The sequence below is a fragment of the Amblyomma mixtum genome, chromosome 9, assembly GCF_055824585.1.
Source record: "Amblyomma mixtum isolate Tamu chromosome 9, ASM5582458v1, whole genome shotgun sequence".
In the NCBI taxonomy this organism is placed as follows: Eukaryota; Metazoa; Arthropoda; class Arachnida; order Ixodida; family Ixodidae; genus Amblyomma; species Amblyomma mixtum.
In genome coordinates, this window is record NC_143020.1 from 23,393,887 (window position 1) to 23,465,975 (window position 72,089).

The window sequence follows — 72,089 nt, forward strand, 5'->3', positions numbered from 1 at the left end:
GAGGTTATGCGTATGCATTGCACTGAAAAAAGCATTTAACATTTCTTACATTGAGCACCTTTTCGTACCGACGCCCTAGAAAATGTGAAGCAAAACTCTGGATGAAGCAAAACCGCTGCATCTCGCCTGGAGCCGATGTCAGGAGGGCACCGTTAGTGATGCCTTCTCAATATTTAGTACAGATTTTGAAGAAATGTTCTGCTAATTCCACTGCTGAGCATTTTTAAAGATGTGTTAATAAAGCGAGTACAGACGGAAATTTTTTATGGACAATTCAACGTCTAGAGAGGAGTGCTGCAGAATGGTATCCGTGCGTCTGGAGATCAAATTCACCTACGGCAGGTGAGTAATTCCAGATAGATTTCAACTTTTTTTTCTCGTCTCGTTTCGCTCTCTGGGACACAAGCAAAAGGGCGGCTGTAACGTGAAGAAGCGGCACTCGAAAAAAATATATAAATAATTTTTCGCTTGTAAGCGCAATCCACTTTAACGTCTGTTTTTTTTTTCGTTTGGTCCGCATCAATCTAAAGAGAGAAACGATTAAACTTCCGGTTTCTACTCCTTCCATGCAGCGGTAGCGAAGATGTAGAGCATCTGACTCGCGTGCAAGCGGACGGGGTCGAATCTCGGAGCCGCACTGTTCTCCACCAGAGAAAAAAAAAACCTCGGTGTGCATTGAATTTTATATGCACGCCTGGGGCGCACCCTGATCTCGGTGAAGAGAACCACCAAGACAGTTCCTTACCACAGCAGCATTTGGCCAGCGTGGTGCAATACTTGGCCACGATCTTCCATATGAATAAACCAATTAACCTTGGGCAATCAGTCCCCCGCGGCTGCGGAGCAACTGGCCAAGGCGGCGATCAGCCCTGCCAGGCAGTGGAGGGTGCTAAGAAACTCTGGCCCCGGACAGGCCGCCTTGGAAACTCAACCCGGCAACGCTTAACTCTGGAGCCTTATCCAGTGAGGCTAGTCTAGCAGTGCTGTTAGAAGAACTAGCAGGTAATAAATGGGATATCATAGCGCTTTAGTGAGGTTAGAAGGACAGATCAGGCATACACTGCACTAAAGAAGGGGCACGTTCGAAGCTACCATGGATTACCGGACAGACGAAAACTAGGTGTGTGATTCCTGATCAATGAGGATATAGCTGGCATATAGCTACGGTGGCAGCTACCGTAGTTAGGCTTAATGATAGGTAAAAATTCAAGGTTGTCAAGGCCTTCGCGCTAACATTCAGCCATGATGACCAATCTCTGGGAGCTTCTACTAAGATGTGGAATAGGCAATGGGCAAAGTGAAAGCACGGTACACTCTATTCAATAGCCACTTCATTCTCAAGGTACCTTAGTTCACTGAGGTTCCCAGAGAGAGATAATTTACGTACCATGAACATCTTCAGCAAGCGAGAGAAGAAAAAGTGGACACGGGAGAGGTCTTACGGGAAGACTAAAAAAATACACCTCATACTGAGCGCTCACCCTCCGTCGTGCATGACGTGAAGGTACTTCGAAAGGCGCGTTGCAAGGGCGACAGTATTATAAGGTCTCCAGTTAGCTTAAACTCTAACAGGGAACGGAAGGACCTATTCAGGCGGAAGCCCATGAACACTGTATGTGATAATTGGGCACATACGTGCCACTTTGTTTCCTGCACTAAAGGGCTCCTAAGATAGTGGGACGCAGTAGTCCCAGCTATTTTGTGCTCTCTCGTATATTAAGTTTTCAAGACTTTGTTGAAAAATGGTTTCAGCCGAACCCACTTCATGAGGTAGCAAGTCGTGGCCTTCAAACTTCGTTCTTTTTTTTTTTCAGCGTGTTGCAAGTTTTTCATTATATTCGATCTGGCAAAAAAACGAAATCAAACGCTTGATAACTGACTCGTTTTTTGTCCATAGAGAGGGAGATCAGCATTCATTTGTTCTGATGATTTGAGGCCATAAACAATAAGAAAAAAGCACATTTTTATCAAGCTGAAAATTTCTGACTTTTTGGCTAAGCCTAACGACTGAATTTTGAGTGATAATGTTCAAACATCGTATGTACAGTTTGTTCTGGGGCGCGAAGTCATCAGTGGCTGACCTTTGAGAAAAGCCACCTCTAAGAAGCCTTTCTGAATCAAAAGGAGGGTAAACTTTGGCCACAAAAGATTGGTGCGTCGGGTGAATTTCAGCTCATTGAGAAAAACACAACCCTGTTAAAGTCGAACAAAGCTGTAGATTGCGGTGGTGTACTCCGACAGCAAAAGTGGTGCGAACAAGTTCGTGGAGTGGTGAATAAACAAACCAACTCAGTGAAGAAACCGAATTAGGTGAATGGGACAAATATAGCCCAATGGCTTCATCCCCACTCAGTGCGAATGGGACAAATATGTACTGCATTTATTTTCACCAAACTATTCCATCCAAAATAGCGAATTGGGGATGCTTTGTACGCAGCTTATAAGCTGGTGCTGTAAAAAATTGTTTCTCTATGTTGCGAAAAACATATGCGCTCCCACATAGTTTTAACGAGTTAGCGGTAAAAGGGAAAGTGCAGCAATTGCGCATCTCGCTGGAAAGTACATATTCGGCTTTAACTGACGAAGACCTTAATGTTCAAGCCATAAATGTTAATATCTGAAGCCCTCCTCAGCGGCACCTCTTTTTTTTCTCTATTTTTTCTTTTACATCCGCCTTCCTCAGGTTCCTCACTGCGTGGTTTAGCTGTTGACCTATAAGTGAAACATTTACTAAGCCTTGTGCGTTCATCATAAATCACATGTTGTTCAGTCGAAGGCGAGACACTGTTGCACTTTCGTTCTGGATTCTGTTAGGGTGCTAGCAACTTGTTCGAACCCGGCTGAGGTGGAAGCGTTTGGATTAAGGCGGAACGCAACTGACCTCCTGGGCTGTGTGATGTCAGTGCACGCTAAAGATCTCTAAGTCATCGAAATTGTTTCCCAGACCTCAACTACGGTGTCCCGTTCACTTTCCCCTTTGACTTCCACCTTTCCATCTTTTCTCACTGCGCGGCTGTCGGGCCCACTAAATAGTCAGACAATTACTGCGCCCTTTTCTTTCCCCAAAACCACTAATTTAGGAAAGGAGTGCGTTTAAGTTCATTCCCGCAACATGCATTTAAAGGAATGCATTAAAATAACCCGCGGCGTCACGAACACACCTTCGCTGGCCACTGCATGTGTGCACTATAGAATCTCCTAATCCTGTCAACCATCGTGCTTAATTGTCAGTCTCATGCGCTGCGCATTTCATGTCGCGGTCTGCATCAGCTGCCATACGCGCGCGATGGATCCAGAATGCACCACAGTCGAGGTGCCCTTTTAAGGTGCGTTAGGTAGTCCCAAACATTTATAGTGCGCTATCCCTCACGTTACCAGCTTCCGATTTCACGAATCTTCGCCTGAAGCCAGACTTTGAAACCCTAGTCTACATCCAAAATCAATCAATCAATCAATCAATCAATCAATCAATCAATCAATCAATCAATCAATCAATCAATCAATCAATCAATCAAAAAGGCTACTTGCGACATCAACGGTGTTGAAGTGGAAGTAAATTTAAACCGACGTGCTGCCGCGCTTTCTTCTGATTTGGCCACATAAATTAATTGGGCTGCAGTTTTTTTGGTCAGGTTAGTGTCAATTTGGTGCGAGCAATTTTTAACGCCGGTGACAACAGCATACGCACTAGTAATACAGAAGGAACAGCTTTTAGGGGCGTTTGTTTTAATGGAAAGAAGGCATTTAGGCAGTTTTATCACCTCTGTGTTCAAAAAATTTTGACCGTCCATTCTGCCGCGTAATAAAGCAGACAAATGGAAGAAAGGAAACAAACGCGGTGAGGTCCTTGTTTTATCAGGGCTCCAACAGAGGCCTCATATATGCCAGTTTGTGCATCTAACCACTAGACTGTCTCTAAAAAGCTGTCTGAGATGCTTGTTTGATAATTCGCATAATAAATATGTAGGACCTGCGTAAATAGCACTTGCACTTCGAAAGGCTCTGTACGGCTCATTTGAATGTGTCATATTTTATTGCTGTTTACGTCTTCATATATTGATATTTCGGGACAAAACGCATTCCTTCATATCCACAAGTAAAGAACGGATGGCGAGATGAATTTCGCCACGCGGCCAATCGAGTGGGTGTTGAAAAGTTTATGGGTTTTCAGTATTACTAGATGACATTACTGTGTTACTTCCCTGCCTCAACCAGCGGCAACTTCTCATTCAAATGACTGGTGGTTCAGCGGGCGTTCTATATTTCATTGAAAAATCTTCGCCACGTTCCAGTCTTGTTTACTCTACCTGAAGTTGTTTCTGCGAGTGAAAAATTCTCTGCGCATTAACGGGTGGAGCTAATCCGCAAAGTTGTTAGAGGACGCCGCGGTAAGTGAGAATTAAAAATAATAGTGCGCCCAAAAAGAGCCAAACATAAAACAGACTAATCCGAACTCTGGCTTAGAATTATAATACTCACTGAGCATTTTCCTTTGTTGTCCTTGTAGACTGGTCTACTTGTTTCCCCATCGCGCACTTGAGAAGAGAAATGCGCAATTTGAATCACGCATTGCGTGAAGAGGAACGCAAGTACTACTCCGCTTAATGATATGACGTCATACCGTAAATTTGCCCATTAAGCGGCCTGCGGTCATTTTTGAATTACACTTCTCACGCACGGGCACTTTTCTTTTCGACGCATCTCCAGCGGTCGAAACCTTTATACTGCTCACGTGCCATTCAATTTAGCAGCGGCGTACAGCAGGTAAAGAGGGTTTCCGGGGACGTCCGCATGCCGCCGCCTCTATTCGAGGTTACGGAAATAGGATATAAAATGCCAACATGCACTTTGTTTCTCGCATAATTACCACTTCTGTTGATATGACTGCCTCAAATTACACACGGAATAGTCGAAAGATAGCACTTCTGATGAAATGCAAGGCAACATACATGTAAACCCCAGCTTGTACACAAGCTGTGGCATCTATTTAACCAGGAGTTTAGGAATGTTACTATTGAACCACCATTCGAATCTCCATCCGGCAGCTTCGTTAGCTTCGCGAATTGAGGCGCACGCTAAATGAACTGCATGAGCTGAATAAATTGCCCCCAGGTCATATCATGATGATATTAAAAGTCATAAAGCAGTTTCCAGAGTATAGTACAGAAGCATCTCGGAGTAGTTTGATTAGGTCGCGGTCATTGAGGCTAATTAACGAACTACCAAATTGTCGCGCGCCTGAGGCTGGTTCCTCTTTCCAAGATGATCTCGAAATTCGACATGGAAGCGATACACACAGACATACCAGGTATTCGCCGAAATTTTTTTACGTACTTTTTACATATGCGGCTATTTGGGTGTAGTAATAACGAGATACGTGGATCAGATTTCAGCCTCTTGAAAGAAGGGTTTTCTCGACTTGAAGATGAGCAGCGTGCAATAATTGAGGGGCCGATTACTATTATCTAGTTCAGAACAGTTATTTCTTCTCTACAGGTCCAGATGGCCTAAGAAGGGAGTTCTATATAATGGTTAGGCTTTGCCTAGCACTGATATTTTGAGAGGTTTTCAGTGCTTCTTATTACGTGGGCTTCTACCTACCGGTTCTGTACTGTTCACACTATGGTGATTCCGAAAGCATAGATGCAGATCATATGAAAACTGTTAAATCGATATCGTTATGCAGACTGGAAAGAAGGTATTTCCGATGGTTGTGTTTTAGCGTCTACAGCTTGCGAATTAAATTTATGAGGGCCCCACTAAGTGTGTGGAATCAAAGACCGTAGTATCCTACACCACATTCATATCGAATCTGCGGTGTTGGAGACAGCGCCAAATGAAGTGACCCCAGGCTCCTCTTATTGAGGTTTATCGGGCAAACGCTTTTGATAAAGTGCATTATGTGTTTGTTTGTAGTTTCGGAAAGTGCAAGCATTTTTAATGTCTTGCTTAGAGGCAAAGAACAATCATGTAAGTGGGCACTACATCGCTGATTGTTAATCAAACGCTCACAAAACATGTTCACCTTAAATGATTGGTTCGACAGCACTGCCCACTGTGGAGTTTGTTATTTGCTTTATGTCTTAAACCTGTATGCCTTACTGTTGCTTCTCGCTATCGCAATCGGTTTTGCTGCGCTCGTGGCTTTACATGTAGCTGGGCAGCTTGGCGCGAGTTCAGATTCGGCTTTTGACTTCTAAGGGCTCTGGCAGGGAAACTGGGGTACAAAACTAAGCCTTTCTGGAGGTATCAAGTGGGCCTTCGGTGAACTACATTATTGGTATTCCCTTGTATTAGTATTGCAATAGCGGATGTCGCTTCTTGCTAGTTTTTGAGAATACGATGCTTCACGCCTATGCTTTTTTTCGCGTTCAGAACCAAACTTCCTTTCTGAGTTAGAAGTCCACGAGGTCAGCCAGTCTCCTGCCTTGTTAGAGGCAGTTTATTTGTTCCAAGGAAACATGGGCAATATATGGCGTTCCGGCCCCGTCTAGCGCCGAAAGAAGCAAGCTTCGGAAGAATCCGTTATGACCACTCTTGCGAAAAGAGCTAAGATGAAAGAAGCATGCTGAACATCAGCAACAATACCGAGAGAGAAAGAAAGCTTCAGAGTTCAATGCTCTGTTGATGAGGTGGGAATAAGAGGACCACTACGGATATTCGCAAGAAGTGTGTGACGTGGGATGCTGTCACATTCGGCATGCCGGTGGGCGTCACAGCCCTGCCATCCTCGTTACTTTCATCCGCCAAATAGCACTTTCCTGCAGGGAACGCCGCTAAAGCCAACCGGTATTAAGGCGAAATAATTTAATGCCTCCTACTGTCGTGGCCAAAAAATGTTAGCAACTGTGTCCCCATTTCGGCATCACTACTGTGCCGAGGCTGGGAATCGAGCCATGGCCTTCGAAATTTGGGAGACGCTACCACTCCGCCACGAATGCTTTTTTTCTCCTTTATAGTATTTATTTACATGGCTTTGTACAGAAAGTATAAAGTGTAATGTGGGGACTCGCGCAGTTAGTATGGACGGTTACAGTCCTTGTTCAAGCGGTGCTGCTCAGCAGGCCGACGTTCGGAAGCGCAAACCTGAACTTCGTCTGCTTCGCCTTCCTTCTTCTTTCTCGCTTTCGTCGGCGCTAGCTGCTGGGGCATCAAACCCCAACGCTCTTTCTTACAATACCCCTCGGGTGAAAAGGTGCCATCCTGCGGCCTAAGGGCACGAGACAATAGCTGGGTCGTAGTAGGGCTTCAGGCGGTCTTGAGGGTAGTGGTGTTTTTGCCATCGTTCTGGATGTGCAGGCCCAATACACGGAGGGTGCCACCGTCAGGTACCCGGTCACCTTTCAGTTCAATGGCAATGGGGGAGCGTGGACAGCGGTGGTTCTTAGGCCGGATGAGGAGCAGTTCGGACTTCTCTTGGGAGCAAGACAGTCCGATGGTCCGTGCATAATTTTGTGTGAGGGTGGCTTCTTCCTGTTAGGTGTTGTCTATGTCGCCGTCACTGCCGTGGTTGGTCCACAGGGTAATATCGTCGGCATAAAGAGTGTGCTTCAGGTGGGGAATAGTTGCCAATTTTCGGGCGAGGGGCATGAGGGTAATGTTAAAGAGAAAGGGGAAAGACGGACCCTTGAGGGGTGCCGATACTCTGAAGCGTGTAGGAGGGGGAATACAGAGGACCGAAGTGTATCTCAGCCGTGCGGTCAGTGAGGAATGCTTGAATGTAGGTGCGCGCACCCACATTCAATAGGGATAGAGCAGTCATGATGGCCTGATGTTCAATGCGATCAAAAGCTACGGAGAGATCCAAAGCTAAGACTGCCTTGGTGTGACCTGGAAGAAGCGGATTCAAAATGTCGTGTGTGAGTTGCCGCATGGCGCCCTGTGCGGATAGATGGGGGCGAAATCCCACCATGCTATGCGGGTAAAGATTGTTATCCGCCATGTGACTTGTGAGTCTCACTAACACAACATGCTCGAGGAGCTTCCCGAGGCATGAGGTTAGCGAAATTGGGCGAAGGTTTTGAAGTGTAAGTGGTTTGTTGGGTTTAGGTATGAATATTACCTTCGCGTGGCGCTAGGACTGCGGGCGGTTACCATCCCTCCAGCACTCGTTGAAGTATTTCGTAATGTGGGTGATCGATTGGTCATCCAGATTACGGAGCATGGAGTGTGTGATTTGGTCTGCACAAGGTGCGGAGTTGGCGCGGAGAATCAGGAGGGCCGCTCTGACTTCCGTCTCGCCTGACACGACAGCCATGCTGCTCACCTGCCCAACTCTCCATGTTTAGGTGAGCGCAACAAAATTGACTTCAGACAAAAAGACAGACAAACACACAACGTGTAAAAGCGGGAAAAGGCCACTATAAGTGCTAGCACATAAAAATAGGAGCATGCAAAGAAAACAGCGAAATTTCGCTTAATAACCACCCGATCACCTGTGCCTCTTAGTGGTGCCACAAATTCCGAGAGTAATTAACTATCCACTAGTAAGAAGGAAAACCCAAAGGCTCATATTAACATATTACCGACAAGCGAGGCCCAGTGCCTGAGGCGTGTCGGCTTTTAAAGAAAGAGCGGTTTGCTGACAGCATCTGCGACCGAACAAAACAGGGTTTTGTTCTGTGGGTGCAAGCATAACAAAAAAGAGAAAATTTATGATAGGATGCTCGAGGCTTGAACAAATAGAAATCAAAAAGAAGCGAAGTGAAAAAAACAAAAACAAAACATTGGGAAAGTCTAAGTAGTATGCTCACATTGGCTGGCATACGATGCAAAACAGCTTCAATACGGTGGTTGGAATAGGCCAAGCAGTATATCATTTAGATATGACGGAAGCGTAGCCAGCTATACGAAACTTCTTAGATATGCCATTATGCCGCCAATCCAGACGTTAGTGCCGATTCCTCGTGTAACGGCTGGAGGAAAGGCAACTGGAGCATCGTACTGCTGTCATGGTAGCCGCATGCAGCTAAAAAAACATGTGCCGCTTTGAGCAGGCTTCAAACCACTAGCTGCGATAACAAAGTAGCTTCGTGCCCTGGTGCCTCGGACAATGCGTTCATTACCGCATCCGTTCGCGCAGCGTGCATATTCACGATTTATTATCTTTAAACATCAGGTCTCTTTCAGTCACTTGATGTGGTGAAGTAGCTGAAACCTAAACAAACCGGAGATTTTTACTTGTATACCCTCGCAAAGCAATGACGAACACATTCTTTTAGCGTGCCCTCACACTAAAGTTCTTTTCTCCGCAGGATTACTTTTATCGAGTCATTTACAATGAATTGGCGACGCTCGCACCACCGACAGCAACACTTCTTGCAGTTCGTCGGGGATGTTATGAACTAGGCGACTCTTTTAGAGCGCAAACGCAACATCCTGCTGCCCCGGCATGTTTAGCGTTGACGAAAGAGAACGATGACGAACTCAGCGGCAATAATCACTCATACTACCTTCAGATGTTGCTTTCATCGACAGAGCTTTGCCAGCCATGCAGAAAAATTGAATGACTACAGCACTCTGGCGATCTGAAAGATGGAGGTTCGATCCCGGCCTAGGCTATCGCATTTTGATCGAGGGAAAATGCTGGAGGCCTGTGTACTCTGCACAGGTGGCCGAAACTATTCTGCAGCCTTTCACTACAGCATCTTTCAAAGCCTGTGTCACCTTGCGTCTTTGAAGCCCATAAAACCCAACCAAAAAATCAAGATTGCCCTTCTAGAATGGAATAGCCACGAGATGCCTATATACTCTCTCTACGGCGGTTGGCATGATAATATCATCCTCCTCAGCATGACTACGCCCGCTCTAGGACAAAGCCTCTCTTATAACATTTCAGTTAACTCTTGGATGCAATCTGTTGTCGCCTTATCCCCACACACTTCTCAAGGTCAACCTCCGTAACTAATTTTTTCGAACTAATGGTACGCTTGCCCCGGTCCCAGCTATGCTTGACGGGGGAAGAACATTAAAAAAATTGTGTTTAGATGGAACTGAACTACACCTGGAACTGCCCAGAGCCGACAGCGCACTCCATTCATATTATAGGATTTGGTCATCTTGGTGTAGTTATCAGCCACAATGTTCTATATAAATACACAATCAACCCTCTGTGCGTGATAAGAACACATATAATTGTTATCAAAAGTTTAGGGTTACACTTTTAGTTCCATTTCTTCTCTCCTTCTGTGCGTGCAGCAAGGCGTATGCGTAGAGTCTGGCTTGTCAGTTTGTCACGGTTCCATCACTGGAACCGGCAGATTCTCTTGTTAACTCTAACAAAATTGGATCTCAATTGCGTCCCTACTGACTATTTCTTTGCCGCGAAGAATTAGGAGACGTGGCTAATCTCACTGCTTACATCTGTACAATGCTTCACAGAGATGTAAGTCATATCAGAAAGGTAATAGCGAAGAGTGCCCTTCCAGATATGAAGGCGCTTAACATTCTTGTTAAAATGCAGGGAAATGCCTGCATCATATATGGAAGAAGGTTTGGATAACTGGGAGCAACTTTGGCTAACCGAGAGCACTTCAGCCTCTTTCGAGAAACTACAAGCATTCCACTAGGTGCGTGTGCGCTTTCGTGTCTCCATTCCGACGTCTGTTCCGGCGTTGGTGCTATAGCTTAACACATTTTCCGATATGCATAAAAAGCGCGTTCAAAAGGCGGTACGAATGTAGCTGTGTTTTTTTCGCGGCATTGGAGCCTGGCGCTGGTTTGTTGTTACATGTTAGTCATGCCTTTGTTATACTGAAGTTACGTGCTCTACGTTCAAAACTGGGCTACTAAAACCCTGCATCCGCTCTTTGTGCGACTGGGTGCCCTATTTAAAATCACTAAAAGACCGCCAGCTCTGCATCCTACCCCTTCGCGTGAAAAATAAATCTTCGTTACGGCAACAGGCGCTCGTATACATCTGTCGTGTCTCGTTCTTGAGTTCTTCGGACACTTTCGTAACAATGGTAAGTGTCAGAAGAAAATAGGTATCTGTTAGAGCAAACGGATGGCAAGATTCTTGGGTGCCGCGGAAATAAAAAAGGGCACAAACTGCCCCTTCGAGACAGACATATCCCCCCCCCCACCCCCCCAAACAAAGCGACGTCTTTCAGAACAGGTTTGCAAGATTCGTCGTAAAGATATGAATGGTGTTTTTTTTTCTGACAGCATCGTACGGTTGGCGCTGACCAGACCTGATTACATTAATATCTGCGTGTTTATACAGTCGCATGGTACATCGGCCTGAAGCCAAAGTGCGACTTAATGCTGCAAACGATAAGAAGATTGTTCGATATGGCCGGTCAAAGGTTGCTTTTAGGCTTCTTTATCGCTTTCTGCTACAATATCTCTACGGTAAGGACAGTTACTTTATTTATTTTACCTTGATGCATAGTTTTGGTTGTTGTCAATGCTACATTTTAAAAATTTTGAGATTGGATCCAAAGGGGCAAGTAATTAGGCACAGTATAGTTTGAGGTTGGTATTGGAACACGTCAACCGCACAAGAAAAAGCGGTATTTTAGTGTGGCACACCTTGTTTTATCTTTCTTAGAACGAACACGGCCGAGTAGTTTTCTAATGTAAGAAATGCTAAACCAAAACTTCTGCAACTGCTCTAAAGCCTCTAGCATCGTGGTGCTAGGCGCGTCAGATACGATAGATGTGACAAAAAACCTCGAGGATTCCTTAATGTCCAGAGAATACCGTCCGATGTTCAAAAACATGAAGAACCTTTCTCAACCAATCTATGGACACAAGAATGAAGTACCATTTGCTAGGAATTAACAAAAGCTAAGGGAATGAAGAACCTTTCCCCACCAATCTATGGACACAATAATGAAGTACTATTTGCTAGGAATTAACAAAAGCTAAGGGAATGAAGAACCTTTCCCCACCAATCTATGGACACAAGAATGAAGTACCATTTGCTAGGAATTAACAAAAGCTAAGGGAATGAAGAACCTTTCCCCACCAATCTATGGACACAATAATGAAGTACTATTTGCTAGGAATTAACAAAAGCTAAGGAAATGAAAACCTCGCCTGCACTTTCGACAGCATTAAAGATTGTCTTTTTTCTATGGTGCTAATAGAACATACGTGATTACATGCGCGTAGTTATATTTTCCTCAGAGTTCAGGTTTAATGGAGTTAGCTGAAGATATTAACGTTAAGAACGTTGTTTAAGGCAACAACTCGTCTCGAACTTAGCGTTGATGCACCGCAATTTATAGTCTGTAGTTCGCGTAGACAGCAGAGCTCAATTCTGGTTCAAAACCGATTTTTTTCTGGACTCCACGAACGGGTGTATAGTTCACAGAGTCTGATCTATTGTCTGTAATGCAGTAATGTCGCTGAATTGTTAAAAGAGCTACTACTGGGGCTAGTTGGAAATACATACTTGAAGGAATTGGTGAGCGATAAAAACCACGGGAAAAGGACGAACACACAGGACGAAGCGCTTCGTCCTGTGTGTTCTTCCTTTTCCCGTGGTTTTAGCGCTCACCAATTCCTTCAAGGCTGAATTGTTGTTGTTGCTTTTGATAGACAGATACAGAGAGGGGAAAAGCGGGAATGTTAACCAGAAAGGTATCCGGCTGGCTGCCCTATACTGGGGAAGGGAATGCAGGGATTGAAGAGGGAAGACAGAAGGAAGCGGAAACACAGTCACAATTTTGTTAATCAAGGCTGTCGCTCGCAAAAAAATAAAACAGTGCCTTGTAAGCCTTAATGGCTGTCGTCTGTTTTGGCCACAGACCGAGGAGAGCTCTTCTTTCTTCGTCCTTTCTTCTTAAGAATGTAGCTGAGCTTCTAATAGCTGCGAATAAGACCGTGCAGACTGCGAACTCGTCGTGTGGGCAGTTGGAGGAATTTAGTGTGTGTTAGTTTCACACCGGCAAAGGAGTTCTGTTCGCTCTGTTTCTTGCTCAAGGTTTAGGCTAAGAATGCTGCGAACCTTTCTGCGGGTTAGCGTTGCCATTATATTTTCGACAATTTGTCCATCGTAGCTACATTTGTAGATTAAGTGAAATCAAGAATTAGAGGCACAGAACTGTCTCCTGAAAATCTACGCCGTCACACACACAATCAACCACAACAGTCATCATCTGCTGCTGCCATCTTTTGTAGCTCAGATCACAGTCTTGAAGGTATTTTAGAAGGAGTGCAGACTCGCTCTCTCTTATATGATCGGTTCACACGTATGTAAACTTTGTTTTGAAGTGAACTGTGCGGGTCTCCTACCCACTAGAGGCAAGTCAGTAGGGCACAACTCAGCACATAAGATAATGTAGCACTGACTCCAACGTCTAACAGTCTAGGAGGCAGAGGGGCCACGCATCGCCATCTACCTCGCCATCTACCAACTAGCGTATTGGTCCACCGCGGAGCTAAATGGCACCTGCCTCTTACATGCACCAAGAATGGGCTAGTGATTTAGAAGTTGTTTTGCGCGAACGATGCTGGTTGGGCTTCTCGTTCATGAATCGCAACCGTTGGGAACCACTACCAATCATCTCACCGGCATTGTGCTCCTTGTGCCCCTTCAATGTGCCGCTTTAAAATGTGAGCGTCTCAGAATCATGCAGTCGTAAGCGGAACAGGTACTTCATTATGTTTGCAGCTTTTTGCGTTTCCTAAGAGTTACAGATCATGGATATTTGCGATATTCTAAACAGTTATAAATTCCAGCGATAAATTTTAAGGCGGAAGCCTTTAATGCCTCATCATTGTAAGCAGGAGTTGTCGACAGAAATGTCACGCTTTTCAATTGGTCGAAATCGTCGTGACGTCACAGTGCGCGAATTTCAAACGGGCCAATTGTACTTTAGCTGCTAACCATGCAACCAATTAAAGGGATGGTATAGTGATGCTCCAAGTAAGTGGGACTGAGGTTAGTTAATTGCTTACTTGACCAAGTAGCCTAACTAACCTTTCTAATCAGACCAGATAAATAAATAAAAACCGAGTACGAAATTGGTCGAGTTAGGGCCGTTTCACATGCTGCGACTAGAACGAAAATAGTCGGCCTAGTCGGTGACGCCGCAGTGCGATTTTCGCACAGTGCTTTCACATGCAACGCGTACCCAGCGAATTCGGTCGGAGGGACACGCAAGGTTGCTCGATGTTCGCATAGGCAACCCACGATTAAACCCGACAGAAACACTGCACGGAATGTGTTGATGATGTAATGACCAGCTTGTTTTTAGATGCAAGGCAATATTTCGTATGTTTTGATTAGAATAAACAGTTTTGCTTGCGCCGCGGGAACAGCTCCCACGTGACCCCACGCCGAGACGGCGCGTGACGTCACGTCACGTGCGAGTTGTTGCCGCGGCAGGTCTCGACGCACGTGCGCTCTCGCTCGCGCGCCTGGAGACCGGTCGTGGCCGCGGCAGCTGCTCCCGCGTGACGTCACGTCACGTGCCGACTCGGCGCTGCCCATTGGTCAGTCGCAGAGCGACCACACCGACGCTGCGACTGGATTCCAACCGGACGGAACTTGGTCGCAGGCCGTCTGCGGCTAGACCGACGGCCCTCCCCAGTCGCAGACCGACCGAATTCGCAGCGTCGCAGGCGAGAATCGCATGCATGTGAAACGGCCCTTAGGGAATCGAACCAGGGCCTCCGGAGTGCGAGACGAGCACGCTACCACTCCGCCATGCCAGCCCGATGGTTTGGAATGAACAAAGGCGCGTCTAATAAATACGGTGTCTTCGTTCACTCCCATCTTCCTCCCTTCCCGTTACGGCGAGGTTAAGGTGTCCACCGAGATATGCGACACATATACATTTCCTTTCCTCAAAAACCGATTTACCGACGAGCAAGGCGTACAGCCGAACGGGCGATGGCGTTCTGTGGACTCTTTGGCAGCGTTGCAAGACACTCTCGCGTTCCACTCTTAGAGGCGACGCTTAGCATCTTAACCACACATCAGTGCAACAAGCAGCAACACCGCATTTAAAGCTTTCGCCTCACTGCACTTTAGGTGAACAAAGTGCTCCCCTGAATTTTTACTATTTGTTGTATAAGTTTTAAGATGTGCTACGTAACACGCCTTTTCACAAGCTGTCACCAGTCCCGCTCCCAGTTTCCCGGTGCCGCTGTGTATCATCCTGCGCCGTTGCGCTCCGTTGTAGCTATGGAGAAGAAAAACTCAGTGGGGAGTCTCATCTTAGGCAATCGCTTGCAAACTTAGCCACTTGGAGCCGTTCTCTTTCCTCTTTCTGGCTCTGCGTTCTCTTATGTCAGCATCCCGTCAAGCACGGCCTTGTGCAAAGAAACGCGATACCATGACAGGCCGGGTTTTTAAGTTTCAAAATTAGGCTGCGAAACCTTGACGTGATGGCCCCTTGTCAGTCTTTTTTTTTCTCGCGTGGCTGCAGCAGCCAGCGCTCTGCTTCCCTCTGCGCCTCTGTGTTTTCTTTCCGACCCGACGCGTGCCGGAACAGCTGGCGATCCCGGCTGTTTCGAACGAACAGATCTGCAAGAAAGCTCGACGTCGCCGCCGCTTCTCAGCTGTTCAGAATTTTCTTGGATTGACTTGCAAGCGAATTTCATTAACAAGAAACGCGTGTTTCAGAAATCATAGTAGTGATCTTTAATTGCTGGATGCTTGGCCGCTAAGTTCAAAACCGCGCTTGCCCTAAGTTTATGTTTAATCTAATAAAGTCTATTCATGAATTAAATTCAGAAAACATTGCTCGCACGTTCTCAGGCTCCCATAGAAACGCAGATCTTTACACGAACACCTGTTCGTGCCGGAATGTCAGGTCTGGGTAGTCTTAATTGCATTAATTTTTTAGACAATTATTCCTTTACCTCTTTGGTAAGGGTGTCTTTAATGTGAAGTCATCTACAAAATTTACTGCGCAAAATTGCAAAAGAGCAGGTAGAGAGTACAAGTTACCTTATTAGCCTAGACTTTAAGAGACAAACGGTAGAATATATTCATGAGGAAGCCCTCGATAGAGTTAGCGGAAAGTGGAGAAGTACAAGAATTCACGATCGCATTGCGGAACCGATATTTGGCCTTCCTTTAAGAAGACGGCCTCAGTGTTCAAGCAATGAACATAATACCGCAGGTATCATTGCGCAGAGTGAAGTAGAAGCGTACGGTAGGGTGGTTGGAGGGGATACCGGGAAGCTCTCTCGGAGACCAAAGACTTGATTAAGAAACCCCAAAGCATGAAAGCCGCGAACCAAACAGAATTGAAGTGGCGTGGCTATGACAGGAAATGAATAAGCGCGAGGCAACAGAAATAAGGAAAATTTATACGGAGAGAATCCTGCGTGATATAAAAAACGGAGGTAGCTTAAAAGCTGGGAAGCGGAAACTAGGCATAGGCAAAAATTAGGTGTATGCGTTAAGAGACAAAGAGGGCAATGTCATTGGCAATAAGGATAAGATGGTTAAGGCAGCCGAAAAGTTCTACCCAAATCTATACAGTAGCCGATGCAATCAGAAAGTTAATGAGAGAAAGTACAGCGGCGCATGCCGCGGTGGAGGTTCACTGGCCGAGAATGTCGCTTCAAAGATGCTCAGTGCCCTCAGGTCTTCAGATCCGCAGTGTCATGCACGACGCATTCGTACGGTTAATTCGAGTGCACGTTCAGGTAGGTATATGTGATGTAGTCACTTGGCATTAGCACGTGACTGGCTATTCTAACTGACGGGCTGGATTGTTGGTCTTTTGCCTGGACTTTCTGTTCATGAAAAACAGTTTTCTTAGACACAAGAAGAGGATCGCTGCGAAGTGCGCTATGAGCATCTATACCCGGCGGATGTGCCCTCGATGTGGGCGAAACTGCTTAGGACCGTGCAACCGCAGGTTCTCTGACTACGACTGAGGCGGTGAAGCAGTGTGGACGACCATGTGTAGCTAAAAAGAACTGCGAGCGCCTGTTGCATAAATAGGAAATGAAGTCTCATCTTTGCCGTCTTATTTTCTACTAGCGGACATGTTATCGTCGGCACGTTATCTTCGTGGCACACATTTGAGGATGGTTGTCCAGGTTTGTGGATGTAACTTTACAAACACTTAGTCGAATTGTCTAGTGTCTTATTTTTTTCTGGAAGTTCATCAGCAATCTTCTTTTAGAAATAAGAATTGCTTTTCCCAACGAAGAAATGGAGATGTACGGCTAGCATACGGACTGCCATCTTGTGCAGTTGCCTGTTCCTCCTGTAAGGCGGCGGACTGTTTTACGAAAGGATTTTGCAGCGGATATTTTAGTGCAGAAATACGTTAGATGATAAAGAAATTAACGGAAATGGCATAAATATATAAGAAAATAACCCTTCAATCGCATGAGCGTATAAAAGTGGGGCAGTTGTGAAGTTCAAAATTTTTTAGTCATTGATGTCAGGTTACTTAAATAGGAGGTAACATTTATGGGCACGGAAAACTTCAGATCTATCTGAGAAGGAAAATACTAAATTTGGTCTTTATATAGACATAAGAAAATACGCATATCTAATGCCAAGAGCGAAACTGCACATTTGAAGAAAAGGGGCTCGGTAAAGGGGAGAGTTACACCGGCATATGCAGTTTCTCGTGAATAGAAGAACCCACTACTCTGACTGAAAAAAAAATCATTGAAAGGAATTTCCCACATCACAAGGGTTAACGACGCGAACGGTGTCCAACTCCCTATACGCTGTTGCTTGTGGACTTTATAACTTCAGGCAGATCAAATCGTGTCTTGCGAACTGAACTGAACAGCCCCATCGAATGATGATAAGAAATCATTCCGGCAAAGCACTTATGTGAAAAACAAGTAAAAATGAGAAGGCGACCATTATAATACTATATTAAAGTATAATAAGCTGTATAGGTGAAGCTGTCTCAAACGGTACAATCTTGTTTTGGCAAATAAAAGGAAGATTAATAAACGCTCAAAGTTCAAGGGTGCACTGTGAGTGGCTGTACGATACTCTTCACAAGGTTTAGTACTGATTGGTTGTCCTCTTCCCGAGAAAATATTTGTGAGGCCACGCTGACAGATATATATACACATAATGAGATGATTGTTGTCGAAGTTGGCATGAAATGACCTGGTACAGAAGGAATTCAATCAGTTTCAGAACTAACCTTCTACTCACCACGTAATGTAAAGTACTGAATACAGCATGTTTTTTTAGATGCATGTCAGTGTCCTGCATATACTGTCGAGTGTGAGCACTATGAACATTGCAAGAAAAGCCTGTCCACAGTGCCGTTAACAATGAACAGGGTTTAGGTCCTTTAGCAAAGCCTAGGTTAATGAAGACATGAAACGAACTTTTTGTTTGTGTATTTAAAGGACATTGACCGTCTTGACACGCTCTGATTTCACCTGGAATGTTACCCTCATGCATTCTTTACGCTGCGAACTTTGTTAACCCATTTGCCGGAATAAGCACTTCATCATTTCATATGTTACATCATTTCTCGCTGATGAACCTTAGTACGCATTTCGTTGCCGCCTTTTTTTTATCGTCTTCTTAGTTTTATCTCTTCCGAATCTCTATTCTTTTGTCTTTATCTCCCAAATTCGCTTCCCGACGCCGAGTAGCATGGCAGCAATTTTTAAATTCCGCCTAAATTATCTGCTTTTTATTAAAAGGTTTCTCGTTCTCTCTTTTTCAGGTGCATAACGAGGACATCAACGAGCCTAGTAAGTCCCCTTTTTTTGGTCCAAAGTTTGAAGTTTATTTTCCAGCCAATAAAGAAAGAGGGAGCCGAGACAAAGTGCCAGTTGGCCTGACAGATATCCGGCATGCATAACAGTGGCATAGGTACACAACCAATTCAAAAATTAGAAAAAAGATGTTCAGATTGTTTCCACAAAAGCAGGGGAACAAGCAGTGCTATGTGAACAATAAAAACAGCACAAGAAAAAAATATAGCGATGTGATGGGAGTATTTATATCAAACTAGTCCACAAGTATTCAACTGGAAACACAAATTATAAAACGCAACAAAATGAAAGACGGATTAGCTTACAGTCCATTGCCCACAAGAAAAATTAAGGTAATCGAAATAGAGTCTGGACAACCATAGATTTCACGTAACCAAATGACCAGACAGGATTTTGCAAAAGCTTCTCTACAATCGACCGTATTCAGACTGTAAATCGGTGTCTATGTTCCAAGTTTGCGCCATAATAGAACCGTCATAATCTGCTGCAGCGGCCACACCTGATTGATCGAAACGCCGAACAAGGATGAAGATTCGCTTGCGATGGTGAACGATGACAGGATGTGACTGCGTTGCGGTCGCTGCAGCGAAATGTCGAGCGGCGCTATCGCTCCTTGGCGAGAAATGAAATGCGACCAACGCGAGAGAAAAATTCAGCCACAAGTTGAGCTGCGCATCGAATTCCACTGTAAAGAAAATTCAAAAGCTGTCTTGTTTAAGCAGTAGACTTTAATAAATAGAATCAATTGTTCAGATGAAGTTTTCTGCACCGTAAAGGCCGGAGGTGTATTTAAAGAAGAAAAAATACCGGACACTTTGGAAATTTTAAAATGTGCTTGACGATAGCCTTGTGGTCAACCCACCGCCGCTTCTCCGAACCGCTTGGCGCGTGGCAGGCTTTCCGCATGTGCAGTTTTTATTGTCTTTGGTGACTGCGGTTTCTATTTTGAATGTAGTGTTTCAGAGCGCAGCGCTTTGGCGCCCGTTTTGCGCTTCGCCGTCGCCGTTGTCCGTTCGGCGTTAATTGTGTTCATTGACGTTGACGTTGACGTTTTACACTCCGATCATTTTAAGGAAAGGAAGCGCTAATAACTGGCTCCCTGGGTCAGTGGACGCCTGCAACGCGCTTTTGTGTTGTTGTTGCGGCTCCAAGAGCCGTTCCCTAGCAACCATCGCCGTGGACACCCGAACCGCACCGTACAGGAAGGGAGGCAGTTGGAGTGAAAGAAGAAAGACAAAGACGGGCTGCAGTGAAGAAATTGAAAATTCTATTTGAGGAAAAAAAATTGTGCAGTAACAGTCTCGCATCTCTGGGTGGACACCCATCATCCGTTTGCAGAGGAAGGGAGGAAGTGGCAGTGAAAGAAGGATCAGAAAAAGGGCCCGTAGTGAAGGAAATGAACTGTAGGAAAGGAAATTACGGAGGAGGTTGCGCGGCTGCGCGGAGGAGAGGCCACAGTTGGCACGATTCCTGCGCAAGGACGGACACCGCGAGCATGGTCAGACGCCGCGAGCACGGACGGACACCGCGAACATGGACGGACATCGCGAGCATCAGCCATTAAAGGCTTTCGCCTTAATGTCGACGCAACTACGCATGGCTTTGCAGTGACACAAGGCGGCCGCAACAGCCATCGGCCACCGTTGGGGAACAAAGGTCAGATAGCTTGTTCGCACAACACGGCGTTTTACATTAGTCTTGAGGGTAAAAAGGAACGGAGAGGAAAATTTGAGGACGCTTAAGCTTTGCCTTAGCAGTGGAACGCGCCAGCGTGTTGCAGCGCTGCCAGGGAGTCCACGGAAAGCCATCTGAGTGTCGGCGCGGGCGAACGAATTCTTCTCAGGCTCTTTACAAACACCCTGCTGTGCCCGGCGGTTCTCAAGCACTTTAATCCTTCTTTTGACGGCCGCTGCTCATTCTGTGGGGAGGTGGCCGACACCTTCCACATGGTTTGGGCATGCAGAAAAAATCCTTCTCTCCCCCCAATCAGCCCTTCCCCTACCCGAGAGGACTGGGAGGCGGCCCTGCTCAGCTGCCAGGAACTATCGGCCCAACAGGCCCTGGTTCGGCGGACTTGTGTAGCGGTCTGGACCAACGGGATCCCGGAATCAGGGACTCCGCCTATCATTGTAAGGGGTGAGACCCATTAGGGGCCTCTCCCCGAGCACCTCTATGTAAATTACTAAATAAATGCTTTTCACCACCACCGACGCGTTGCCCGTTGGACACACTATGGAACGCAACGCATTTTTGAGCAATGGAAATGGCACAGTAATTCTGTTGCATTTTGGTGCAAACCCGAACCGCACCGTAAGAGAAGGGAGAAAGGTGAGAGGGAAAGAAGAAATAGAAAGAAGTGCCGTAATGAAGAAAACGAAAATTTAAGTTGATAGTTTGGTTTGGTTTATGGTGTTTAAGGTCCCAAAGCGACTAAGGCTATGAGAGACGACGTAGTGGAGGGCTCCGGAAATTTCGACCACCTGGGGTTCTTTAACTTGCACTGACATTGAGGAAACGAAAAGATATATCTCCCATATCTTGGGGGCGTACGCAGCCCCTAAGTATAGGTTGTCGGTTTGAATTTCTGCTGGAACCCAGGCTCTAACGTAAGTAGTACATTTATGTTGCACGAAACACTGAATCGTATGGCACCATCTGGAGCATTCTGCGGCAAACTGTTGCCATGATACGATTCTTTCCGACGGGCGGTACTCACAACTATTATGACGCCGACGGCTTTTCGACCGAACGAGATGTATACGCTGTCGCGTAAAATTTATGGCATGCGCTGACTCGCTGCACAATGAGCGAACCATCAAGACGCCGACGACTTGCCGTCTGCAACATAGCTGGTCGTAATTTGCCGCTTTGATCGCACTGTTGTGCAGACGGTAGTTTACGTTTTCTATTCCTTTTATGCGCGAACTGCAAGAACCGCAAGTTGCCAATCTTATGTTTTTAATTTTTCTTCAGCAAGTAAATAAAAGGGAGGGGCGAAGAAAACTGGCTGTGATTTAGCTCTGGTTAAACCTGGGGGACTGCGAACGCAACATCTGCGCGCCGCCATATAGTGTTGGGTGACCTACATTGCCCACAGTCTCGCCGTTTCGCGTGCTACGGCAGGACCATACTGCGCATGCGCGAGGAGCAAATGACGTCACTACGCACACCTTACGTGCCTCGCCGCGAGCGCCCGCCTTCCATTCCTGAAAATGTTCGCAGTGTTAAACGATGACAAGGCCAACGCCAGTGAGCGTAATGAACGCCAATGGCCAATGGCTTAAGTGCCGGGTAGCGCGCCCCTGGCGACACCATCCGTGAACATGATCGGTTTCACGCTGCCGATCATGTGCACGGCGATCGATTTCACGCTGCCGGAGAGGAGGTGGAGTGAGCGCGGCTTCGGCCGCTGATCTGTTTTATGCGAAGCATACTACTTTAGCTACCACTTCAGCCCTTTACCGTGGTTATGCGCCTCCAAATCACGTGATACAAGTACGTCACACCACGTGACACGATGACGTCACGACAGTGGAGAAACGGGGGCCCACCTCGCGCCGTCGCTGTGGTTGTGCGCCTACAAATCACGTGATACATGACGTCACACCACGTGACTTGATGACGTCACGACAGTGGAGAAACGGGGGCCCACCTCGCGCAGTCGCTGAGGTTGTGCGCCTCCAAATTACGCGACACGATGATGCTTCGCATTCTCCAGGCTTAACCAAGTTAAGCCTAGGCCATTTTTTTTTCAGCCAGCGTCCGCTTCGGCGGACGCGGTTGTTGCTGCGACGCGCGTCTTTTCTTTTCTTTTTCTCTTTGCTCTCATCTTTTAACTCTCCTCTGTCTGCACGTGGCAGCGGTGGTGGCTCGGCTCGAGCCAGTAGGCAGGCCCATGCAATTTCCTTTTCATCCTTCTCTCAGTCGCAACAACAACAACGCTGCCAGACATCACATATACGGTTATGATGCAGGACGCTTCAACAGGTAATAGAGAGTTCTAGTGCAGAAAATGCACGTTTGTACGCAGTTTAACGCAAGTGTTTAGCGGGAAATTATGCTTTTTGTTACATTCCAAGTATGCAGAGGAGAAGATAATACTGGTGATATTGACGGCATCTGGTTTGAATGACGAGAACAATTTCTACAATAATCCGGTACTCTTTTGGCCAAGGCGCTATTGAATCGTCCAATGAACTAAAAAAATCAAGACGAATTTATGTTTTATGCAATTTGTTACAGGCAAGATGAGACGAAGCATAACCCTGTATACGCAATAACACCAACGAGTTCACTTCGGAGCGAGAGGCTCCGCTTTAGAGCGCCCCACCATGTTGGCTGCCCTTGAGCATCTGCTACCATAGGAGCGTACGCTATGTGTTTTACGTCACTGTCTGGTTTCTTGGGCCCTTTTTACTGCATACTAACCACCCCATCTGCTTCTGGCGTTTCGAGCATTCAGATGTGGCTGGTGCAACAGATTATTAAGCATTTTATTATGACACAATATCTGAATACGGAGCCAGGTGACAGAGAAATTGACTGAATAGAGGAATTTCAAGTAAAACTTTTATGGATGACGGGAAATAATATTACAGCAGTCTGGTAGGCAGAACGAAATCGGGATTTAGGTAAGCCTTATTTAAAAAGTTTGTAAGATATCTATAAGAAGTGGACAGCCGCAGTAGTGTTCCTTAAAGTGAGAAATAAATTTCCGAAGAGAATTTGCGTCCACTTAAAGTGAAAAATAAATTTCCGATAAGAATTTGCGTCAGGCAGGGAGACTGAATCTCGGCAATGCTGTTCACTGCCTCTTTTACAGGAGGTATTCAGAGGCCTGGATTATAAACAGTAGGGAAGAAGAGCACGTGGCTAATTCCTTGACAATCTGTGATTCGCAGATCACATTATTTTGCTAAGTCACTCAGGGGATGAATTGATCAGAATTTTTATTGACTTGGTTAGGCAGAGTAGAAAAGTTGGCCCAAAAATTAATATGCACCAAACCAAAGTAATGTTCAACAGTATCGGATGGAAGCAGAAGTTTACAATTTTTACCGAGGGGGGTGGTAGAGGTAAGAGAATACGTGGTCTTAGGGCAGGTAGTGACAGCTAATCAGGATTACGAGAAACAAATAACTAATAGAATAAGAATGAGGTGGAGAGCATTTTGCAGTTTCTTTGACATCATCGATGGCAGTTAACCATTGCCTCTCCAAACAAAAGTATATATCATGTGTATATTACCGGTGCTCACCTATGGGGAAGAAAGATGGAGGCGATAGAAACGGGTTCAATTTATACGGAGGGCAATACAGCGAGCTATGGAAAAGAAAATGATAGGTGTAACGTTAACAGACGGTTAAGGAGCAGCGTGGCTCCGAGAATAAATGCAGATGATGGATGGAAAACTTTATTGCGTAAGCGAGTTTGGACCGTGCAAGGTCTCAGGGCCACCGCACAGCCCTCACATTACGCGCATGTGTCCAGGCCACATAGGGCCATGGCACTGGCACCCCGGTTCTCACAGCGAAGTTGCGTGTCCGGATCCTGCGACGCAAGAAGGGGCTCCCATTTCTCCCATATGCCGATGGCGGGCTGTCCCTGCGGGGGAGGATCGGCAGGGCAGCCGAAGAGGATGTGGTCCTTGGTGGCGTGCGATTCTCCGCAAAGAGTGCACCCTGGGGAAACATGGCGGAACTAGGCTAGAAGCTGAGGGGTATGAAGAGTTCGGGTCTGGAGTCGCCTCCAGAGGATTTGCTGGGAGTGGGATAGGCGAGGGTGAATAGGGGGATGAGTCGACGGGCAAGGCGTGCTTGTTGAGTCAGTTCTGAGAATGTGTGTGCCCGCTCTTTCGAGAAATCCCGGCTGGGGTCACCATTTGGCCGGCAAATAAGTCCTCGGGCTATGTTACCGGCGGCCTCATTTCCAGGATTGCCAGAGTTAACCGGTACCCACACGAGCACAATACGCCTATCGGAATTTAGGGTGCACATTCTCAATATCTGCCACGCGGGGCGATGGACGCGTCCGCGGGCGAAGTTAAGAATGGCTCTTTTTGAATCGCTTATTATATAAGCCGCATTGGTCTCGGCAATAGCTATCGCTATAGCTGCTTCCTCTACTTCTTCCGGGGCACAAGGGAGGTCCATGAAGTGCAGACTAATTACGTTGTAGAAATCAAGAAGACTTGCGCTTGGGCAGGGCATGTAATGCGAACGCAAGATACCTATGGTCGTAATTGGTAATGAACTGGATACCAACAAATAGTAGTAGTGTTAGTAAAAGACTTTTATTCGACCATAATTTATAGGCTGAGCATATCGACCGCCTGGGCGACCAGAAGCCGCTGTTGTCCCCCTTCAGCGCCAAGCCAGTCGAGCCAAGTGGTGGTGGATAGAGAGGGTGGGGGAAGGAAACCGACTGCTGAGCAGCCGGGCAATAGAAGAGGCAATGGGCCAGGTCCAGCGCCAGCGCGTGGAGGGCTTACAGTTACCGAGTGACAGGTGGTGACAACGCGTTGGAGGGCTTGCACATTCTTGGCCACATGCAAAGGGAAGGCAAGAACTTTGCACTGTTTGACGACAGGAATGGGAGAGCCAAAAAGGTGGCGAGAGACGAAGTGGATGTGTGGGCGCTGGTAGGAGGAATGGTGAGAAGGAGAAGCTCGTATTTCTCAGGAGCAGGAGAGAGGCCAGCGGTGGTGAGAAAGGAGTCAATGAGATCTAGGCCACGTTGCAGGGTGTCTCTTACGTGACCGTGAGAGCCAGATGAACACCAGAGAGTGATGTCACAACGAGATTGAAAGGGTAGGAGAGACAACAGCACCTTGTGGAGTGCCACGTGTGAGGTGGTGTGGGTTAGACAAGTGGGTGTCTACTCGAAAGCGAGCCACACGTTTTGAGAGGAATGAACGGATATAGGAGTACATGCGGGAGCCACAATCCAAAATTGCGAGTTGAGAAAGGATGTGAACGTGGCAAACAACGTCAAAGGCCTTGGGAACATCGACGGTCACAAGTGCGTGAATTTGAGTGGGTATAGGGGACAGGAACGTTTGCTGGAGAATCAGAAACATGTCCTGTGCACAGACGCGGCGTGGGAAGCCAATGAGAGAACGGGGGAAGAACTCCCGTTCATCAAGAAAATTAGAGAGGCGAGTTACAGCCATTCGCTCAAGGGTCTTACCAATGCACGACGTCAGGGAGATTGGGCGGAGGTTAGAGAGAAAGGGATGTTAGCCCGGCTTTGGAATCATAGAAATAAGGGAGGATGTCCAGGAGCTCGGCAAGCAGTCGCTCTCCCAGGCCTCGTTGTAGGTTTGAAGGAGGAATTCTTTGGCGCAGTCAGGAAGGTTACGAAGTGTGGTGTATGTAATAGCATCCTCACTGAGAGCTGAGCGTGTAGCATTAGCAAACAAATAGTAAGCGTGTCAGGGGGCGGAAGAACATTACGAAGGCGATTATGATTAAGAAATTTCTGGGGATAAGTTTTTGGTACTGCCCAAAGTGGCACCTCCGCAATCTGGTGTGGCGCGTAGTTCGAAGGCACCACATTGCGCTGCATCCAAAGGGCTCTGGAAAAGGCTGCATCTGGACGCACCGCACTAATGTTGGTCAGGGGGTGATGACGATGCCTGGTCAGATGCCGCAAATACGGACAACAATCCCAGGGATAACAAAGACGCACATTCCAACAGTCGGACCGAAACAGCTGGCGCTGTCATACATTACATCTATGTATACTAACACCCAGCATGTTTTCGTGGACGGATCCGTGACGACCACTTCTTCAGCTGCAGCGGTGGTAGTGCCAGGAAATGCCTCATGTCACCGTTTCAGGCTCATGCACAAAACGCTCTCTACGGCAACCGAATTGGCAGCCATACGAGAAGCCATCCTTTATATTGGTCACCAGCCAGCGCAGCAATGGACTATATTCTGCGACTCCAGATCGGCATTCCAGGTCGTACAAACTTATCTAAAACCAAGGGCATGCGAGCAGCTGGTTCAACAGATTGTGGTTTTGTTAGCCGAAGCTTTCCACCGCGGCCATATCATAAAGTTTCAATGGATACCGAGCCATTGCGGCATAGCGGGAAACGAGCGTGCTGACGCCGAGGCTCGGATGGTACATAGTGATGGTGCTTTCATTGAGATAGCCTTTTCTAGATGAGACATTGAATCCTTGTTGGAGCATTTAATGCAAGCGGCAATGCAGTCGCACTGGCATGATTCGAGTTATCAACAGGACCGCGTCTGTAAGCTTGACGCTGGCTCACGATTACATTTGCCATCTGTTGTGGTGCGACGTCATAGGACTTTACTCCACCGGCTACGGCTTGGCGTTGCCTACACCAAACACTATCATCACAAGATCGGTATCGAAAGTAACCCAATTGCGCACAGTGCCACACTCCAGAGACTATTGGACACCTTCTTTGTGAGTGCCCGAACTGTACTGCTGAAAGAACAACATTGGAGGCGACCGTGAAACAACTTGACTCTCGCCCTCTCTCTCAGGAAACTCTTCTGGGCGCCAGGACGAGACGTTCTGATTGGTGGCGTGTTATAAAGGCCCTGCTCAACTTTTTGTGTGAAACAGGCCTGGATACTCGTCTGTGACCGCCTGTGCACAACCTACATGGTTATTGACATGTGTCGGTGTTTGTGTTGCAGACACCAGTTTTATGAGTTTTATGCGCGTCTACTAACCGCGATGCGAGTGCCAGCCTGTGTGTGTGTGTGTGCGTGTGTGCGTGTGCGTGTGCGTGTGCGTGCGTGTGCGTGCGTGTGTGTGTGTGTGTGCGTGTGCGTGTGCGTGTGCGTGCGTGCGTGCGTGCGTGCGTGCGTGTGTGTGTGTGTGTGTGTGTGTTTGTGTGTGTGTGTGTGTGTGTGTGTGTGTGTGTGTGTGTGTGTGTGTGTGTGTGTGTGTGTGTGTGTGTGTGTGTGTGTGTGTGTGTGTGTGTGTGTGTGTGTGTGTGTGTGTGTGTGTGTGTGTGTGTGTGTGTGTGGACATCACCCGTGAAACTCGTATTATGCCATCATATGCCTTCATTCTCACTTTCCTTTTCCTCCTCTTCCCTTTCCCCTGTGTGGAGTAGCAGGCCAGGGCCATGTTACCACCGGCCGACCTCTCCACCTTTCCCTAATTAAAATTCCTTTCTCTCTCTCTGGGAATAAGGTGGCCGCATCTGAGAGAGGACAAAGTTAATAGGAGAATTGTGGGAGAGGGATTTGGCCTGTAGATGACGCAGTCAACCTGATGGTGATTTTAATGGTTTGTATGCAGTGTCCTTGCATACGGAAGCATTTTCTACACTGCGGTTTGCTACTGCAAGGAGTAAACTAGCTAAAATTTGCTGTTAGCTTTAGAAGTAAATCTGCAAAGAAAATGCTGTACGCAATGCAGTGAAATGCACTTTTAGTAAAGTAACCGCACCGCGATTACTTTACTTTCGGCCAAAAATAAAGTTAACAAATTTTAAAAACCCGTTCCTACAATAGGCTGTTCTATCACCATATTAGAAACCTTAGTCATGGGCAAGCCATTCGAGAGAACATGTTCTGGAATGTTGCCTTGAATAAATGGGTCAGTGCTTAGAGGTACTGTTCTGCGATAAGCGCGGCTGCATTCTTTTTGGTGCAATTCAGAAGCGACATGTATCGAGAGAGAGCACGAAGCCGGTAAATTATGATCTATACCCTGCCATGCAATCGCGACGGCGGCTTCAGTCTCGCGCAGCAGCTTCGCAATTCTAGCAAACAGAATTATACAGCCTCATCAGGAAACTATCGTAGAGATCGGCAGTTGAATTCATTCAGTCATGATGCTTTGCAGAAAGTTATTAAAAAGTAAGAGCGCATTGTTCTGTAAATATTTGAAATCTCTATGAGTTTATGTGAAACTGTGGTTCAACTGCTGCTCAGTGTGGTTAGAGAGCGACAGCTTTGGCGTATCGGGCAAGTATAAGCGGCTTGGTGTCTGTAACGTCTAGTGTCTGTAAAGGAATTCCCGCCAACCTAATCCGCTGGATTGAAAATTTTATTTCACTTCCGCAAACGATAGCCACTCACCCTTCACCGGCGTAAAACCAGGGTGCCTCAAGGCGCCGGACTGTCACCGCTTCTATTCCTCATTTACATTAATGATCTCCCTTGTTACAAAAACTCTTAATTTACGGCCTTTTGCAGATGATTGCGTCATATACAGAGTTATTGAGACGACCAAGGATTCATCTTTACTTCAAACCGATCTTAACACAATCGCCTCATGGTGTAATAAGTCCCTCCTTTCATTAAACATTACCAAGTACAAATCTATGTCTTTCACGAGGAAACGCACTGTGAATTCGCATCAGTACAGCATTGGCTCACTCTTTGTGGACCCCACATTATCTTACAAAAAAATCAGGGGGGCACTTTGTTGACCTACAGTGCGGTGAGGCGAAAGCCTTAAGCACGGTGTTGCTACTTGTGTCAGTGATGTGTTCTTAAGATGAGCTTCGCCCCTGAAGAGTGAAACGCGACAGCGTCTTGCAACGCTGCCAGGGAGTTATTAGAGTGCTATCGCCCGTTCGGTTCTACGCCTTGCTCGTCGGTAAATTGGTTTTTGAGTAAAGGAAATGTATCTGTCTCGCATACCTTGGTGGACACCTGAACCTCGCCGTAACGGGAAAGGAGGAAGATGAGTGTGAACGAAGACACCGTATTCACTTAGACGCGCCTTTGTTCATTCCAAATCATCGAAATGGCATGGCGGAGTCGGCATAAGCCAATACTTTAATTTCACATGCTTCCAGTTCGAAACCACGAATACAGCTGTTTTTTATTACATTTCGGCAAAGTGGCTCCAGGTACAGAGCGAAAAGTAGCGATGATATTGGGCAGCCTTGCCGCACGGATGCTCTAACGGCAACTTTGTGTGTGAGCTTTCGGTTAACAACCAGATTCGTGGTACAGTTACTATAGGCCATTTTAACCCCTTTTAAGATAACTTCTCCTACACATACATGTTCGAGGATTTTAAAAAGAATGTCATGAGATACACGGTCAAAGGCCTTCTCTAAATCAATTTGCAGCATTGCGACTCGCCTAAAGTCAGCGTCACAGCATTTCAGTATACTCCGAGTGACATGAACATTCGTGAAGAATGTCCGCCCTTGAATTCCACACGTCTGGTGGTGGCCAACCAAGATGTCCATAACTGATTGTAAACGTTTGGCTAATACTTTCATAAAAAACTATAATCAACATTACTAAGCGTTATCGGCCGATAACCAGTAACTTGTTTAAGCTGAGCCGATTGTCAGTTTTCGGTATAAGTACTGTATGTGCACGGGAAAACGACGGTGGTAAAATACCAATTCTAAATTACTCTTCATAAACGCGTAGTAAAATGAGAGCAGTTTCACGTTTGAACGCCTTATAAAATTCTGCTGTTATCCCGTCAGGACCTGGCGATTTCCCCAAGTGAAGCTCATCAATAGCGTATTCCAATTCCGCTGTTGATAAGTCGGCAGACAGGATGTCAGTGTCTTCACTGGTCAGTCGGGGTAAGAGACTTAAAAATTCATCCTGGAAGGCATGTACATCCGCCGATTTGGAAGCGAACAAATCACGGTAATGCTCACTGAAAGCCTCCCTTATCGCCTTGGGATTGTCTGTCAGAATGCCTTTGTTTTCAATTTCTACGTTATCTTTTCTTCTAGCGTATCTTTTTTCTGTCGTCAAGTTCCGCCTACTGGGCATATCCTCTGCCGGCAAGCGATCTGTTCGTGCGCGAATTGCAGCTCCCTGAAACAATCTCACATCGGTAACCTCAAGCTTTGCTTTAACTTCGCTGATAAGGTCAGTGTATAGACCCGGAGCTCTATTTTCCTCTGTAATTAATTCTTTCAACATCTCTTTTAGGTTCTTCTGTTCCGCTTTTTCAGCGTGCTCGATTTCTACGGACCTTTCAATAGCATTTTGACATCAACTCTGAATTCCTCCCACTTTTCTGCCCAACTTTTTCCATAATTCAACCGAACTTCTTCTAACACGTTCTATGTTTCTAAAACAAACCTATCGTCCTTTAGTAATTTTGCATTGAGCTTCCACAAGTCCAAGCTGAATTTTGGCTTTAGGTGTCACGTTCCTTCCCATGGTGAATATGACACAAATTCGCTGAAAAAAAATTGAAGAGACAGTGGTCAAAGGCGATGTCGAATTTCCCTTCAATCAAGTTTCTTTTCTAAAATACGAAAAAAATGTTCTAGGGCGAAGTCATTTTCTTGCGCCTCTTTTGGAACTGTGGTTTGTGTTCTGTTTATGTGGACTTAAAGTGGCTGCAAAGCTAGCCGAATTTGACACTAAAATCTCGCGATATGATTGATGTTTCGTACGGAGTATGAAGCCAGTACAGAGCCGTCGTATATTTTTGTTTGTTTTTAAAGCAACAAGCACTGCTAGCAATGAAGCTCACAACTGTATAGAGAAAAACAAATTTGTGGTCGTTTTTTTTGTTCTAAAAACATGTCTTTGCGAGATTACTCAAAGCTCATTTCGAAATGAAAATATTTTGTATGAATTTGCCAAATGCTTCTCTTACTTCTTTCTTTTAGGTTGCGGACGTTCAAATCCTGTTTCCAGGGTGTTCAATGGGAAGCCTGCCTTAAAGAGTCAAGTACCTTGGATGGTACGAAACTGTATATTTTGTTAAAGATAACTGAAAAAAAGCTTTGTATAACGTTGCACTCCTCTTCCATGGTGCTAGTAAAAAAAAAGATTAGTAAACGAGTGCTACAATAATTAAAGGAACTTGTTGGAAAAAAAAACAACAGCTGGAACTGTAAAAACAGCTGCAGACGTAAGAAGATTAACTTTTTACGCCTACAATGCTCATTTCCTGCTTCAAATTTCCATGTTTTATGCGCAATATAAGAGCATTTATTACCTATTTATAGAGCCTTGTCGTAGAGGGTTAGAAAAAAGGTCGGGAATACATAGAAAGAAGCCAGGAATACTAATAGTATTATTTTATTCCTCGTACTCACAACAGCCTCCTAAGCAATGTGCTAAATCATTCTCAGGTAGGCTACCAGTCCAACATAGATTCAAACGTATACTCCGATGAAAGAAATAAAAAGTATTTATTATCACGGTCAGTAAACAGCGAAGTAAGAGATTTTAATATAGGCTCAAGATCTGTAAATCTCTTGCAGGTGCACTGGTATTCATTCCTCAAGTATAACCCAGGGGAAAGCTCTTCGGGAGTTTGTGGTGGAAGCATCATATCCAGGACGTTCGTCTTGACTGCTGCCCATTGCTTCAATGAAGCGTACGTTTACTCAATTAGCACGGAGAATTGGCTCTGTTCTTCTTTGCAGAACACCAGCCAGAACTTCTCACTGTCGAGATCAGGCGGCTCGCCCGTGAGAGACACGAAGCGGAAACAGAAAGAGGATACGCCGCTAATCCCTTGCGATTCATGCATAACTTTTAAGGACTGCCGCATTAAGACGTTCCTCCTCTCCCCGCGCGAAGATAATTGGGCATTACTCAGCTGGCATAAGGAAGAGCAGGATCAAGATCACAAGAACAATTGGTAATCACTGCCATCTGAAAAACAAAATTCATGCGCATGTTTTTGCTCAGTGAGCTTTTCTATATTTATGACTCACGAAAGTAATGGCGTCAGGATTAGAGGGACTAGCTGGGCAGGCGAGGCTAATGCAGTGCTAAGTACCAGGCACGTGTTCTGGTCTCGTGGTTTAGAAGTGAAGCTGAAAAACTGGAATTATCCTTCTTGACAAAGTACATAGACGCACGATTAAACAGATTCTCCAGCTATAGCGAGAAAGTAGCACTTATTGTACTTTCCCTAAATAAGCAACAAAAAGCCGTACACGTCTGTGCGCATGCGCCTTAGTACGACAGCGTTGGGCTGGAATGATTTTACGAATGCAGAACCGGAAAAGTCTGTAGCCAAAATTGAAAGGCCGCTCAGTGCAAGCTGATCTGCAGTGCTTTCGCGCTGAAGCATTTGCTTTACTACTTTTCCCACGGAGGTTCTACCCCAGTTTTCATTAACAGAGCATTGCAGCCGGTACATCAAAAAATAGGTTACGCTTCATGTATCGGCCGAATGCGTGGTTTGATTACCGCTTGAAAAGCCTGCCAGTTGCCAGCACCAAAAATAAAAGTCTTGAAGTTACCATTGCCCTTGGCGTCTCACCCCACAAAAGCGCACTCTGGAGCTCTTTCTTAGAATACTGTTCGCAGCGCCCACTGTTCCTGCCACAACCATCTGCATAGCGCGTGCTTCGGTTGGCTGCTCCGGTGTCATCTATCAGCAGCGCACTTCGTCGTTCATAGCTCCGATTCCTCATATATCCATCTCTGGCCCCTCACATTCACTGTATCGCCTTCCCGTCTCCATCACCTCTATTTTAACCGCCGCTTTCTCGGCAGCCACCTCCGCAACCAGGCGACGCCGAGGAGTTTTATTAACGCTTTTTCGCGAATCCTTGCGCTGTTTGCTTGCTCACGCTGTCACACGCCGGGACTCGGCTTTATCATATTCTTTGTGAAGCGGATGCAACAGGACTTATCTGTAAGGATCGCAGCCACATGAAACTGCTCCCACTTAGTTCCAGATAGCTGTAGTTGCTTTAGCGCTTAATCTCGACTGTTCCTTGTAAGCTCTAAATTGAACGCGGCCGACAGCAGCAAGACCACTGTATGCAAGACTGTAGGCTGTAGGCAAAACTGTAGCAAGACTACCGCCTAGCGCGCTTGTGGTTACCACAGCCGCTACTTCATTCAGTTTTTTTGTTTTCGAGTTCAGTGATGGCCCGCAGTGATTCGAGTGCTGGCGCATGATGGACGTCAACAGCAACAACGTTTTTGCGCGAGTTCACGCGAACGTCTTTAATTTCGTTCGGCACAAGGGCCTCAAGTTGCATTGAGACAGCTTGCCTGTTAAGCCGCCTCATGTTGTGGGATCGATGCGCAGGCAGGATTAGAATAGTATGCTTCGATGCTTGGCCAGGTGTCTTCACCGTGGACTGGCTCGATGAGGAGCTGGCTCTTAATAGTCTTCTTTTGGTCCTGCGGCTGAGGTATGTCTCAAATTCACCTTCGGTACTGTCCTCGCTGAAGTACTCTATGGTATCCTCGCTGTCGGGGTCACTGGGAAGGCTGCAACGCTTCCTCGAAGAACTCGAGGAAGGAGCCGGCAGTCTGGTCGGATGCCCAGGAGGATCCACATCCATCGCCGTATGACGGGGGCGGCGTCCCCGCAATACACACACAAAATACACTAAAAACGCTGGAGACAGATAGAAAGCGATTCCACAAGGATGCACTTCGTCGTCTTCCACCTAAAACCAGGGAAATCTCCACTCGAGCTCTCGTCGTATAGGCCAATAGCTTTTGGCCAGTTGCGTAGGAAAGGTCATGGAGAAAATGGTTTTGTCGCGCCTTGAGTGGTACCTCGAACACTACAAAATATACCCCGACGCTATGGCCGGCTTCAGGCGGGGTCGCTCTTCTATTGACAACGTCGTTGATCTCGTATCCACGGTTCAACAACAGAAGCGCTTGAAACGTTTGTCAGCGGCACTCTTTCTGGATGTAAAAGGTGCCTACGACAACGTGACCCATGAGGCCATCCTTGATGCGCTGGAAACTGTGGGCATCGGTGGTCGGATGTTTGCGTGGATAGAGAGCTATCTGTCCAAAAGATCATTTTTTATCCAATGTAAAGATGGCCCGACGCCTGAGCATTACACCTGCCGTGGCGTGCCCCAGGGCGGTGTCCTTAGCCCTACATTGTTTAATCTGACTCTCATCGCCCTCCCTGAGAATCTCCCCAACACCGTCCAGATGTGTATGTACGCCGATGACATCTGCATTTGGGCCTCCTCTGTGACGCGTCCCCAGGTGCGTGCAAGACTTCAGCGGGCAGCATCGATCACTTCTTCCTATCTCCAGAAGCAAGGTCTCAGCGTTTCACCAGAAAAGTGCGCGCTAGTGGCATTTACACGTAAATGTATGACTCCATATCCGGTACGCATCGACGGTCAAGTCATGTCTTACAGCAAAACTCATCGTTTCCTAGGGATCCTGATCGACCGCAATTTATCATGGAGCCCGCATTGCACTCTACTGAAAAAAAAGCTAACATCTATCGCTCATTTACTGCGATTTCTAGGTGGAAAATCTTGGGGCTCGTCGGTCCAGTCAATGCTGGAGTTGTACAGAGCTCTATTTGTCGGATGCTTGCGGTACAGTACACCTGTACTCTCAAACACGTGCAAAACTAACATGCGTGCCCTCCAGTCAGTGCAGGGTCAGGCCCTTCGCACATGCCTAGGTCTACCTCGGAGCGCATCAACAATGGGTAGCATTGCACTCGCCAAAGACCACCCGATCTCTACTTATATTGTCCTAGACTGCTTGCGAATGCACATACGTCATATCTCAAGGATTCCACAGCATCACCTTGCGCCTCTGCCACTGCAGAGACCACATTCTGCATTTGCAAAGGTGATAACGACGCAACAGTCGTCGATCCCACAACAGTTCACCCCGGCAGCACTACCTCCCTCTCCTCTGTGGTGTATGCGGCTCCCATGTGTGCGCCTTGCTATTCCGGGGATAGCAAAGAAGTCAAATTTATCGACGCCAGCCATTAAGCAACTGACACTGTCCATGCTCCACTTCGAATATTCGGACCGCACTCACGTCTATACGGATGGATCAGTAACCTCTACTAGTTCTGCTTGCGCTGTGGTCGTCCCTGCGCGACAGACACAAATTCACCAACTAATTTCGCATCGGACTACCTCTACTGGAGCAGAGTTGGCTGCGCTTCTTGCGGCAGTACAGTATATCTTACAACAATCACCTCAAAAATGGGCTGTTTTCTGTGATTCAAAAGCTGCCCTACAATGTCTTCAATCTGCCTTGAGACATAGCGACCATGAGCAACTTACAGCGGAGATACGATATCTGCACCACCAGGCAATTGAACAAGATCATGAAATCATCTTCCAGTGGGTACCAGGCTATAGCGGCATTGTTGGTAACGCCTTAGCTGATGATGCTGCTCGATCGGCTCACGATACAACCAACACTGTCCGCATACCACTGACAAGAGCTGACGCAGCAAGGCACCTTCAACTGCTCGCCCGAAACCTGACTGTAACGTCGTGGTCTGCCCCTGGAGGTTGGTCACCCCGCTCGCATCACTTCAACCTCTTGCTCCAACATCACATACCATTCGGCCTCCCCCGCGGTGATACTACGCTGTTGTGCCGCCTGTGGCTGGGAGTGGCGTTCACAAACGCCTATTCCCATCTGATCACAATGGCTGACTCTCCTGCGTGTGACCAGTGCGGTTGTGACGAAACGATCAGCCACCTCCTCTGTGACTGCCCTCGTTTTGAGCGAGAGCGCGGTGTCCTAAGTGTTTCTCTGCTCCGCTTGGACTCGCGTCCTTTAACAGAGTCTAACGTTCTGGGGCCTTGGACTCAACCTTCCAGACAACGGAAAGCGGTGAAAGCGCTCCTGACTTTCTTAAGGGACTCGGTGTTGCATTCTCGCCTATAATCTTTAAGTTTTCAGTGCGCGCCCTCTGTCCCTGTGACATAGTGGTCGATGGACACTTGACAGACTCATTTCCTTGCTGCTCTTTTTCCTTTTTTCCCCTTTGTTCCCCTCCCCAAGTGCAGGGTAGCCAACTGGGCATCGCCTCGTTAACCTCCCTGCCTTTCCGTCCTTTTCTCTCTCTCTCTCTCTTGTTTTCGGAGCGTAGGTGAGCACAATAAAAATTCTCTTGGAAGCCCTTTTTGTTGCTATCCCAAACACTCCCTGCAAGGCTGTGATGCCAACCATCTTCGTCTCTTGTCGGAGGGCCGGTCACCAGTTCATACAGCCAGCCGGCATGAGCAAGAGGAGCCACCTGACTTCAGGACACTGCCGGTGCGCTCCCGAAAGAAGAAAGAAGCTTCAACGTCTAACGTGACTCCGTCACAGTCGGCGACGCTAGCCATAGTGAAGCATCAGCGCGTGCCGCCAACTTTCCGAGCTTTTCCAGGCGAGGGCTTTGAAGAATGATGCGACCAGTTTGACCGCGGGAAACCGTTCAATTGGGATTAGGGGACAACAATCAAACATGTTTTCTCACTGGAGGATTTGCACGTACGCCCTTTGAAAACAACGGGCGTTTCTTAACGTCATGGGAGCTACTAAAGGCAGAGGTCTTGAAGGCGTTCAGATGCGCCGTGAGGAAAGAAAGAGCCGAACGACTCCACGAGTCCAGGGCCCAGCTCCCGAACGACCCCCTCGCTAACATAGAAGAAATGAAGCCAATCTTTCGTCACGCTGACCACAACATGTCTGAGCAAGAAAAGTGAAATTTTCAGGCATGGGTCAAGGGCCAACTCTCTGTCGGCTTCGCATGCCAGCCAAGCAAACCATGGAAAATTCACGAAGATCGAGACCTTCGACGAGCGGATTCGGCTGTACTATCATACAGCTCAAGTCTCTGGATTCCCCCGATCATGATGACCACCACCAGCGACAACCTGGGCGAAGTGATCCGCGAAATCTTCCACGAGGTACTACGACGAACACTCCCATCATGCCCGTAACCTCAACGAGAGAACCTTCTAAACATGGTACGAGAAGTTAAACCGGCTACTGGCACCCAGACTCCGCCTACCGCCGAACCACAGGTCTTAAATGATAGCGTCGCGAAACGCAGCAAAATGCGAACTTGCAGTCCGCGCCAGGAGCTCTAAGCACCGCCCCGAAGTACAGAGTTGCCTGCCGGCCCGCCTATGCTCCCAGCTTAGCCAAGAAGAGCTTGCTTATGGAGGACCACCAACTAGAGCCGCCCACTATGATTTCACTGCGGTGGAGCCGTCGACCTCCGTCGATATGTCACTGCCCCTAGAGGCGAATGGCTGCTCGTGGGTTTTTCTGACGCTTACAACCCTCGCCCCGGTGGACGATCCCGGAAGATCGACGATTACCTCCTTCCAGAGAAATACGTGCCAAGCCGTCAATCGTGCTCCCCGTCACCATCAAATGCACGCTCTGCATATCCAAGCCGCAGCCACCAGAGCAAACCACAGACGGCCCCCAAACCCCACATGGGAAACTCATATTCATCATCACCATCATCCTGACTACACCCACTGCAGGGCGTAGTCTCTTCAATGTCTCTTCAAATAACCCAGTCCATTGACAGTTGCGGCCACCGTATCCCCGCAAGCTCCTAATCTCATCCGCTCACCTAACTTTCTGCCACCCCCTGCCATGCTTGCCTTCTCTAGAAATCCTCTCCGTTACCCTTAAGGCCCAGCGGTTACCTTTTCTTCGCATAACGTTTCCTGCCCAAGCCTATTTCTTCCTCTCGATTTTGACTGGAATGTCATTAACCCACGTTTGCTTCTTCACCCACTCCGCCCGCCTCCGATCTCTTTGCGTTGCACGTATAATTTTTCTTTTAATAGCTGACTGCGTTGTTTCTAACTTAAGCTGAACCCTCTTTGCTGACCTCCACGTTTCTGCCCCATAGCTGAGCACCGATATGATACAGCTGAGGTATCCTTTTTTCTTTAGGCATATTGGCAAACTGTCATTGTTGTTCTGAGAGAACCCCATTATTCTTCTAGTTATTTATCTCTCATGATCTGGATGAGCAGCAACTGTCTGCCCTAAGTACATATATTCCCTTACCGCTTCCGGCCCCTCTCTACCAATTGCGAACTGCTGTTTCCTTGCTGGACTGTGTAACGTTAGTTTGGTTTTCTCCATGTTAATTTTTAGCCCAGCCGTTCTTCTTTGCGTAACTCATCAATAATGCTTTCCAGTTCATGTCCTGAGTGACTAGGCAAGGCGATGTCATCAGCGAAGCGAAGATTACTTAGACATTCTTCATTAACTCTTATCCTGAACTGTTCCCATTTCAGGCCCCGGAATACGTCATGTAAACGGGTGGTGAATAGCACTGGCGAGGTCATGTCGCCTCGGCAAAGATTTTATTTATCCTTTTATTTAAATATCAGATATTTTAATATCCTTTTATTTAAATATAAGATGCGAGTGATGAGAAATGCTTTTAGGCTTGGAGTTAGGACATTTCGCATCAAACAAGCAGTTTGTACGGAACCTTCACTTCCAACACTACACAGCACATGAGCCGAAAACTCTGCGATGCAATTCCGGGGCCAGCTTCTACAGGCGATACTGTCTTCATCAGGTTCTTGATACCTGTGAGGTCAACTGTGTACACGCGATATTTAACATATTCCCACAGAGGAAAAAAACAAGGGATACAGAGTAGAGGTTATCGAGGGCCAAAAAATCTCTTATTGCGTCCAATACAATGCTAGGTATACTTACTCTTCAACCAGTTCTTTTCATTGGCGAAAAAAAAAAACGTTCTGAGGCTCCGTCATCCTAAAACCACACAAGCCGCAATTCATTGTGTGTGTAGCTGGAAGCAAATCTGTCGACAACACTGGCGACAATTTCACACAAATGCTTCTTGCCATTCAGGTTCTCTTCAAAGAGGCAAGATACAAATCATTCTGTCTCCATGTATACCACACCAGGCACTTACACATCACCTATTTTGACGGCTGTGTTCCCGCAGCCAATGAGGATTTTCTTGCGACCAGTAGTTAGCACCGTGAATGGTGACTCTGCCGACCCGCAAAATCAAGCATGATCAGTCCAAATCACTGTAATCCTTATCTTCGCAAACTTTTGTTGAGGCCCAATTACAGAAGTCTCCTCGTTTTTTAAAACTACCTAGCTTAGTTCCGGGTAAACGATCCTATCGTACGGATGAAATGTTCGTTTCTGAACACTGAACACTGTTCCAATACTCCGTACCATTTAGAAATATCTGTGATGCCTATATCTGGCTTGAATGTGCGCAGGGAAAGGTGTCAATTTCAAAGTCTTCATCGATGATGCCCATCTTGGACAGTTTTTTGTGAACTGTGCCTGTTATGGGAAAGTGGCTGAAAATTCAGAAAAATCTGTGTATGCTTGGAACTCGCCCATCTAGATGGCGAGACACCTACAGAGTATTTTCTAATAAGGCGTTGCCATTCATCTCCGCGAAAGATAGCACTGCATCGACCTCTTCTGCGGCAGAGTAGTATCTCGGTCCAAACGAAGCAGTGATTTTCCAACGGAGCAGATCCCTGCGCGGCGCATGCTCCTTCCAATGGTACCGCTCTGTAGAGGGAGTCAGTAGCAAAGGCTCATAGTGCGGAAACTAAGAAGTTCATACCATTCTCTTTCAATACGATGCACGATCTGTTCGTGAGTTTCCGGAAACCGCGAAGAAAAATAGTCGTCACTGATGCCGGAATACACCGCACTCCGTACACTATTTCGTAGTTCTTCAATTTCCCTATACTTTCTCAGCTGGAGGCAATGCTGGGGCCTGAAACTGCAGACTACGGACACGCAAAGTGCCCATGGATCTACTGATGCTACTAAAGTGCTGCCTGACCACCCTAAATTTCGTTTCATGCTTGACTCTAACTTGCTTTTCAGGGGCTCTCTGACCCCTGCAAGATAACAGAATAAACACAGACAGTGTCGTATCCGCACACTTCATTGGATCCACGCCTCGTCGCGAAGTCTCTAAGTCATCTCTTCAATAAAAAAGAAGCTCAGCCAAGCCGCCCCGTGCAGTAGTTCAGCAGTTTCGCTGGCCAAGAATGAAAAGTCATCATTGCCTCCTGTCACCACTTTCTTGTAAGACGCAACATGCGTCTTGTCATGCGCAACAGCTGCGTCACACCGGGAGTAGCTTCACGCCTAGTTCCGCGGTCTCGTGTGTGCAAATAGAAGGATTGGACTGAAAATTTAGACACTCAAACATCGAGACACAGGCGTGTTACTAAAGTAATACTAAGTAGAATAGTCATCAAATGCCAAGTTCATTTTAATGATGATGATGGAGATAGATCGATGTTGGTGATGGAGAAATTAATGGTGGTGATCTTACGTTCTTCTGATGGTTCGATGACCTGGCGACACGTTGCCGAACAGACTGGACAGCTTCTTCGAAACATTATGCACTTTATTGCACGGGCGCTGACTAGCGACCTGCCCGCCAATCTCCCCTACCTCTCCTGGTCTCTCCTCCGGTGCTGGCTAGTCTCCAATGAACTCCTCAGCCTTTCTCGATTCTTTTCGCGCCAAAAACTAGCCCTGAAAACACTTTTCCTAGCATCCTGGGCACCCTGTTTGTAACCAAAAGGAAATACGCTTGTCACAGCCAATCAGGGCAATTTTCTTCAAACTGAAAGAGCCAATAGCACGCGTTGGTCAGGGTGTTGTTTTCTCGCGAGCACCGCGCGAATTCCATGTTTGACTCATGTTTGACCATGGTTGACTCGCTCCACCCCAACGGCAGACGACATGTAAACCGGATCGAGTCGAAGAGTCGGGTTAACGAGAGGGGATATGATAAACGCAAACCTGTCTTTCGCTTGCGCCGTCGCGCTTCCGACACAGCCGTGCCGTTCCGCAATTTTTCAGGCTGCCACTGCCCTCTCACGCTGCGCTGCTCGACGCTTGGTGCCGCTGCAGTTGAACCGGTCTCGACTCGCTAAAACCGAGTTCATGTAAATACGCAGTGGTCGAGTTGAGCTCACCTTCCTCAACTCGATCCCGTGACTCGACCTGCCGCTGTCGGGTTGATGTAAACGAGGCTTAACTGGAAGTTTTAAATATAAGCGTGCATGCCAACCGCAGTGAGTAAAAAGTCAATTTCTGCAGTTAGGAATAACTGATGTTACGTAGAGAATTATTGTCACAGTTTGCGTCAGCTTTGCCGCGTATTCCGTTTACAAAAACTACTCTTCTGCAAGACCATTTAAATTTTTTTTTAAATCCAGAATGTCTAACTTTGAGCACCCTGGATATTAAACCTGATTATGATCATGCAGATCATTTATTGCTTCGAGGGAGGTTAAAAAAACATAAAAGCACAGTTTCCACCCGATTGCACAGTTCTACACCATACATTTGCGGCACTGAATCAGGCAATAGAATTCAGGTAAACGAAATTGCAGCGCATACACGCTTTACACTGGTGTAAACATCATCAAACGTTGAAAACTTTGGTGATTGACACCTGGTTGTCTGTCCTTCGCATTGAAAAACTCAATTTCCAACAAGGGCGTAGCTTCGCTGACTGGCAAAACACATAGTCATGTTACCTACATATTTGTATATTTCTCTTTAAAAAATGCTGTTTGTTTTGTTACAGATATTCATTGGAAGACTTGATTGCAGTGGTATTCTACAATAGTACAGTTATAACACGAGGACCGTGGACGACCGCTAAGAAAATCACTATTCACCCGAAGTACATGACAACTACACTTGTAAACGACATCGCCCTCATGGAAGTAAGAATTTGTTTGCTATCTAGTTTTCGTCGCGGTCTGAGTGCCTCTATTGTAAAAATATCTGCACCCGGTTCCGGACCTGCATTGCTTGGGCGCTGTATTGGATCCTGACACTATCATTATTGTGCCTAACGTCTTGGTTACATTTTGATGCTGTTTACGCGCTCACTTCGAGTCTAAAATGCTGGAGAAGTGGTTTTCGGCGATGAAAGGCAAGTCTTCTAGACGTATTTTCAAATGAATCTAGTGCCTCTATTTCTTCTGAAGCAGTCACTCGCGCGGTATGAATCTCATAAAAAAAAGCGAGCCGGATTAGTAAAATCTTTTGTGATTTCCTGCTCGTCCCGTAAGCTTAGCTCAGTCAACAGGGAGAACAAAAGGGATTGCTCTCACCTTCATGTTACGTGTACAACCAACAAAATTCTTGAGATACAGAGGACAGACTACAAAGCCGCCTGAGGCTGCTGTTCCGTCTTCTTGTGTAATGTTGGATGCGTGCCCACTTGTAAAAGACTAAAAACTTTCCCCAAATACGACAAAACGTTTGCCAGTTTTCATATAGCGACAGAATGTTCTGTACTATTGCACTAATTTTTTATGTTCGGCAGTTTTTTCTGCTCTTCCACCGGCAGACGAGAGCCAGCGCAGCGTTAATGGGAAATATAGGTAAAGTAACAACATATCATCATGTAGTATTATGTTGCTACTGCAGGCTAAATGACAAAAATATTTAAAAAATTGCTAGTACAGCGATTTTTTTTTTCAGGCACAGTTATCATTATCAGCATCATTATTAGCCTGACTACGCCCACTGCAGGGCAAAGGCCTCTACTATGTCTTTCCAATTAACCCTGTCCTTCGCAAGCCACGGCCACCGAAATCCAGCAAATTTCTTAATCTCCTCCGCCCACCGCATGTTCTGTCGCCCCATGCTACGCTTGCCTTCTCTTGGAATCCACTCCGTTACCCTTAAGGACCAGCGGTTATCTTGCCTTCGCATTACATGCCCTGCCCAAGCCCGTTTCTTCCTCTTGATTTCAACTAGGATGTCATTAACGCGCATTTGTTCTCTCACCCACTCCGCCCGCTTCCGCGCTCTTAACGTTACACCTGCCATTTTTCTTTCATAGCTCGCTGCACTTTCCTTAACATAAGCTTAACCCTCTGTTAGCCTCCACGTTTCTGACCCATAGGTGAGTAAGATACAGCTGTTGTATACTTTTCTCTTAAGGGATATTGGTAAACTGCCATTCATGATCTGTGAAAACCTGCCATATGCGCTGAACCCCATTCTTATTCTTCTGGTTATTTTCTCTCATGATCCGTATCAGCAGGCGCTACCTGCCCTAAATAGACATATTCTCTTGCTACTTCCAGCACCTGGCCACCAATTGCGAACTGCTTTTCCTTTGCCTGGCTGTTGTAGATTACTTTGGTTTTCTGCATTTAATTTTAGCCCCACCGTTCTGCTCTGCCTGTCTAATTCATTGATCATGCTTTGCAGTTTATGTCCTGAGTGACTTAGCAAGGCAATGTCATCAGCAAGTCGCAAATTACTTAGGTACTCTGCATTAACTCTTCTCCCGAACTGTTCCAATTTCAGGTCCCGGAATACCTGCTGTAAACAGGCAGTAAATAGCATAGGCGAGATTGTGTCTCCCTGCCTGACACCTTTCCTAATTGGAATTTTATTACTGGCCTTATGGAGAACTCTGATAGCTATGCAATTGTTAAAGATATCTTCCAATATTTTCACATAACAATCTATACCCTGATTCCGCAATGCCTGCATGACTGCCGAAGTTTCTAGTGAGTCGAATGCTTTCTCGTAATCGATGAACGCTATATATAGGGGCTGGTTATATTCTGCACATTTCTCTATCATCTGATTGATTGCGTGATTATGGTCTATTGTCGAGTGTCGTTTACGAAAACCTGCCTGGTCACTTGGTTGATCGAAGTCTAAGGTTGTCCTGACCGTATTAGCGATTGCCTTAGCAAATACCTTGTAGGCAATAGGCAATACGATGATTGGTGTGTAATTCTTCAAGTGCTTGACTTCTCCTTTCTTATGAATTAAGATAATGTTAGTGTTTTTCTAAGCTCTAGGTTCGCTCGAGGTCACAAGGCATTGCGTATACAGGGTGGCTAGTTTTTCTAGCACAATCTCTCCTCCATCCTTCAATAAATCTGTTGTTATCTGATCCCCACCAGCTGCTTTCCCCTTCTGCATTGCTCCTAAAGGTTTCTTCCTCCTTCGTTACTGGCGGGATACCCCATTGCTGTGCTCTACTGCCTCTCTCAGCAACATTCTGATCGCAATCGCAACTATATAAATTTGTGTAATACTCTTCGGCTACTTTAACTATCTTATCCATATTGCTAATGGCATTGCCCTCTTTATCTCTTATCGCATACATCTGTTTTTTTGCCTATGCCTAGTTTTCTCTTCACTGCTTTTAGGCTACCTCCGCTCTTTAGGGCATGCTCGATTTTCTCCATGTTAAACTTCCTGATGTCGGATACCTTGCGCTTATTTAATAACTTCGACAACTCTACTAGCTCTATGCTGTCTACGGCGTTAGACGTCCTCATGCTTTGCCGTTTCGTAATCAGATCGTTAGTCTCCTGCAATAGCTTCCCGGTATCCTGTCGAACCATCCTACTGCCTACTTCTACGGCGCACTCCGTTATGATATTTGTGAAAAGATTGTTCATTGTTTCTACATTACAGTCGTCATCTTCAGTTAAAGCGGAAAATCTGTTCTGCAGCAAATTCCCCAATTCCTCTCCTTTCCCTCTTAATGCTAACTTCCGCTTCGTTAATTTCCTGCGTTTCCTTTTCAAATCTAAGCTAATGCGAGTCCTCACCATTCTGTGGTCGCTACAACGCAGCTTTCCGAGGACCTCCACATCCTCTACGATTACAAGTTGAGCGCACAGTATGAAGTCTATTTCATTATTAGTCTCACCATTGGTGCTCTTCCACGTCCACTTCCTATTTGCTCATTTGTCGTAGGAGTTATTCATGAGAAGTAAATTATTTCTATCTGCGAACTCTGCTATTAACTCTCCCCTACTACTGCCAAAACCTGTGCCATAGTCACCTACCGCCTGGTCTCCAGCTTGCTTCTTGCCTACCTACGCATTAAAGTCGCCAATCAGTACAGTTTACTCTGATTTTACTTTGATCATCGCCGATTCCACGTCTTCATATAAGATTTCAACGATCTGGTCATCATGGCTTGATTTAGGCGCGTAAGCCTGAACCACCTTCAGCTTATACCTCTTATTAAGCCCAATTATGATAGCTGCCACTCTCTCGTTAATACTATAAAACTCCTCCATGTTGCCAGCTATATCCTGATTTATGAGGAATCCCACACCTAATTCTCGCCTATCTGCTAATCCACGGTAGCGCAGTACGTGCCCGCCCTTTAGTACTGTATACGCCTCATCTGTCCTCCTAACCTCACTAAGCCCTAGGACCACTCATTCCCGCCGCAGGAGAAAGCAGTGCCCTTCGCAGTGGCCCATTACAAATCTGAGCTGGAATATTGGTGATGTCCTTAAATAGTACAAGGCTGCGCAAAACTCGATGATAACTACGAAGATACAGAGAAATAAGCATGCCACTTACGGTTCAAGCTTTGAATCTTTCACTTCTTTAGCTCTTCCAATTCTCCTACAGGTTGCTGAGCCGTATCCGCGATAGATAATGCACACACTGGCTCTCCAACAGACGATACTGTTCCACTAACCTTTCAGTAATTACGCTAGCTCGTTATTGTTCGAATTTTTTGTCTCTCTCGACTGGGCTTTTTATTACTTGTGTGACGCCCTCAATTTGCATTGCGCATTAATGCGCATGGGTCTACGCGGAATGAGAGGAAAATGGACCTAGGGTACGGTAACAAGGAAACAGTATAATATATAGTAACAAGTCGGGCTATTCGTGCCTGTGCAGCTAACCAAAGAAGGCGGGGGTTCTGCTTGCAAGTCCCTCGCAATCGGCGCACACACGAAGCGATGTTTCCCGCGGTGGAGCTTGAATTTTTCTGCTGCGGCTGTGGCGGCTGCGTGCTTGCGAAGAACTTGATTCGCGGAATGGGCAGATGGGCGAGAGCTCGTAAGGGGTTCGTTCTACGCTGCTTGATGGAAGGCGTCAAAGTGCTTTCGGATTTTCCTACGGCATGCGTTTCTAGCTCACCACGAAGCGAGTCGTGTAGTAGTGCGCCCTTAGCGTCCCATGATTACCCCGGTTATCCTCTTGTCGAGGGTGGACGTCCGCGCTCTCGCATCGTAGCCCATACTTGACGTGGATATAGCTACCTAGAGGTTTCTCTCTCGCACCGGTATTGCAGCCATGGCGTCACATGGCTACCCCACACGTGGATTTAGCTACGTGGCTTGTCCGCTCTAGCACTGGCATCGCAGCATAATTGTGACATAGCACTGACTGCAAGTGGGATTATCGCACATGGATTTAGGTAGTACGTGGCAATTTCTTGTTCGCACCGGCATCGCAACCTTGGTGCGACGTGACACTGGGCGAGGTGGCACCCGCTCAGGCTACGGCCTCCCATGGTCGCTCCGGAATGCAGAGGGCCTCCCTTAGGAGCCGTTTGCGCGTACCCGAGTTCTGCTGGTCGGGCTGTTGCCGCACTGAAGACATACACACGAAGTCGGTTATGTTGATAACACTTGTAATCTGGAATGAAGTGAACAACGTGGCATCTGCTGCAATAGTGGTGCGCGCTTTTTAGCTTGGCTTTCACAACAACTATTTTTTTTTTGAAGAAACACTGAAAGGCTTTTTTTCTCTATCTCCTGAAAATGGCACCGTGCGCTGCCGAAAAATACTTTGGGAAAATGGATGTACAAAGGCACCTACAAAGGGCAAAACACATGTCTAGAACGACTTGTGTGTTGCGCAGCTCGCAAAGACGCTGCGACATGGAAGGCAAGAAGTGACGATGAAATCGTTTGAATTTAACTGCACATGCTTACATCCAGAGAATTTGTAAGAAAATTTTATCGCTAAATATCGCGTGCTCGGCCCGAAACACCCGCAGAACGTATTCTAGACAAGCACTTTGCCATCTGTACTTCTGAAACCTAGAGGAAACAAATTACTGTTGCAATAAATAAACCATTGGCTCGCGAAGTTTTTTAGAAATATAACTGTTGATAATTTTTTGTGTCTGCTGTACTTCCAGCTTTCGACATCTTTAGTTTTCGACCAATTTGTTGCACCAATTTGCCTTCCTACCAGTAAGTGGCAAACGGCAGGACAACGACTGTTCGTGGTTGGCTGGGGTGCGACCGACGAAGGTACGTGAAGATTGTGCTTGACGGAGGTGTCAATTCTGAGGTATATATTCTTAGCTAACAATGACATGAAGTCAATTGCTCTGTATAGACAGTATATAAAACAAACTAGCAATGACTTAAGGGTAATAATACTGAGGTTACAGTTTATATTTTTAATGAAGAAGTTTGTAACGAAGTTTACAGTGCTACAATTGGACGTACAATATAGAAGGAAGAAGAGAAATTTGAAATATTTTATTGCTACCCAAAATCACTAAATTCATGCAGAAATACAGTATGCGCTAGCAGATCTATCACCTTTCATCACTTATCACTCCTTCAATAAAAATATTTAGCGTAATGGTCCAAATTTCCGCCATTGTAAGTGTGCTGTCGCACATTTACTCCTTACCTTCCTGTAATTCCAACAAAGACAAACGCCCTCTTTGACTTTGGCAGAGCAAAGCCTCTCGCTTTAAATTCATCTCATTTAACGCAAAAAAAAACAAGCAATAGAAAGCAGCCCAAAAGACGAAACACGGGCAGTACTCACAACTGATTTATTGAAGGAAAAATCAAAGCGTACAAACGTTCGCTGGCTTGTGCAGGCGCCAGCATACACGGGGTCATGGTAATAATCACACAGGTAGTTAAAATATGAGGTCTTAACGGAAATTTGTTTTTCTAGTGTGGAGAGCAAGGGATGTGTTTCTGACACATTCTTGTACCACTTTTCTGATAAAAAAGCCGATAATGTTTCTCGACCGATAATATTTCGCGACAGTGAATACAGCTTTTTCTTATCCAAATTTGAGTACCGTATGGTGAACGCTGAAGCTTTTATTCAGGCTACTTCGAACTTTCTCTGTATGGAATGTGTGTAGACCTTAGGCAGATATGTTTTGCTTGATAACAAAGAATGGTTGATATTGGTTGTACTAAACAAATTAAGTGCTTAATATTTTCAGCCTAAAAAGCTTATTGTTTTAACGCAACAGCGTTAGGCTCTGGTTAAGCGCCGTCGTCATCGTAGGGGCTGTGAGTGAAAAATCCTAGGATAAGCTACCAGGTGGGCAACAACCTAAATCCTCGTGACCTTGTGGCGTCTACCCAAACTACTCCCGTATTGTGAGGAAACTTGCCACAGCGGCAGGTGTAAGTTAAGTTAACTATTAGTCGCTCGCGAAGAGAGACCCGGATCGCCCAAGCGCCACCGGTGACAGCAGCTGCCATCGCAGAGGAGGGGCGCATCGTTTAACTGCTGCACCACTGACTTCCAGGGTCTATGAATATATATCAGAGCATAGCCAATCCCGTATATACGGGCATTATTAAGCCTGTAACGATAACGAATCATACCTTTAGGGTGCAGCTTAAGTGTCAGCTCCAATATTGTCGGAGCCCTGCCACTCCATGCACATGTTAGACAGACAGCTGCACACATTTAGAACCGAAATGTGCTATGCCACTGTGTCTGCAATAAGCCAGTGAGCAAATGTGCCGCACGCGGTAGCTTGTCGGACTCCACAAAAAGCCTCCATGATTCAGAGAAACATCTTGCGCACAGAGCGTCTCTCGAGGTTGTGTCCGCCTTGTCAACACTCGTTTATGACTGAGTTTATTTTAAAGATAGCTCTGAAATGACGAAGCTGATCTTATCCTACACTACTGTTGTTTTTGTACTCGTGAACTGCTAAAGGACCGCTGCCAGCTTGCGAACGCTGAAACTAGAAAATAGTTCGGAAAGTTTTGCTCGAAAGTTTAGTACGGGTCGTTCTCTCGCCTCAACCATCCGGAAGGCGTTCACTCCCCCACGCGCATATCCGGGTGTTTTAAGAGAAATACAGCTTAAAAAATGGCGTTTAATAACGTTACAATCTGCAATAAAACGCATTTGGTTATTTTTACGATGTGACGACATCAGTTGTGCGCTATTGAATCAGAAAGTATATTGAAGAGTTTTGCTTGCATGTATTTCTACCACGCCTAACCCCACTTTTCACTCCCAGTTGGCTCTGTCGTCTATCACTGCAACTGACTGTCGTCTATCACTGCCCCACTTTACACCCCCAGTTGGCTCCATCGTCTGAGAGCGGCGCCTATCACTTTAAACGTGATACTTGCCGTTAGTGGCCGGTTCGTAATTGCCTGTGTCCGCAGTGGGCTTGCTATGAACTCTGAGGAGGTTGTGAACGCACCGTAGCGACTACAATGTGTTCCTAATCATGAGGGACTCATGATTAGGAACACATTGTAGTAGGAACACAGTCTCTCATGACATCAATTTTCAATATTAAACTTTTTTAACTAATGCAGCTAGACAATTGATTGCAACTTTCGAGTTGTAACGGGGAGTTATTGATTGCAACGTACTTTATTTAATTTATAAATTATGAGATCATTCATTGTTGTTGCAGTAGAAACTTCAGGCGCCTCTTGGCATTTTAGAAAATACCACTGCATAGTAAGGTCCATCACTACGCTTCTCTTTGCGACGCATGAGCCACGTCAGCTGCTCTGTCCCGTCCACGCTGTAGTACTGGCCGCTGATCGCTGCTGAAGATAAGATAGGGGAAAAAAGGCCACTGTGCACGGGTGCCACGGAATTACGTCGAATGATAGAATATTTTTCACGGCCGACAGAAATGCACGCTTTTCGGAAAGAGTGCGGGACAGAGAAGTTACATTGCGCCATTGCCCCTAGGCTAACTGCATTTCCTATATTTTCAAATCTGATATGGCTATTACAAAAGGGCCGGCCCGAAATATTCATTTCAAGCAAGGCATCAAACTAGAAATATGAAAAAGTTAACTATCTTAATATTGTCACGTAGCGGTGACTGCAGTCCGGCGAACACGGAAAAGAACGAGGATGTCTTCGAAACGAAACTCTTTATTCGGGCTGACTTGCGCCCGCAAAGAACTGAATCACTCGTATTTGTGCTAAGCCGCAATATTTGGCTCCATAGATTGTTTAATCAATAATTGCACGTGTATCTGATGAAATTGTTTTCAATCTGTGGGAACTATTTATTAAATGGTACCTAATCCGATGGCAGAGCCGTGGGAACCTGGAAATAAAAATACAGCATACCTGCACATTTATAAAGACCGCCTTTATAACTGCGCGCAAAAATGATGCTAATTCTTTTTTTTTTACTATTGCAGAAGGCGATGGACCTTCTTCAGATGTACTCTTATACACCACTTTGAGAGAAGCACCCCACAAAGCGTGTAAACCATGCATGGATAAGACCTTCAAGAATTCTATGGTGATTTGCAGCTACTCAAATAGTACACGCCCACAACCAGTAAGTACGCAGTCGGTGTTGCTTTTATAGTTGGATTCATCTCGAGAACATGGTGGCCAATAGCTTTCAAATACAGTACTCCAGCCAATGTCGTCGATCGATTTTCTTGACCTCACATGAATCTCCTCGTACCTGCAAGCCAAATGCGAAGTTACACAAGCAAGTGCAAGCTCATTAACAGCACCGTCGTGACAACCAATCGACGCCTTTGTCTACCTAACTCGCTCGGTTGGTTGAATAGGAAACTCTAAAAAGCCGAGAAACAGCTGCAGAAATAAGTTAATTGCCTGTCTTCTTCCTTTTGCGCCTTCTTGATGTCGGCTTGCATCACCAACTCGGGTGAGAGCCCTTCACTTCTATCTCTTTGTACTGTCCTTTTTGAGTCACAGGTGCATTAGCTGACTTGCAGACGTCATTTTCCGTCACTGTGAGGGATATTTCTCTTGTGTTGTCTTGGGTATCATTGCACATGGGCAACTCAGGTCATCATGCGCCAAACTCAACGTATAAGGGCATTGTTTTTTGCTGAGTTTTATAGAAATATTAATTGTCGCTGGCGCAGAGGGACTAAAAATGTTTTTGTGTTGCCTAATAATGAAGGAATAAAGGAAATTTATCCATGACTGATACTGAAAGCTTTAAAAAATGTCGGGTAACCTAAGCAGCCATCTTTGGCTCGGAAAGCATGTTGAGCTGCCCAACTAGTAAACAAAACATCAGCGTTCTTCCCAGGAATGAGAAGTTAGCTTAGCTCTATCAAAAAATGAAGCGATACAGTGCGTAAAAATTTACAGTCGGTAGAGGAAACCTGTTTTTCTTAAAAAGCTCAACACAAACGATATGTCGACGTTTTTATCTTCTCAATCAGGGATATATGTACGGCTTTTTATTGACTGTCCTACTACAGCGATGTTTTTAGCTGCGCTATCTTTTGTCATTTCAGAAACGATAAGCGCCGCTTACTTATAGGTCTCGTTTCGCTCGATTTCATCAAAGCGTTCGATAAAGTTAACCTTTATAAACGTTAGCTGAAGATTCTTACAATGTTCAATAATCTCCAGTTCACGAGGTGGTTGTTTTGTTTATAGAGTTCACCCTCCCAAGGCCACCCCGGCTTTGAATAACGTCCTAAAGGAGGTGTCCGGGTTATTTTGACCATCTGTGGTTCATTAACGAGCACTGGCATCGCACAGAGCATGTCCGTCTAGCATTTCGCCTCCTTGGAAATGTGAGAGCCAAGGGTAGTATCGAGCCCACGTCTTTCGGAAAGAAGATGAGCGCCATAACCAATGAGGAACCGCGGCGGATGTTACCGGATGACTATAAGAAGTTTGCGAGAACACAGTGGGCACTGCTGGGAAAGAACAGGAGATAATTGGAGAGACATGGGAGAGGCTTTTGCCCTGCAGTGGGCGTAGCCAGGCTGATGATGATGATTAAATTATTTATCTCCTCGAAATCTACTAGTATCTCTCCGTGCTATTGCTAGGGCCTATGCCACAGTCCCAACTATCTGGTCTTCAGACTGCTTTATGCTTACCGCGGCATGCAAGTTGTCGCGCAGTAAAGTCTACGGCATATTTGTTCTGCCTCATCTTTTTGGAAGCTTTCGACAATCTGGTTATTATAGCTAGTTTTGCGTATGTACGTCTAAGCATAAATAAGATTGCGCGCCTTATTATGATCTGGGCCACCCTCTCGTTATGTCAGCTATATCTTGCATAAACAGGAATCCAGCAAACAGCTCTCCTCTGTCCATTAATCCGGTAAAGGATGATAAGTGCCCGCGTTTTAGTCCTTTATGCGCATCATATCTCCTACTAAACTCACTAAGCCCTATGACATCCTATTTATTACCCGCTAGCGTTAAACATTGCCAGGTTCAGTTCTCAATGGCCGTCTGTCATGAGGCAGGAAACCTTAGCACACTTTGCTGCGCCGCAGATGTGAGCACCTACACCACGTGGTAAATTGCTCGGCCGACGCTGGTGATCTAGAGCGGTAGGGTTAATTGGAGCTTTTATAAAGAAGGGATGTTCTATACAACGGAGGTAGCCTAAACGTGGTCAAAAAAGTTATGCATAGGCGAAAATTAGATGCATGCGCTATTTGACGGGGGAAGCTTGTACAGTAGCGAATGTAATCAGGATGACAAGGACAGCGGAGGTAGTGCACAGGCCTCGGACCCCACCAGTGAAAAAACAGGAAGTAAAGAAAACATGGGAGCATTGGAGAGAGGGCAAGCAGTTGGCGAGCATAGGGTAATAGCAGATCTCTTGATGGACGGGTTGTTGAATGTGCTAGAAAAATTAGCCACTCTGTATATGCAGTGTCTTATGACCTCAAACAAAGGAAAGTTTGCAAATGCCATCATCATCTTCAATCACGAGAATGGAGATCTAAATCACTTGGAAAATGGCCAACCGGTGAACAGCCTGCTCCCTTCATGACATTTACTAAATACAATGCCTAAGGGAGTAAGCTGGTAACAGAGTTGGTAAGAATGTATTTGCTGAGGTCATCGCTAATGAATTCGTGACAAACTTTTACTTCAAGCAAAGGAATAATGATGCAGGATTTTCTAAAAGCCTTGTGGCAAATTACCAAATCCGAAGTGCAAGTAACACGATAGCGAAATGCGCAGAATGCAATCAATCCTGGTATATAACCTTCAGAGGTTACGATACAACATTTGACTCAGAATTCTCAGCAGTCATGGAGGCACTGCGGGATCAGATGTAGTTCAGCCTAACGTAGAAATACTCCAAATTATCTTCAAAGCAATTTTTTATCTTTTACAGATTTTGTTTTAAAAACTAAGAGAGATAAGTCAATGTGGTGTGCTGGGCTAAATTATACAGCACGGACGCCATTATGTACCGGCCATGAATCAATAAATAATTGATCAATGAACTGAATTAACCAACGAACGTCTTCATTTTTATTTTAAGGGCCGAGGATATATTGCGGCATTGACAATAGCAAAGGTGTGATGTGTTTATGAGTTTTCTTAGCCCGCAATGTTGTTCAAAATATTGACTCTCAACTGTATTGATTTCAAAGGTTGTGGAGTTGGCTTTCCGGCAATGCAAATACATAAAATAGGGTCTCGCACTTCGTAAGTACCAAATCAAGGAGCAGTTCGTGGATTGATGAGGTATTAAAAGTTAACAAAATTTCGGCGACAGTACTACGTGCAGTGGCACTATTTTGCGTTTCAGTAATCTGCAAAAGTCAACAAAAAAATGCTTCAAAAGATTTTTGACGTTCCATTTTCGAAACACATTCCGATTATGTTAATGCTCGAACCGGCTTCACCTTTGATGCTGACGGCGATCAATTCCGAAATAAAGCTTTATCCCTGATATGAAAACAAAGTTCATAAATTAAGTGAATTATTTGTGTAATTGTCGATTAATAAGATGCACATGAGGCCATCTTTGCTGTGATGTTCAGCTCTATCTACCGCGCCGGCGTAACCCTCAAATTTTTTAAAATAACCTGGACAGGGTAAAACAATCAGTCTGCGAAAAGGCCGCACAGCCATGATAGTCCTCTGTAAATCCATCAACAAAATTTCAAAAAAGAAAGGGCATCCTACAGCCAGGCGCAATCTTTTCAATAGTGCACAGCGTCTATTTACAGGAGGTATTCAGAGGTCTGGAGTTGGAGCAGTTGGAAACAAAAGCCAAGAGAGAATACTTTAATAATCTCTTCCAATACTACATTGTGACGAACTGGACAAGAAGAACCATGTAGGGAATAAATTGCAAAGCATGGTCAATCATTAGAGAGGCAGAGGTGGAAGTCGGCCTAAAAATTAATGTGCAGAAAAGCAGTACAATAGTCAACAATCTCTGAAAGAAAGATTAGATTACAATTGGAGAAACGCGCCAGAAGTTGTAAGGGAATACGCGTACTGCCTGTAGATTCGGGTCACGAGTGAAATAACCAGTATAATAATTGGGTGGAGCACATTTCGCATGTTAGCTCAGATTATAAATGGCAACTTCCCCATGTTCCTCCCATCAGTTGTACCATACAGGTGCTAACCTATGGGGCAGAAACGTGTAGGATATGAAAAGGATTCAACATAAATTGACAACTCACTCGAGCTATGAGAAGCAAAATGATAGGTGAAAGGCTAGGGGACCGGAGGATGGTGGAGTAGTAAGGGAACAAACGGGGGTAATTACATCCTATGCCAAACCAAAAACAAATAATCTTAGACTTTGCAGGCAACCGGTAATCGTTAAGGGTAAGGGATTAGGGATTCAGGAGAAAAACGGCGCAATAAAACGTTTACAAAAGAGTAACAAACAACGACAGGACCAGCGCCAACTTGCAACACAATTTTATTTCTCGCCAAACCCGCCTTTGTGTAAGAAAACATGCCGTAACATCCGTGTAATCACGCACACGCAATAGAAGAGATCACTGAAAGATATCTAACACATAAAGTACGATAGCAACCACGTAACATAGTATCATGGCTATCCGAAAAAAAAAACCAACAAATGTGTAGCAAGCAAACCGCTCTACAACACTAAGCAGTCATGACCAAGCAACTCTTAAACACTTATAAGGATACAAAGGCATGAATAATTCGAGATGACCAACAAGAAACGTGGAAAAGGCAGACGCAGTCATAATGTTCAGGTCGTATTCTAAGCCCCCTGCAAACTTTCTACCCTTTGCGCCAGGACTAGCGGAAAAAAAACAACCGGCTTGTGCTCTGAAACACCAAAACGAGTTCACACAGTGTAGGACGCGGGTTGTTTACTAGATTCCCTTAAGTTGCGGGCTCAGCTACATTGGCCAAACTGGTCGATGTTTTAACGAGCGCGCCAGCGAGCAATGCCGGAATCTGCGGAATAACGAAGGAAGCTTCCTAGTGGATCACTGCAAAGCCTGCAGGGATTGCCGTCCGAAGATCGGGAAAACTATTTTGTTGGGGAGTGGAAAGGACAGATTTGAGAGAGAGGTGGTCGAAGCCTTTTACATCTGTAAAGTAGGGAGCAGATGCCTCAGCAAGCCATTCATTAAGCTTAGCAACGAGGAGTACACTTTTCTAGAAAGTTTTTTGTAGGTTGTTCGTTTTTTTTTTGTTTTGTTGTGCACGCTCTTCCCTTTGGCATTGGGTGCAATTCTTTTTTGACGCTGTGCGGTTGTTTGCGCGGATTTATGTTCTCGTTTTTTTATCTTGACGCTGACTTTCGTCTGAGGTCCACGTTCATCCTTTTAACATGTTTCTGGTTGGTCATCGGTTATCATTTATATTGCTGCTGGTTGTTCGTTTCTAATTTTCAAGGCTTTGCACTCATCATCCATTTCATCCCTTTTTTTACCTTCGACACTACTTTGGTCTTAACGCTTCATTCTTCACATCTTTTTTCCTCGTTTCTTGTTGGTCATGTCGTATGACTCATGCGTTTGTATCGTTTTCGGTGTTTGAGAGTTGCTTGGTCTTGACTGTTTAGTGTTGTACTGCTGTTGCTTATACATTTGTTGGGTGTTTTTCGGATAGCCATGATAGTATGTTACGTGGTTGCTCTCGTGCTTCATGTGGTAGATATCTTTCAGTGATCTATTCTACTGCGTGTGCGTGATTACACGCATGTTACGGCGTGTTGGCTTACATAAAGGCGGGTTTGGCGCGACATAAGATTCAGTTCCAAGTTGGCGCTGGTCCTGTCGTGCTTGACTCTTTTTTCCACGCTTTTTTGCGCCGTTTTCCTTCTGAATCATGAACCAACTAGCCAAAAGTATAGTTCTTGTTAAGTAAGGGATTAGACTCGAAGAGACGACAATCGTTCCAGAAGCGGCAGAAAGTTACATGTGCGGCCTCGATTAAGAAGAACTCGGGGATGGGATGCCGCCGGTGGCAGAAAGCAGGCCTAATTGGAGCTATATGAGCTGATTTTGCACTGGAGTGGGTTTAATCAGGTTGATGGTCGTGATAATCACCTTTCTAATGAAGGCCTGAATAGTCAAGGAGGGATTTTGGTTGATTTGCGAACATCTCTCTCTATTGGTATCATGTAATCTTTTTTTGCAGAAGCATGGCTTCTAATACACCACCACAACTGCATGGACCACTTCTAAATGCTGGTTATGGAGTCCTGTCATTACTGTCGGTCTCTGATGAGAATCAAGCGTTATCTCACAGTACCTGAAATTTTTATGCAGGGCACGTTGCTTCGGCGTTGTTACTCTTTCGCCTGACTGGTGATAAGAATACAACCTATTCCGGAGTGAACTCTCTGAAGCAATGCTAAGCCATTTGGCTGTTTGAAAACAATGTTAAATTTTTTTTTACCTTTTTTTTAATAATAGCCTCCATGGCATTGGGGGAAGCTTATTTGGCCAGTAAAATTTCCGACGCTCGCAATATGTTAGTTGCAAGCGGAAAAATTAATTCATTATTTTCGCTGGCAAAGGTGTATAGTTTTTGATATGCCTTTTTAATTTTTCTTTCCAGGGTGATTCTGGCGGTCCAGTCACGGTATTGAAAAGAGACGGAAGGTCTGTACAGGTCGGTGTCATTTCATGGATCGGTAGCTGCCAACCAAACGACTACCACAGTGTTTTCACCAAAGTGTCTAGTTATATTTCATGGATTGAGTCCATCGTCACTGCTAACAAGGTGAAAAACTGAAATAAAATATATTTCCATGAATTGGCGCCTCCATCTCTTCTTTGAAGAAAACAGTGGTTATTCGTCCGTGACTAAAATGTCAGGAGGGACAGAGAGGTTTCTCTATGAAAATGATTCTGGTTCTTTCCTTCTCAAGGGCTTGTTTTGCCATGATATGCTATGCTGTTGTCTGGTCGTCGCTGACAACGGCAATGAAACTTTGTTGATTACGCTGTAAAGCCGAAAATCAGGAAGTAATTCGTGGCCCAGTTGTGAACGTCTGAGAAGCGAGTGCCACCTAACCCGAGATAAAAGAGTTGTCATGATTTTTCCGAACGTTACCAGCATGAAGATTTGTATGGATGCGTTAAAGAGAGGAAAGTGGTTCATCAGCTGTCCGCGCTGTTCCTGCCAAGCAGAAGTGGCGGTGATTGAAAATTGTGTAAACTTTTTTCCAAGAACTCATTGCACAGCACTGTCTGGTGAAGGTACAACAACATCAAAACAACAAGGAATGTCCCACAATTATCCACAAACCTATCTTCGCCAAAAGGTTCAGTTGAAAATGGTCTTAAGAGAGCTCTTCGAAAAATCTTACGGGAAAGAAATTAGATTTTCTACAGCTCATTCATTTAGTTCCATTGAAATGAACAAGAAGGCGTTCATAAGGGATTTTTCTGCGTACGCGGTTCATCATCAATCTAACTACGTCCAACCCGCACAATAAAGACCTTTTCTACTGATTCGTGACTAAATATTTCGTTCACATGAATAAGACCGATTACCCTTTCAAATTAACAATTTCAGTGAGCGCTCTTCAGTCTTTCCAGCCCTGACGTATACTTTTGTTCTCCTTCAATAAGCTTCAAATACAATAAAAGATGATCTGTTATATCCAGTTCGCTACATAACTCCTGCTGCGATATAGTTACATGGCCGCAAGCCGATGATGAGAGAACGACTTGACGGATGGTGATGGCATGATTTAATTGCGGCAGGCATAGAACGAGTGTTCGTGCCACCCACTGCCCACTTCGTCGTGTTCTACTGCGTGACACAATCCGAGGCCACCGATCGATCGTCCGGATCGCGCGAACCAGAAGAGCACTGACGGTTAAATGCAAGACGTGACGATGGGCTTGGCAGACGGGATAAACAGGGAGGAGAAGATGGTGAAAGGTTGGCCGTCACTTTGAAAGAGATCAGCACATGTTGAGCGCGTGAAACTGACTGAAGAGCCAGCGGCCGTCGGAAGCCAATGCCGAGGACCATGGACGCACCTCACGGCAGGCACTAGGGTACTCTGTTCTCATGTGTGAGTGGGTGGCCAGTGCGGTCTCAGGTCAGTGGAAGCAGTCTCGGATCAATATGGTGGTGTACATGTTGTGTCTTGTGGTCGGGTTCTGGGGGCGGGGTTGAGGAGAAGCTGGCGGTGGGTCATACCTGGAACGCTGGGGCAATGCCGGGAAGTGAAACACGACCACCGCTTCACAGAAGTCCTCGGTATGCAAAAGTCTCTGAAGCTAATGGACCGGGATGTTGAAGGTACCCCGCACCTCGCACCAAATGATAAGTGACGGCAAGCCGATGAAGAGAGAACTACATGACTGATGGTGACGACTTGAGTTAATGGCCGCAGGCCTAGCGCTAGCGCTCCGTGCCATGCTACTGCCCACTTCGTCATCTTTTGGTCCGTGCCATCTTTAGCCCGTAGTTGTTCCTTCGCCCTAACTTCTTAATGTCGGCCTCATAACGTAGGTAAAATCATATCGGTATCTACCCCCGGCTATGCTGCTCTCACTGTAAGTTCAAGGATATTGGTTACGTACCATGCTTCCGCGCTGCAGATGAATTCGGGGGGAGCAAAACAGGTTTATACTTTCCTCTTGCTAAACACCGACAAGGGGCACTCATGGTCTAAGTGGGTCTGTAAAGAACATTGCATACATTTACATTTTCCCGGTTAATTCATGCCCGCGGAACAAAGTTGCGGTCACTGCCCACTCTGTGTGGATGGATTGTATCACCTCATCAACTGTTTCGCTATCTCCCGTAGTCTGTATTTACTTTCTCGACCCCTTTGTAAGTGATTTATTGTTTTTTTTATTGTTTTTATCATTATTTTAATAACCCAATGTTCTGCTTTGCCTATTCTCCCAAAATTGGGCGCGTATTCGAAAAAAAACGGCGCCGTGCAGAAGCAATCGTGCCAGCGCAGGCCGTTAGAACGGAGGAGAAGGAAACCCCTGAGAGCATTTAACCTTGTGTGAGTTGTTGCCTACTCCAATATCGCTCGCCGACAAGTCGCCAAGGGAATTACGTCAGCGTGTAACCTCGATTTTTCGAGAATGCTGGAGTATTTCCTATTAAATACTGACCAAGAGAGCGTAGCCTTGAGTGTACTAAGGGATGCCCTCTCTCACTAGTGCGCCGGCGGCGACGCAACACAATAAGGATCTGCAACCTTCTGGAAGCCAGTCTCCGCGCCTGACAAGTGGGCACGCGCGCCAAGCGCAAGGGGGCAAAGTAAATTGCACAGCTGATTGCATCTGCACACCTACCGTGGCGCGAATAACGAACAGACGCGGAGCACACCTATATATGAAGCTCGGTCACCGCTGTCTGTCAGCCCAAAACGCCAATCAAACTTCAGGAAAGCACGCCCGCTTGAATCCGGGGAAAACACCAGTCGGCCAGCCACGGACCAGCGAGGGATCGTGCGCCAGCCTGCGGCATGATGTTATAAATTATATACTATCTTAAACAAAAATCAAGACAGGAGTGAAGCAAAGCATGAGCTTCCGGATCAGTGCCAATTACAGCGAAGAAGGACCAGTTACTCTTCGGAAAATTGAAATCGCCAAAAAAGATCAACACAGATTTAGGATAACGCATACGGACCTCGCTAAGAATACGAGAAAATATATCCGAGAAACCGGTTACTAGATGAGGAGAATGAAAAAAACACGAATAATTACGTTAGTCGCACCAAACCTTACTGAAGCCAAGACGCACTCGTCAAAGTATCTGCGACTGACAAAACAACGAATTATTTTTAGACCGCGAGCAGGACGTCCAGTGCTCTGCGATAGTACCTATCGGACCGAAAAATGTTAAACAACGATGGAGGAACTAAAATGTAATCGTCATGAATCGTCAATGAGCCACGTTTTGGTTAATAGGACTAGTGATCCTCCGCATGAATCGATGAGTGATGAAAGCGCAATGCTTTTGGGCAAGACGTTTCGGACTTTGGTGTACAAAAAGCTAACTTTGTTGACACGTAGAGCTGAACATTAGGGTGAGGAAGAATTCAAAGCACTGTCAAGCGACGCAGTACGCTAGCAGTGCTTTCCGTGGCGGGAAGTGTCAGGCGCACGCCACGATTGGCATCGGTGTCCAATTCGTACATCTCTTGGATGACAGAAAGTTTGTTAAAAACAGTACGTACACAATCGCCCTCCTTTTTCATAGTTTTGGAAACGTTCATCGCGAACTTCCTCGCAATAGCCCCGTGAAAGGTTGAAATTCATGCGTTTTATTTTGAAGCCATTACCTATTATTGCTTCTGCATCATTCCAGTTAAAACGCTTTACCAATGATTGGAAGACACTTGTAAGTCGAGAAACGGCCAAGTCGATGTGCCTTAGCGATGGAAACGCATCGACAGAAAGTTTTTCCATAAAAAACTCTGTGACGAGTTATTCAGAGGTAGAATGGTTTTCAGACTTGTCAGAATCTGCAATACCGAAGAAGAGTACTTCTGACCATCTGGAGCGATTTCCAAGACCGTGAATTTATGCTACATTTTGAAATTTTCCTGGTCAGGATTCGTGGCAGCTGAGACAGATGACAACGATTCCAACCTTGGACTCGAGCACTTGGACACGCTTCCTTAACTGTTCCTTAACTTAACACGCTTCCTTAACGTCGGATTTGACGAAAATGTGGATAATATGAACCTTATTAGCTGATTGAACGATGTTTGTGTGAGCAGGATCTAGGATTGTAACTATACCAGTCAGGTAGGCAACCTTGTCCTCTTGAGCTGCATGTATAGGCCCGTGGTTAGTTCAGTATCACCGCTAAGCAGCAAAAGGCGCCGAAGGGAGCGCAGTACAACTCGGAGGCACTTGAAGCACAGGAGGGCGACGATGTCGTCAAGAGACATAATTAACCTGTATGAAAATACCTAGATAACCTGGATAACTAACCTGGGTAAATGAATAACCTAGATACGAAGCGTGGATAAACATGTCGGTCGAGCGTTCTGCGACGAAGACGGTGCCATTACCAGAAGGCGCGTCCAAATGCGTGCGCCTATAACTTGGCGGGAAGGGGGAAGCCTACGCTGCTCAGTGTTGCCAGCCCAAAATCTGTGAGTTTATCAGGCATAGCGGGGGGCTTGCTGCGGGTTTGATGGGAGGCCGCAGACCATTGACGGATGGCGCAGGAAGCGCAAGTAATGCCAGTCGATTCCTCGGGAGCCAGTGCAGTGAGGCGAACAGGGTCAGAGGTGATAGGCCGCTCGGAACAGCGATCAGCATCGCATGGATAAACATGACGCCTGAGGACGAAGACGGTGCCGCGACCGTAACTAAACACCCGTTACTAAAAACACTGTGTTGTGTCCAGCGGCATAACATTGTGTTGCTGCTTATCTTACAGGCACATCGACATTATTAGGTCTTGACTGATGATTTATACAAAGCCCTGTAGTATCGCATATAAATATCTTTTTAATATGCTTGATAGTATTCAGAAACAAACTTTTAGATATGAGACTGCTGCTGGGGCGTTGATACCAGTGCTGGCGAACATCATAACTCAGGGCGATGCTTGTAACTTGTAAGCTGGTCATCAATTTTCAATATTCAACTTTTTTAACTAATGCACCTAGACAATTGATTGCAACTGTCGAGTTGTAGCGGGGAGTTATTGATTGCAATGTACTTTATTTAATTTATAAATTGTCAGATCAATCAGTGCGGTTTGCAGTAGAAACTTCAGGCGCCTCTTGGCATTTTAGAAAATACCACTGCATAGTAGGGTCCATCACTACGCTTCTCTTTGCGACGCATGAGCCACGTCAGCTGCTCTGTCCCGTCCACGCTGTAGTACTGACCACTGATCGCTGCTGGAGATAAGATAAGGGAGAAAAAGGCCACTTTGCGCGGTCACCAAGGAATTAGGTCAAATGATAAAATATTTTTCACGGCCGACAGAAATGCACGCTTTTCGAAAAAAGTGCGGGACAGAGAAGTTACATTGCGCCATTGCCCCTAGCCTAACTGCATTTCCTATATTTTCAAATCTGATATGGCTATTAGAAAAAGGCCGGCCCGAAATATTCATTTCAAGCAAGGCATCAAACTAGAATTATGAAAAAGTTAACTATCTTAATATTGTCACATAGCGGTGGCTGCAGTCCGGCGAACAGGGAAAACAACGAGGATGTCTTTGAAACGAATCTCTTTATTCGGGCTGACTTGCGCCCGGAAAGAACTGAATCACTCGGCGGCGGCGTAGCAACAAGCGTGCTCGGCGGTCGTCGAACAGAATGCCCTCCGCTGTCGGCCGTGCTCTTTTTAAAGCTGATAGCGAACATTCGAGATAAAGGTTGGGAAGTTACTAGAACATTCTGGCACAAAGTAGAATCGGCTCCGCCTGGATGCGATCAATCGAGATAAATCTAGGTGCGGCTTGCGTCACAAACGATGCGATAAAGCGGCGTGCCGGCAGCCTTGAAGCATGAACAAATAAATACAACAAACAAACGCTACAAAGACTCGTGGCAATATCTAACCACGTTAAGGGTAAAGAATAATCATCTGTTTGTCGATGTTCGGCAAGGGGATATTAGAGGGCTATAAAAGCCATCTCAATACCTAAAAAAGGTTTTTTATAAATGTTGATTCATCATTGCTAAATGCTAAAAAATGGCTTACGTGACGCGCTTTGCATAACATGACGCCCTCTTATCACTTGTATGCTTCTCACGAAGATGGGGTGCTGTATTCGCGCTCCATTTTAGGCTACCGAGGTCTGGTAAACAGAGCGCCTCAAAAGAAGCGCCACTGGTAGGGTCCCTCTTGGTCGGAGCCATCAATCCAAGCAATATCTGAGCAGTAAGCCGAGATTGATCCACCATCACACCACATTCCCACAAGAACCTCATCCAATGAACCAGATCCCCTCCTTGTTAAATTTACGGCTCAGGAAGCTACTCTCAAAGGCTGCGTCTTCTGCCATCCCGCCAGTTTGTCATCGTTTACGCTCGTTCGAGTCCCATTTCATTTGATTTGAGTGATCGCTCCTGATCAACCCCTTGGTCCTCTTTTTAATCAGATTCATTTCGCCCTGTTTTGTTATGCGATTCACATCGACAGAAAAAAGGGAGGAAATCAAAATAGCGAATTGTTGATTTCTTTGCTAAACACCTTCAAGCGTGGACCTTTCCCCTATATAAGTGACCTGTATTCCTGTACTTGAAAGACTCTTCAGCTTCCCTTTAACCAAGTTAAGAGTAAAGACTAATCACCTGTTTCCCGATGCCCGGAAAGATGATATTAGAGCGCTACAGAAGCCATCTCAATACCTAAAACATGTTTTTTTTATAATTGTTCGTTCACCATTGCTGAAAAATAGCTTATGTGACACGCTCTGACGACATGAATCTCCCTTACCACTTGCACGCTTCTAACGAGGATGGGATGCTTTATTCGCGCTACGTTTGCGGCTACCGAGCTCTTGTACACAAGCGCCTCATAAGCACCGCCACTGGTAGGGTCATTCGTGGTGCCAGCAGTAAACCCCAACAATAATCCAGCAGTAAGTCGTGATTCATCCACCATGATGCCACAATCCCACAACCCCTCGTCCAGCGAGCCAGGTCGCCTAGTGGTTAAATCTACGGATCAGGAAACTACTCTCAAAGGCTGCGTCTTCTGCCATCCCACCAGTTTGTCGTCATTAGCGCTCGTTCGAGTCCTATTACATTTGATTTGAGTTATCGCTCCTGATCATCCCCTTGGTCCTTCTTTTAATCAGATTCATTTCGCCCTGTTTTGTTTTGCGATTCACATCGACAGTAAAAATGAAGAAAATCAGAATAGCGAATCGTTGATTTCTTTGCTAAACACCTTCAAGCGTGAATTTCCTCTATATAAGTGACCTGTATTCATGTATGAAGTACCACCTCCATGGCGGCATAGCACAGTAGTGCGGCCTGCCTGAGATGGAAGGCTGTGGGATTAAACAACCCTACTGCCGGTGGCAAATGCTGCCCATGTTGGCGCCTGATTCGGGGGCCGTGCGCTCTCGATGTGGCGGAAATTCGCGCCGTCCTTCGTGTGAAGGAGCGTCGTACGGCGGGAATTTGAGGTTGTCGTCAAAAGAATGGAGCACGTATTAGCGGCGGACCCGCTGTGCTCACCTCGCCTCTGCGCGACGCCTTAGATGTGTTCCGAAAACCGTGCTGCATCTTCACTTGAAGAAGCTGGCTGCTACGGACTCGTATTTTAAAAGATGAAAGGAACAGATCTGGGCCAACGTCACGGTTTACTGACGGGTTGTCATAGCTATAATGACATTCCCCTAGATTCTACGGAGGGCGCACAAAGCGGCGCTATTGAGGAGGTTGCGAAGCAATCCCAACTGGACTGGTGCGCCGTGGAAGCTCGGGATTAGGTCCTTGGATCATTGTGGGGAGATCCTTCCTTCCCTGCCACTCTAAGAAGAGCGGCCAGCTATGATTTCAAGTGATCGAGTTCCAAATCCGATTTGGGGCCAGGGCTTGCGGCATTGGCAATGGGGGGATTTGGGCAAAATTAAAAATTACAAATGAATGGTCCGCAAGCATATGCCATCTCATTTTTTTTTGTGAAGTATGAGGTCATTTTCGCTGCCTTAAAAGGCACACCATCTGCCGTGTTAATATCTGGCGCCAGGCAATCAAAAAGAAAAAAAACTCACCTAGTTCATTCATTACATGTCAGCATCGGGACCAAGTTGGCTGAAAAAGTTGACAGAGATTGATTTAATTTTACTGGCACTGTCTGGAACATGGCGGGCTTTAGCCACAACAAATTTTGTGCCCAATATGAAAAATATAACTGTACTGCCTTTGTCAAAGACATCGACGCAGCTCACTTACGCTTGAAATACGTGATAAAGGTTGTACTGGTTCAGGAGCATAACCGAAAATAAATCCTTACATTTATTCTGTTCTCGATACTTATTAGATTGAGTACTACACGGACTGAAAGTTAATATGTCTTGGCATATTTCTGTCCCACTGTACCAGATAGTTATGATAGCTTGTATTTATTTCATTTTTTTTTAAACTGAGCTGTTGTTTCCTTCTCGCCAATTTTAAGCTGTCATCCTCATGCGGTCGCAGCTGAAATGTTTTGATTTCTTGACAGGGTTATGCGATGCGTGCATTTGGCGTTTACACGATGAGTGCTTCCCTTTTCTTTAAATTGTAAGTTATGGAGTTTTATGTCCCGAAAGAAAAGGTGAGGAATAAGAGACGCTGTAGTGGAGTGTTGCGTACGAATTTAGGCAACCTTCCGTTCTTCACTGTGCACTGCCATTGAACAGCACACACTGATTTGCGCATTTTGCCTGCATCCAAATACAGCCGCAGCAGCCGAGATCGCCTTTGTGACCTTGCTACCAGCAGGCGAAAGCCGTAACCAGTGTGATATGTTTACGCAAAAAGCGTACTGGCACTAAAACACGAAGACAAGATACACAACAAGACAGGACTGGTGCCAGTCCTGTCTTGTTGTGTGTCCTTTCTCTGTCTTTTAGCGCCAGTACGCTTTTTACATAAACATGTCATGCTACAACCAACTAGCTCAAATCATAGTATTGCCGTAACCAATGCGCCACTGGGATTGGTTATTCTGCATTTTTTCTTGCTCATATCCGCAGTTCACCGCCAGCAGAAGGCGTCATCATTGTGCAATGAGCGAGGCGCACTCGAGGGTGGGCGTTTTTGTGGGTTTGAAACTATTGCGGTAGGTGCCATTCCACAGCACAGATGTTCGGCAAAACATCACAGTTTTGCATGCATTGTACCGGGTGTTTCAAAGAACAGTTCAGAAAACCGGAAAACAGAGGATGTTCGTAAATGAAAAGAAACATCGTCGATGTATAGACGCAAACAGACCGCATTTTTAGATACTTTTTAAAGGTGCTTATTTAAAGCGCAGGTTGGTGGTGGTTGATAGAAGAGCCTAATGACGGCGTCATGACGGAGCGTGTGACGGTACTGACGGAGGCCGAGTTCTTAGCCAGGAGCATCTGGAAAGCGTCATCGGCGATCTCTTTAAGAATGTGGTTAAGTTTTTCTGCGTCGGATATCTAAGGGTTGATGCGTTTACTTAAACCAAGGATGTCTTCAAAATAGCTCGCGAAGGTTTCGGCCGGTAGCTTTGCTCGAGCACGGAGATGTTGCTCAGAGCGGAGTTTCCGCACAGCGGGACAGCCGCAAACGTCGGCGAAACTCGTCTTAAATAAGGACCAGGTGCAAAAGTCTGCTTCATGGTGGAGAAGCCGTAGATTGGCAACATGTTTGAGGTATAAGAGGACGTTCCTCAATTTAGCGGAATGGTTTCACCTATTTTAAGTGCTGACGCGCTCGTATGAGGCCAGCCAATCGTCGACATGCAGCATAAACGGTGGCATATTTCCAGCAGTACTATGAACGTACGGCCCGCATCGACGTAGACCGCGAACTGCGGCGAATACGTCGTGCTGCTAAGTTAATCTTAAAAATATCTTGCTTTTGAGAGCAGAAAAGCTCACTTAGGAAGTCTGCGCACCCAACAGAAGGCTGACAAGCCAGCGGTTACGTCACCCCATCTCCGAAGCCTTGTATTGTGCGTTTTAACATGTGACGGCTCATTTTAATACCTGGTGGCGCTGGGTGTCAGTTGGGCAGCGGAGGTTCTCTTTTTGCGTCTATACCCTTATTGCGCCGTGTTGCAGCTTCCAGAATTGAAACTACCTGTAGAAACGAGGAATGAAGTCCGCCTCAACTTCTTCAGTCATATTTCTAAAGACTTGGTATCCGACCCGAAAGCTGCGTCGCAAAGGGTCCACACTAGCCTCGCGCAATAAGGATAGTTTAATTGTTAAAACTATTTTTTACCTTATTTCTTCCGACAGCATTTTCCCAAGGCTGCGCTTAAGAAGCAGATCCTCTTTTTTCCCCCTTCTTACTTGATGTGCGATTAGCTCGTCAGGCGGTTTCGGCAGCCGCACTCTGTTCTTGAATTGTTTCATTTATTGTTAACCCCTTACCGCATGAATTTTTCTTTTGACGCAAAAAAATTTTACTGGCCTGGATTTGTAACAGAAACTCTCATGCCTTCCTTCATTTAAAAAAAAAACTACACAGTTGCAATTTATAACAGCCTTTTCTTCGCGTATCACATATGATACACCATGAAGTTAAGGGTATACTTTGTTGCTTTGGTTTATGGGGTTTTACGTCCCAAAGCGACTAATGGTTTACAGACGACGTTGTGGAGGGCTCCGGAAATTTCGACCACCTGGGGTTCTTTAACGTGCACTGACATCGCACAGTACACGGGCCTCTAGAATTTATCCTCCAAAGAAATTCAACCGCCGCGGCCGGGATCGAACCCGTGTCTTTCGGGTCAGCAGCCGACCACCATAACCACTGAGCCACCGCGGCGGCGGGTATATTTTGTGGATATATTTCGTGGAAATAAACAATAACATAGGATAAGAAGAAAAAGGAAAGAAAAATTGACAAATATGTAGAGAGTAAGTGAAATAACAAAATTTATTGCAGAAAACCGAAAATCTGTTCAACTTTAACAGTGAAACTCCTGCAGTGAGGTGACGTCACTGACTTTGCCCCTCTCATGCTGATGGTTCTGCTAATGGAACAAAGCAAAGCAGTTTCGCTCCCTGTTGAAGCAGAGAGCAGCATTGCACTTCTTGCATGAAACATTTGTCAGCCGGTTGCAAGAGGGTAGCCGGCAGCGCACTCGATGTGAAGCCAATTAGGAATGTTGTCCGTTTTGTCCAGGTGGACGTCATCAGTGGGCAGCGGCACGAGCGTAGCCCTCTTCTTCGCACAACCTTCGCACCTGTTGTTCTGGGGTATGCCGATGTTCTGTTATAAGTTCCTGAGGCTACATAAACGCCTTTATAACCGAGACTATCTATTGCAGGAGGTCGTCGAATGCAGCGATGTTACGGTGACACGATTGAGCAAAGCCCACTACCACGCAGCTCTAGGATTTGTGCGACGCACGATCCTCTCATGTGCAAGTGGCAGAACTCGGAGAGCAATGCAAGGTGCTAAAAAACACGCTGGGCGCAAGTAAGGGACTCTCCCTCTTTAGTGGGGTTTACACGTCAGGATATCGCCCAACTAGCAACAACGCCATCAGCAGCAGATAACACCACTCACTAGGCGCTAACAGCACAATAACACTAAACTGTACGAAACACAAATGCACCGTACCGCGGACGAAGTGAAGCGCAGCGTTCGTGCTAGTGTTACAAAACAACACAGCAACGTCTGAACTCCTCGACGCAGTGATGATATAGAAAAAGCTGTAGACTCCAACAAACTACATGACGACAGTCGCCCCTCAACGCTGCAGGAGTAACACGGCCGCCGGCGTCGCAGCCATTTGCGCCAGGTACTGTTGTTACGTTGCCTGTAATTGACTGTCGCGTTGCGGGTAATCACGCAGCTGTCTGGACAAGATTGTTGCAGAATGTGGTAGGGTCCACAACAATGGGAAAGCAGTTAGGTCGAAAGGCCGGGAGTGGAAGCAGGCGCCCAGAGTCAAACGAGTGCGCCGCAGGGATATGACGCGGCAGGGTTCGAGGAGTCCCGACGGTGCCTATTTGCCACTGCAGCTGCGTGGTGAGAGAGCGTGCAAGTTGCCGACAATCTTCGGCAAACATGTGAGCTTGCGAAAGAGGCTTGGTCTCGGAAGGCTCAGGGCGATAGGGAAGGATGCTGTCCATGGTGGATGTAGGCTCCCGGCCGTATAAGAGAAAGAAAGGAAGTTCCGTTTTTGCCTGCGCAGCCGTATTATACGCAAACGTGACGAAAGGGAGTACTTCGTCTCATTTGGAGTGGGCGGTATCAAAGTACATGGTGAGCCTGTCACCGACAGTGCGATTGAACCGCTCTCTCAAACCGTTGGTTTGGGGGCGATATGCGTTGGTGCAGCGAGGAACAATTTGGCATTGCTTTAGCAACGCCTCGACGGCGTCTAAGAGAAAAACACGGACGCGGTCACTTAGCAGTAATTACGGTAGAATGCTGCAGGATGACGAAACGTAATGGGTGAGGTGGTCAACGGCTACGGTGACCCATTGGCTGTTAGCCCAAGTAGCTGGTTTGGTTTGGTTTATGGGGTTTAACGTCCCAATGCGACTAATGCTGAATTCCAATGGCAGATCGAGACCGCTCCGTCGGATCGCGTACGGAGCGCGTCAGATCGCGTAGATTTGCCACCTCCCAGTTTGCGATTGGAATGCCAGTGATCCCTCGGGAGCGCGACGCCAGCGCCGCAGCGGCGACCGCGGAAACTAGGCGCGCCGGCGCGTGGCCGCCGCGATCTGCTCCGGCGGCGGCGCGCGCCGTTGCTCCGGCCGTCCCATTCGGCGCCTCGCCCAGCAGAAGAGTGTAATGCTGCTAGTTCCCTAAAACGCCGCGAGGTGGCGGTCTTAGCCTAAGCATCGTAAGCATCGAGCGGCGCTCGTCCGGCCGGCACTGCCTGCACTTTCAGCCGCTGCACCAGCTTTGTTGGCGCGCTTCGACACTGAATGACTAGGCATACGCAGGCAGTTTTTTTCTGACTCGTTCCTGAGGTGACAGAGAAGTTGAGGTACATTGTTAAACAGTTGCGAATGTCTTCTCCATGCAGCTTTTGTGGTAATTTAAGAGTTGATGGGGGCAACACATGCTTTCACCTTGCGACATGTCGTCTAAATTGCTTGCCATCGCGCTGAGTTTTTTCTTCACATCCTTGAAAGCGATGCCCACTCGTTCACCTACTCCACCCATGAAGTGCAACCAAAAAGCGACCACTTTTTTTTTATGTTAAAGCTATAATAACTGAGTGGCAACAATGCCATGATTTGAAAATTTTGCAATACATTGCAGAAAGTCTAGGTCGGGATCATGGTCGGGATACTTATATGGGCATTTTCTATCTCACTGCAGCGGCCGCCATCAGGTATCACAAATGCCAGCATTGCTTACATAGCAGGGTTCGTGGCGAGAGCTCTTGAAGAACGTAGAAGGTGCAGCTCCTGGCCTGCCCTTTACCAGTCGGATGGGTCTAGTCCGTTGCTGACTCATTAACCTACAGTCAAGGGGGGGGGGGGGGCATTAACCTACCCAAAATCAGAGTTCGTCAGTGTTCTGGTGGCCACTAAGAAGGCTTGATATTGCCCCGCCGCATATAAAAATAAGCAACGTGCGGCAGCAGCTGGCTGCAGCTATTACTTTCGAGGATCTGGCAGTGCTCCCTTTTTGTTGGCAAAGCAAGGGAGGACCACTCCGCAAGCACAGTATCTGTGGTGTTCGATAATTTCGTGAGGCCAATCTTATCTAACGTAGGAGCTACTGTCACAGACTATAGGGCAGCATATACCGCAAAAAAAGCTCGCCAGCCAGCCGCTCCACAGCAAAGTGCTCCGTATTTAGAATGAACACTATGCGAGAAACATTATAGATCTGGTTTATTCTGCGTAATTAAATCAATCAGGCTATATGCGCCAAAAAACCTTATGCACTAAAGGCTGTTGGGCACGGCCCTGCCCAACATTTGACAGGGAAAAAGGAATTGACTGATATCTACAAGCGCCGAAAGCAAACGTTTATTGGATGCATTAAAGTTCAAATGAAATACCATTGCTACACAGGAAAACCGACAGAACGCTAATCTCTCTATATAATTTAAGGCTCTAAACTAACGTTTACGTGGATAGCAAAATTAAAATTGACCGCTGTGCTCAAATGTAAAGTAATTCATGTTTGGTGCCATATACAACTGCACAAATAAAAAAAAACGCTCTTATGACGATCTGCTTTATCTCGGTCCTAAGTCTGCTTCCGAATTTAGGAAGATATTATACCAGTAAGCTATCTTGTCCTTTGCCGGCGCTCCTGTGCGGTAATTTTCTAGCGCGCATCGCACACAGACCTGCGACAGCAGCGTTTTCGCGGTTTACGCACGACCGCCTCAGAGAAAGCACGCATGGGGTAAGCGCGCCACCGTGCGGCGAGAGGAGCGGTCACACCGCTCTCTCAAATTACGCTCTCTCCGTGCGAATGGGATGGCCGGCCGGAGCAAAAGCGCGCTTCGATCGCGGAGGCCACGGCCGGCGGAGCGGACGCCCTGCTAGCGCTGCTAGCTTCGTGTTCGAGTGCGACAGGAGTTGCGCGAGGCGCGATCTCTGCGTTACGCCGTCTCGGCGAAACAAAAAGGGGGTAGTACGAAGGCCGTAATGTAAAACCAAAACCAAAGCGTATGTACAGGATGGTCCACTCTCCGTGAACACGCGAGTATGCGGCCGCGGTCTTCGGAGAGCCGGTGAGCCTGTCCCTACCGTTCACGAAAGAAGTGGCGGACGACGCGCAGGCAATTTGCTCGCTGCTCGATTTTCCAGCCTTGCGACTGCGAGACGCAAGCCG

General features: G+C 46.2%; 1 protein-coding gene and 1 pseudogene across 1 annotated transcript; both read left to right on the forward strand.

Moving 5' to 3' along the window:
* Positions 1-22,004: 22,004 nt before the first annotated feature.
* LOC149328510 (chymotrypsinogen A-like) lies at positions 22,005-57,400 on the forward strand. Its single transcript, XM_089559005.1, has 7 exons — positions 22,005-22,071; positions 31,286-31,359; positions 31,886-32,001; positions 41,977-42,118; positions 47,338-47,452; positions 50,600-50,742; positions 57,224-57,400. Exons 1-7 carry the CDS (start codon positions 22,005-22,007, stop codon positions 57,398-57,400), a joined length of 834 nt encoding a protein of 277 aa, XP_089415131.1.
* A 13,013-nt stretch (positions 57,401-70,413) lies between these two features.
* On the forward strand, positions 70,414-71,099 carry LOC149328511 (uncharacterized; annotated as a pseudogene).
* The last annotated feature ends 990 nt before the right edge of the window (positions 71,100-72,089 follow it).

What these genes read in the sequence shown, in the direction of transcription:
- LOC149328510 (XM_089559005.1), top strand. Translation starts at nt 22,005, where the DNA reads ATGATCGGTTTCACGCTGCCGATCATGTGCACGGCGATCGATTTCACG. An exon ending in GCTGCCGGAGAGGAGGTGGA is followed by an intron (nt 22,072 to 31,285) that starts GTGAGCGCGGCT and finishes TCTTTCTTTTAG; the next exon opens with GTTGCGGACGTTCAAATCCT. An exon ending in GCCCATTGCTTCAATGAAGC is followed by an intron (nt 32,002 to 41,976) that starts GTACGTTTACTC and finishes GTTTTGTTACAG; the next exon opens with ATATTCATTGGAAGACTTGA.